General features: G+C 41.9%; 1 protein-coding gene across 1 annotated transcript; it reads left to right on the top strand.

Annotated features, from left to right (window-relative positions):
- Positions 1-21,803: 21,803 nt before the first annotated feature.
- On the top strand, positions 21,804-60,010 carry tox3 (TOX high mobility group box family member 3). Its single transcript, XM_084541432.1, has 7 exons — positions 21,804-22,230; positions 42,816-42,881; positions 49,575-49,826; positions 56,547-56,810; positions 56,939-57,169; positions 57,357-57,437; positions 57,664-60,010. Exons 1-7 carry the CDS (start codon positions 22,129-22,131, stop codon positions 58,522-58,524), a joined length of 1,857 nt encoding a protein of 618 aa, XP_084397558.1. The 5' UTR covers positions 21,804-22,128; the 3' UTR covers positions 58,525-60,010.
- The last annotated feature ends 12,079 nt before the right edge of the window (positions 60,011-72,089 follow it).

The following is a 72,089-nucleotide window of genomic DNA, read 5'->3' as shown; positions in this document are numbered from 1 at the left end:
CCAACCAATGATTACACTTCTCAGGAAATCATATTTCACGTAAGGTAAGACATGTTTTGTGAACAGGATGAATATCTAAAGTGCCAATCATAGAGTGTGTACACTCAAAAACCAATAATTCAAAAGGATGCATGACAGTGCATCGTCTATCTGCGCTGAGGAGAGAAAACATGTTCTGTATCAGCAGCGAGAGCACACGTATCGCAGCACTGCAGTGACCCGGGGAAAATACAATTCTGCAGTAGCAGCACATACATCTCACCACATTATCTTCATCCCACTTCACAGATAAAGCTGCAACATGGCCGTTTCAGCATGAATGTGTTGATGAAACTACTTTTATTTAACATGTTCATGCGGCGATTTTAATTCACTGAAAATGATGAGATTAGCTAAAGGGACCGTTAAAATTCACAATAAATATCTATTATGAATGCACCATTCATTGTTTCTGTGCCATTTCTTTTGTTTTGGTGACTGCGTTGACGTTGTTAATCGTGATCCCTGTAGCTACTACAGATCTGTAATATTAACAAGGTCACTCTGTGTCATGCTTGATAAGTGATCACCTCATGTAAGTCAACAGTTTCAGGCGCCAAAGCAAGATTATAGACTTGTCGACCCACCATGTCCATAATTTACCTAAGTGTGACAAGTGCAAGCGTTTACAGGAAGGTGCAGTAGCAGCACGTAGAAACACACACTCAAAGTTTACTCTTGTTTTGTGTTGTGGTTTTCTTTTGCTTTCAGACATTGTCTGGTTAGGTTTAGATAATAAATACGGTCTAGGGGTGTAACGGTAAATATATTCGTGCCGCGGTGTCACGGTACGGGCGTCATGGTTCGGTACGCTCAGTCATATGGAGAATACGTCTGAGTGAGTAGCCTATTAAAAAAAAGAAAAAGTTGAGTCCTCCCTTCAATCCAGGTGGCGGTAATGAGCCTAAAAGCTGCCAGCTAACGTCATTAGCCTACAGAAGAAGAAAAACAGAAAAGTAATGGAGAGTGTGAGGTTGGAACAGCCGCTGGCTTCATTTAGATTTCCCAGTGCAACATAACGGCGATGGCAAGCAAGTGGTGGACCGGACAAAGACTGTCTGCCAACAATGTTTGGCGGAGGTGCGGTATGTCGCTGGAAACACATCAAACATGCTAACGCACATAAAACGGCATCACACCAATATGTGTGTTTGATACTTTTATTTTTTACTTTTCTAACAGGAGGTGTTTTTTTGTTTTTTCAGTCAATTGGTGTCTGTTCAAAATAAATGAAAAAAGCTAGTCTTATAAATGTGTGAGTTTTTGTTGCCTTTTTACCATTGTACCGCACTCTACTGAACCGTGACCCCTAAAACCGAGGTACGTACCAAACCGTGACTTGTGTGTACCGTTACACCCCTAATAAATATCCTGTTTAACTTTGGGAAAAGATTATGGTTTGGGTTAACGTTAACCACTGAAAGCTCAAACTGAGATATTCTAATAATTTCAGTGAATTATCCCTACTGGTACTGCACAAAACACGCATAGTTTTCACACGTAGGTGAGGCGAGACTTCACACTGATAACCATCTCTTCAATCCTACCTGGTTACTTTAAATATTCTGTTCATGCCAAATGCCATTATCTTTTATGGGGAGTGACAGAAATATTTCCATAATATAATTTTTAAAGAGAACATAAAACATCTTCATCTATGTCATTATAAAAAAAAAAACAATAATTTCTGCCTGGTTTCACAATTCTGGTTTTAATTAAATTTCAAGTATTTTCCTCATTTACACACATCGCACATAAATTCCAAAAATTATACAAATTGTTGGCAAGAAAGCAGACGGACCATTTTGGTTTTTCCTCTCTGAATACACAAAACACGTGTCGTTTAAATCCTCAGACTAGGGGGCAACAACGCTACCACAACCACAACACAACCCCGCTAGCCTTCCACCCAGAACTCTCTTCCTTGAAGGGGCCAGTCCACCAACACAGAACGCACACTTAATAGCGTGTCAAACGTACACCGAACCACCGATTTGGCTGAATTACGTACCTAGATTCTGCTGGTATACACTGAATCCGCTGGGATATGATAGGCTCCATATTTGTACAAGGCAGATAAGCAATAAAAAACCTCTTATAGAAATGTGTAAATCAAAGAAAAAAAACTCAATAAGATATTTCTTTATTGGAGGAACACTGGGGTGATGTTAGGATCCTGTTACACAGTGTACATGTTCACTGGAGCCTGGAGACAGACTAAAGATACAAATACACTTCAGCATTTACATCTTTCCTCACACAGTCAGTCACGACGGCGATGTTTTCCTCTAGTAACCCCAGAGGAACTGCTTTACATACCTCACATGTAACAACAGCAGTGTATATATAAACAAGGCGAGTTATAGAACGATGTTTTCCTCAAATTCAGCCCCCTCTCTCTCTAAAATGTATTTTTATTTTGCACAAATCCTCTAGATGCAGACGCAGTAGTTCCAAGACTGTATACTCACGGCGACTTTGAACAACTTTGTTTTGCAAAACACAATGATACAGTACGCTAAGTTGTTGAGTAGGCCATTTATGTTGCACTTCCGCTGCTCTAATGCAGCGGTCGCATATTTTGGTATCTCTCAAGCAATCACGGACTATTTATAACCTTATTCATTACAGATGTGTGCTGTGTTTATACAGACAGAGAGGGAGATAGAATGGAAGGAGAGATGGAGAGAAATATGTGGGGAGGGGGCAGGGGAGGAGGAGGAGGAGGAGGAGGAGAGAACACGCCACTGAATGTCCCAAGCCATTAGAACAAGGGATATTTCTGGTTGACTGAGCAATTCATTCTCGACATGTCACATTGAATTTCTTCCATTATAAAACACCGCTGCCTTCTCCACTCCAAAGGCAGATTGCCTGCACCTATTTCACCCAGTGAAATATTGCTTCTCCCCTCAAACAATCTTTTTCATCCCAAAGTTGTGAAATTTTTTTCCAAACAGTGATTAGTCTATAGTCACAGTGCACAGGATTTTGTTTTTGTGCATTTTTTTTTTTTTAGTACTTTTGCAGACTGCTCCTACTTTATCATTCAACATGCTTTTTTTTCAAATGGGATCCCTTTATGCGCTAATGTGTTTACATCATCATCAATTCTGATGTGCGGCCCATATGCACTGCTGCATGCTCCACGCTTTTGCCGTTCCATTTTAGGCGTTATTGATGTGATATCAGGCATCGCAGAGACAACAAGAATCAATTTGTTACTGTCAGCCTATATGGGGCTCTGGTGCTGAAGTCAGAGTTTTACACTAAATCTATCTGGTGACACATGATGTAAAGAGGAGGACGGAGTCTTTTTGGCTGAGCCGGTCGTATGATCTCTCATCCTCAGCTGCATCTTGTGCTTATAGCTCCAGCACTTCACAAAGCCCTGATACGAGGAGCCTGACTCTGCTCTGTGCCTCCGACAGTTCTGACAGAACAGCAACAGAGATTGATGTTGCCCAGATAGAAAATAGAGGAAGAATGGCAATTATGTCAAGCTAGGAGAAACATGTGTCTGTGCGCTGCAATACAAAAGGCCCTCGCCGCATTGTTATCGTTCTCAATAACCCAAGGTGTGTTTGGGAGTAAATGGATTGTCTGTAGAGAGCATTTCATCCTTTGTACCTCTCTTCTCTTCTGCTTTTTTTTTTTCAGCTCAGTCTCTTCTTGCAGGCAATTCCCCCTTTTTTTCCATTACTGTCTTATTGCCTTTTACTTCACTTCTACTGAATATCATTTTATGATTGAACGCTATGCATCCGAGCAGGCAGACCACTGATATAGACTGTAAGTTACATAAACCCCATTATGCATATATTTTTCTTTCGACGTCCAGCTCATGTCAGAATGCATCCTCTTGCTTTTCGAATGGAACTGAGTGACCTTATGCTCAGCGTCCCTCTTATAGAAAATTATCTTAAAGCTATCATTATTGCTAATCCAGATTCCACCACTTACATTGGACCGACTCCAGGTTGTAGTCTGACTGCTCCCTGTCATTCCTGCTGCTTCACACTCCAATGAAAGGTACGGCGTTATAAGGAATGTATAATGTGTTGTTATGTACTGTATACTTATTTCATTAACTGGCACTGTGGAGCTATTCATGCCTCAGAAAAAAATTCAAACCATTTATGAAGAATTCAACGACACAGACCAGTGCTTGTCCAATCGAATAGAGTTGGAAGGGATGAGAGAGTTTGTCAGGGCCCTGGTGAGTCTACACTAATGGAAATGACAGTTTTGGAGAGAGACAGTAGAAGGGTCATGGCTCCGATCCAGCCACCCCTCTGTTCCTCTCCTGTCCAAACTGGCTGCCCTCCTGAGCCTCGACTCGCACAACTTAATACAGCGCTCCTCTGAAAACTCTGCATTTGTCCCGGCGTAATTACACAGTGGAAATCAATTACACTGAAAAAATATCAGTGGTGGAAATCATTAAATTGGTTGTCACCATGCACCATCAGCAATTAGTTTTGACTGGTTAACTGACTGCCTGCTCACGGTTATTTAAATGAAGGTGTGAAGTCGTTGGGGGCAAAAGGCTTACTTTGAAAGGTTGCATGACACGTCATTTATTTGACGGTTCTGTATTCCCTTTTACTCTGCGTGACAGTCGAGGAAGAGAGATGCTGTGAGAAATTACAGCCTGGTGGATTTGGATTGAAATTAACTGCTTGCAACAAATCAAAGATGTGTCACTCAACCACAGACAGCCCCTGGTTAATTTACGAGCGCAGAGATGAGCCTCTTTCTCTTCCAGACTCATCTATATCAGCAAATGGCACATTTATATTCAGCGGAATATGAGGTTACATTTTGTTTTACACCTGTGTTGACATTTAATTCAAAAGACAACGGCCAAGAGGGCAAGGCTATTCTCCGACCCATTTTAATGTATTTTAACATTCAGCCATCATAAAAATGAGCCTCGATTTTATTGTGATAATGGAAAAGTAGACTGGAAAAGTGGATTTGGAATTGGTTTGCACATAATATCTTGTGCTATAAAAATGAGATTTGCAGCCATGGGGGAAAACAAATCAAGATCCTTTCTTCAGTTATTGGACCATGGAAGAGAAAATGCAGTTATTTTAATGTAGCTGGAAAATGATGCTGTGTTCATAGTGTACTGTGCCCGTCCTGGAGTTCAGAGCAGGATGTGCTTGTCTGGCGACAGACATGCATTTGTTAAAAGAAGGTTTTATGCAGAATTAATGAAATGATGCAAGGATATTTTATAACCAAAGAGCTAAATCTTAGCCAGTATATAACTCAGAAAGGAAAGAAAACTGCTTTTTAGGTTTACCAGCAACACAAATTGAAGGGATAGTAGCGCAACACGCTAGTAGATTATAGATAGAAGTACCCTGCAAGATTCAAGCCTGTAGCACTATTATTTGTATGCAATGGGCAATATGTAGATTTAGATTTGTGTCTAAGGCCAAACAACCCTCAAGCAGTGCAGTATTTCATTTCATGCTGAGCATTCTGTTGCAGTGGGGCATAAATATGCATGAGGATTCCTCCAAACCCATGATATAAACATAAGAATATGGCCAGTGACAGGCATTAGAGAATGGTCACACTGGATCAAACAGAATAACCTGGCTTTGATGCCGCGAAGGTATCAGCTTTATTACTGTGATTAGAGGACATGTGTGCGACAGAATAGGACTTGTTAAAATATTTCTCCATCCATTGCTCCTTCAAAATCATGCTCGCCATAAGCAAAGTAGAGTTCAAATGTGCTGGGATGATTAGAGTCTGTGGTAACCAAACCAAACCAATAATGAGCTGGGGATAATATCACTTGGCTGGGCCCGTAGGAGTTCATGCATTTTGTATTTCAGATCATGAACAGAATTCCCATAGCACCGTCTGTTCTGTCCAAGTGGCGACAACCATATCCAACATAACCACTACATAACACAAAGGGTTCTCCTTGAGCTGCAGACTACACAATCTACATCCATCCACAAGCTTGGCTCAGCAATTATTAGATTCCAAAGACAGGTAGCCATTTATCGCTCTAGCACCTTTGGATGTAAAAGCAACTACTTTAGTATTAATGAATGAATGAAATGAAATTGACTCCTCTCAAACATCTGATTCAGTACGTTGTGTATATTTCATTTTAGTTGCGACACTAAAGAGCAATGACACTAAAGGCTGATCATGTGCGATGGATTTAAACATTTAATTCATGCAATGCACCTGTTGTTGTGCGTGGTCTGCCTGTTTTCCAGGACTGCGATCCCTCCCTGCCTGCAGAGGTAGCTGTGTTCTTCTTTAACTTCTTGTAGGCCGGGCTGTGATTGGAGGAGAGCTAATGAAGTGCAGTTTAAAAAGGCCTTTGTGGCGAAGCCAGTTGATCTCCCTCTTTTCTTGCAACCAACCAACAGCTGAACCACTCCATGTTCTGAGCCTATTTGTACAATGACTGCATGGTAGGGCTGAGAAGCCAGTTTTGTATTCTTTGTTTTCTCCTGTTTTTGGTCAGTGAACCAGGGAAGGACTCCTGTGTTTTATTTTTGATTTGTTTGTTTTTTAAGTTAGAATTTATGTTGACTAGTTGTTTTGTTTGTTGTTTTGGCCATGCTCACTCTAGAGATTTATGATAATGGCTGTGTAATTTTAAGCAACGTACTGGTTTCCCCTAAGCCGGTTGTGACATGAATGATTAGAGTCTGTGGTAACCATCAGTTTAATCCAAGCGGATGCAATCATGGTCGGAAACCAAAGCTAAGAAGCATCGGTCTGCATCCATCCACAAGCTTGGCTCAACCGTTGGGTAGATGGGTAGCCATTTACCGCTCCGGCCCATTAGGATGCAACTACTTTAGTATTAATGAAAAATAAATTGACTCCTCGCGACCATCTGAGTCAGTACATCATGTATATTTCATTTTAGTTGCGGCAAAATCCAGAATAAAGAGCAGTGACACTGGGGTTGAACATGTGCAATGAATTACAACAGACAATTCATTCATTGCACCTACGATAACTCATGATTTGTTCCTGACTTGTCCCCTCTCCACAGAAAGTATGACCAGTGCATTTAGATCTTCCTTAGCCAATGTGCTTTTAATGGGAATGTCCTGATCACTAGCTGACTAACTGTCCAGGCAAGAAAACAACAGTACTAATATTACTGTCCATGAGAACGAGGGTAATTTGTAACCAGACTGAAATTTCCAAAAAAAGGGGGCAGTCCAGCTGGACTCCACAGAACATGGCTTTATTCTGACAGGACTGTGTTTAGAGACAAAATGTGTTCAACAGTGACATTTACTGGAAGCTAGCCAAACACTGTGGTTAAATGTGGTAGAATAAAAATCAATTCCTTCCTTCCTTAAAATGTGCCCAAGTGTGGGACTATTTTTTTTTATTTTTTTGCCTTTTTTTTCTTTTTCTTTTAGATGCACCCTTTGACATGGGTCTGGCACAAAAGACGCTGCCACCTAGAATACATCATTGTCTACGTCGTGCTTTGTGTAAAGGGTAAAATGGAAAATTCAAGGTCAGGTACACAAATGTCTCGACTCGTTGGAATTTGTAAAATTCCAACAAAACTGGGCTGAGCATTCCCAGCCTTCCCTAGATCCACGTTGAAGTCTCCTGCTCCATTTGAACCTCGCCAGACAGAGTCAACCTCTCTCTAAAACCTCTCTCGTTTTTTTCATTGTCAGTGTCTGCTCAGTACATACATGTTCAATGATTATGGACCTCATGACTTTAAATCCAAGCTGTCAGAGCGGAAAGTAGTGTGCCATATACAGTACATACATAAGTGGCGAAGGGAAACTAATCTAAGTAGTGTGTGCGGCCTGGTGGTGACGCTGGGTGTGCAAAGCGTCTGACTTTCACTCAGAACACTGTGGTAGACCTGCAATCATTTGCCCTTCAATTAACCATAAGCACGATATTTTCCTAACCCTTAACCGTACCACACTGGAAGTGGCTGTAAAAACTGCCGCCACCAGATATATTCCTTTTGCAAAATTGCTCAGTTACAATATGGAGGATTGAAGCTGCATGTCCTTCTCCCCAAACACCTGCTTTTACCTTTCTACTGGCTTAAATGGAAACAAAACAGCATTAGGAAAACAATTCAAATCACTCATTCTGTCTAATTCTACACCGCGGCAGCACGGTGCAACGATACCTTTGTTGTTTTTGATGCTCCAAGTCACAGTTATAATTAGTAATAGCAGGGCTAAGATCACTGATATTAAAAGCAGCTAATGTGGTGGCAACATCGCATGAGGGAGAGAAATATGTCATGATTTATGAGGTGAATGCATGAATAATTATTTGAATATATTTTAATTATAACCCAGTAATCTGCCAAACACGGGGGGGGTTCTCGTTACTGGTCTCTGCTAATGACTTAATCACATGCATGTTTAAACATAGGACTTTTTTTTTTTTTTTTTTTTTTTTTTAAAGAAATGAACATAACTACATCGGTCCTCACTGAACACATGGACACAGCAGAGATGCAAATACTGCAGCACTGAGAAGAGACTTAATTTGCCTGGGTTGTAATGCAACATATAACGAATAGATTAGTGAAATGTTTTGAACCTATTGACATTGATGTCAGTGCATATACTCAGTTATAAATTATATTGCACCCCTGACTCTGCTGATGCCCTGCTCACTGACAACAACTGTGTGCCTTGACTGATTTCTATTATTGTACTTTTTTCTATGAACAATGATCACGCTTGCAATATGATAACTAAAATTCAGTTAGCAAATACCAGACAATTCATTAAAGCACACTGCATGCATTAACACACCTGCAATTTCTTCCCTGCCTTTGTGTTGTTTTGACACTTCCACTGTGCTGGGAATAGATTGTAATCTCTGTGACAGGTGACAGTTTCCCTTTTCACTGTATGATAAGGTGACAATTACCCCCTGAACACTGTAATTTACTTGTGAACTGAAACAAAGAACTGCGTCCTCCGTGTTGAGACCAAGAAGCAAACAAACAAAAAAAAAAAGAAAGAAGTTAGCCCTCGATATGTTACAGAATAACAGATTGCATTCTGCAAATAAAAAGCCCAGAACTATTAATCACCCCGCATTGGACGTTCATTACAAAAAAACTCATTACATCGGACCATTTAGATTACGTGCAGCGCTATGGGATACATTTATAATATTTTTCATGAGCAAACCTTTGTGGAGTAACAGATGTTCTGTCAAAGCAGACCGTAATTAACATTTTTGTGGCGCGATCCTTGGATTGAAGTAAATATTTTAAAAGACAGCAAAAAAAAAAAAAGAAAAGAAAGAAATTCAGTTATGGTCATAGAAGTAAAATTAAAAGCTACGAAAAACAAAATAATATGTGGTGAGAGTCATGACATGTAAATCTACATTACAGTTCACATTGCTCTAATAATGAGGAAAGGGTTAGTTCAACCAAATCACAAAAATTCTAGTTATATTGCGATTGCATTTCTCCTCTTTCCCTTAAAGCTATTTCATTTTATTTGGCAACTTTATACAGAGATTAAAGATGCCCCTCGCTTAAAACTGTATTTAAAACCAGTCATATGTTCTGCAATAAAACATTATCCCATTTTTCTAGCAATGACACCTTGCCGTACACAGTTTTAAGTCCTTTTGCTAGAGAGTAGTTCCTAATGGAATGTGTTGACAGGAAGGTAGATGCAAATTCAGGAGGCTCATCTATGTGCTGTACCAGCTCAGCATGTAGAGCCATTTGGGCCTTTGTGCAGCTTTAAATGAGTAGCTGAGTATATTGAGTGGTGCACAGATTTTATCCTGTGCAAATGGGCCATAAAATGTGAACAAATACATTGAAAAGTGTATTCTAATGATTCATAACTGGTCATTTAAAATTTTTTAATAAAGCAAATGGTTGGATTTTTGTAAACGTGGTCGCTGTAGTTTGCGCCGTGTTCTAATTAAGCCACAGTTTGCATTAATGTTGTGTTTAAAAGCTTTACTCATCAACCCAGTCACCGTGCCAGGCCGTCTTGCTTTTACGTTGCTCTTTTTCCCTCTCACGTGGCGTTGATGTGTGTAAATCTAACACAAATTAAATAGGAAACTAAAAAAAAAAAATAAAAAAAAAAATGAGGAAATCTGAAATTATTAAAAGAAAACTGAAGCATATAATGTAATTACTTCCCGGGTTTAAGGGAACGTCAATCAAGGGCATATCTTGGAATCGCTTAATGGGATATTGAAATATCCTCTTCCAGCATGTGGCATGGAAGGCAAGTGCTAATTAGTATGAATGACGAGTGCTAAGATGACTAATGCTGCTGAGGACAGGTTTTAATTGAGAATAATATAATGAAGTGTCCTGCAGATTTGTCAGTGTGTAGTCTTTGTTCCTTATTGGTCCACACAAGTCGAGTAACTGTAATAAAACACACAAATCTAGCAGATTAAGGACACTTTTTTCTGCAGGTGTCATTCATTACTTCATTATTAGTTTATTCAGGACACATGTCATTAAATTTTGTGCACATTTTAATATGTTCAAAACAAACAGCTGGCACAGTAATTCTTTTACAAATGCTTCTTTTAATTAACTGTAAACGCAACAGTGATAATCCCCACATTATACAGCTGGTGAAAGGAAGACAAGTTACTTAATTACACAGAAATATTTGTGTTTATTTAAATATATGTTTCAGGTTGCAGAATAAATGGAACCCAAATCCAGATGTACAAGTACAACCAGCGAGTGGCTACGCCTTTCAGCACTGATGCAGTGGTAAAATCAAGTCTGTATCACAAGTCTGCAATTGCTGTAATGACAGGAATTTGGACCTACAAGTCTCTACCCCACACACCAAAGCAGAACAAAACGGTCTCATTTCAAAGAATTTATTCTAACTATTTGACTTACTGACAGCAAATTAGCATTTTGTGTTTCTCAAATGCGATTTAACACTACACGTCACAGAATTTGCAGGGGTGGCCAAATCATTTAATACAAAGGTCAGACCGTAACTGACCATTTTCTATTATTCTGTGAGCACGCGGCACGAGTCTGAGAACAACAGGGCATGGTAAACGGTGTTGGTTTTGCCGCTGAGAAGTTAGAGGTGTGCGGCTGGTTGTTTGCAGCTCCTCATCTAATAGATAATCATAGCGGCATCCTCTTGTTACTCCCTGCAAAATTTTAAACTGATCCACTGTAAATAAAAAAAAGAACATTTTTTTTGTTTGTTTGTTTTGTAGACAAATATTTGATGAGCAGTAGCTTTTGCACACTGTCAAACACATTGCATTTCCTGTGTTTACTAGGAAATGCTTTCAATTCTCATTTAGCGTTCTGTATCATATCCAGATATCTGCTTGTAGAGATTACATTAGACGTTTATGCTGATGTGACAGCATTAAATAAGCAGCATATGTTTTTGGAATGTTGCCACAGACACTTTTATCGACATTAATTGTCATGTATTTAAATAAAAATCTAGATCAATGTAGTTATATTATTAGCGGCTTGTTTAACTAAAACAATCTGATGCTAAAACCAGTGCTAAAATGAGTAGATTTGCAGCTTTTGATTCTAAACCAGTGAGTATGACTACCTTCACGTTGCACTTTTTAAATGCACTTTGGCTTCAATGGATTTTTTTCAGCTGTAAAAGAAAAAGAACAAATGTTCTCATAGCTACATGTTGTATTAAAGCCAGACCTTATCTTGGTGCGAACCTATCTTCATAAAAAGCAGACCTCTTCTTCATGATCATGTTGCAGCTATTATCATTACTTAAAGACTTGATCCAAGAGGGCAACAGAAGGATAAGGCGAATGTGTAATGACTTAAGGCCTAAAACCCATTCTCTACAAAGAGACATGTTCTCTGACCTACTAAACAGATTATCACTGCTGTAACACCATTGATTAGGTTTTATTGCTTTTTTCCCCCCTTTCAAGCCTTGCAGCCTTTTAATATTTTTAATAAAATGTGGATAGTAACTGAAGAGCATAATTATTATCATATTTTATATGGGACGTGTATTCAGAGCAGTAATGAAAGTTGTAAGTGACTTTCATATTGATTCTCTGTGAGGTTTGGTGTATGTTATCTCCTCGTGTATTCAGTGTCTAGCTGCAGGCCACTGTCTATCTCCGAGAGGGTGTCAGACTGAAATTTGTCAGTGATGAGTGTGAGCGTGTTTTTAAGTCTTAGTGGAGTGGCTGTTCAGTAACACTCCACAGAAGCGGGCGTGGGGTCTTGCTGCCATTTCACTCTTGTAATGGCACGTATGATGTTTGTCCAAGACGAGAACACTCGACGCTCTGAATCCTGTCACATTTTTATCTGCCTTGGGTGTCCCATGCTTCTTGTGTGACAAGCTACCAATTACTTCCTCATAAAAAAAAGGCATTTTAATACCAGTCACAAGGAATAGATAGCAGCAATATTTTCTAAGGAACAAAAAGTGTTGTTGTAGAAGTCGTTAATTAAGCCTGCTTGACTGAACAGCAACAGTAAGGGAATTTGCTGCATATCAAGGTTATGTAACAGCAGAGCTCTTCATGTTTTCAGTGCAGCTCCAATTTCTGATGTACAAGCGCAGTAAAAGTGGTTCATTCCAGGATCATTTTCAGTCAGGACAGTGTTAGTTTTGACACAAATTTATAAACTGCATATTAAAATGCAGAATTATCAAATATGTGGTTATGCACGTTCTGAAACGTTGCAGAAATTACAGAGGTCAGTAGTAGTGGTTTAATCAAACTGGAATATCCTGGTGTACAATTTAGACCGCTCTCTTTCATTTGCCCATGATTCGATAATACTCTTTAACTGCTCTCATTGCAACAGTTCAACAGAAATCTCTCACTCTCTGGTTAATGGTTTAACTGCTTTCAGCCTCAACTGACATATGAATTCGTGTTCAATAACATGAACGTCCCAGCTCTCGACATTCAAGTGACATTTCAATTGCTTCCAGTGGTACACTGACGTTCCACTGCTTTCATGTCATATTGTTTTACTATGAGCATGTGAAGCTGAATTTATACCTCAGTCTTTCTGAAAGATTAAGGTTTTAGTGAATCTTCAGCTGAAGATCTGAAATGTCAACTTATTTCAGCACCATTTTTTTTTACTGCTAGTTCAATTTCTCTCATCAATGCCAAATGCCGATTCAACTTCAGTATTTCCACTACTATATATGTATGTATTTTAAAATATACCGCTATGAACAAAGTCTTGCATTATTCTGCAGAAAATCTTATAGGCGGTTTAGGCTTCTGCGTAAATTTGACGTCGTAGTTACGGCAACAGCCCAGACCCTACACAGACCCTAAAGGCTAGATTATGCTTCCGCGTAGTGATCACGCAATGGTCACGCAATGGCCACGCAGTTGCTCGGACACAGTCGTGAGACCGTGATGGTTCTGCGTGGGGTTTACGTGTCGAAATGCATGCCACACCGGTAGAGGGCGCTATGATTTTTTGTGACCGACCGACCGAGACTCTTGTGACGTATCTCGCCTCGTTATTTACCTTCCGGCTTTTGTCGTAGTCACAGTGTACGATGGACACCGAGACAGAGAGACTGGCGTTGGAGCTCCAAATTATTCAAGCAGAGGAAGAAATACTTCTATTGCAAATTAGGGCACGACAAAGGAGACAATGATGTTTATGAGTGGAAACCGGAAAAGCGGTCTCCAGCTGATGTAGTTAGCGGACCAATCACAGCCAATGCCGCTGCGTTGCTGTTGCGTCGCCTCGACGCGCGTCGAGGATTTTTGGGAGGTGCACGTCTGGCCCTTGCGTAGGACGCACGGGGGTCCGCAAGGACGCAATAGGTCTGTAATAGGTCCGTACACACGGACGCGCTGTGTCAACGCGGAAGCATAATTTGGGCTTAACACTGTAGCCTGACGTGCACCTCCCCAGAAATATAACTAGGCGTCGCAGACTGCAAGAGCTGTGATCGGTCCACTTGGTAGTAGCGTGTTTCCACTTTAGTATTTCTGGCTGCTTCTCCATCTCCGCAATTTTCTAATTGATTGTTTTGGATCAATAAAGATGGAACACATCAAGGAAAGGTTAATTGAGGAGGTTTGGAGATACAAACATCTGTGTGACTAGTCTTCGGTGAAATTGCGCCGAAAGTTTCAGTCACCATTGTTGAAAGTGAAGCAGGAAGTAGAAAAAAAATTAACCCGACTGGCAAAAAAAATAATACAGCGCCCACTAGCATTTGGGTGGCGCTTTTACAGAGCGAGCCATACTGACAAGGCACCAGTATAAATGGCTGGCACCGGTGTAGGCTTCACGTGTAGGTTACGGCGTCTATGTCCCGCAGTACCTTAAATGAACCTTTAATCTCAATGTTTCTCAACTCACTTTTGTTTTTGCGTTTTTCAAATTGAGTGAAAGAAAAAATAATCAACACACTCTCATGGCACTTCATGAAATAATTGCAGAACTTATTCAGTTGATTTGTGGATGCAAATACACTGCTTTGTTTTGCATTTTTCTCTCACTTTCAATCACCGCCTGGTTAGGTTAAAACAACGAATAGACTTGCTTAGGTTTGGTGAAAGATCATGGTTTTTGTTCAGATATGTGGTGCAAGCATTCATATGTAATGGACAGAAAATGGGAAATTTATATCCAAAGTCTCAAATCACTTTACTTCAATTTTTTTTTTGTACTTTTATATGCAATAATATAGTGCTCATGTACTGACCTCTCCTTATATGTTTGCAGTTTATTTTTTTCTGCTTACTGATAACTGAATTCTGCCTGGTGCATTCATGTCTCTGTGTCTTCCTGTAAATTAAACACCTTTTTTAGCTGCATGGTGATGGTGAAAAAAAAAATCACAATAGATCTGAGCATGACAAGTGCTTGAGCCTGACTTTAAATGACAAAAGTGAGACAGCAAATGTGTTTTCGTATAGCACATGGGGGGGGGACTGAAGTGGAACTTCAGTGACAAATGTCTGCACATATTTGTGAAGGTGTCGCACGTTGATGGAATCACACACTTAATAATATGAGGGGGGTTGAGTAATAAATAAAGATTATTAGGTTAATTAATTATTTTGCATTTATTACTCTTTTGTATCTCCATATAATTACTGTGCACGGCTTTAATTGAATCTGAGCAGGAGCCAGCAGAAGATAATTTGTTTTCACGTTACCAAATGGTTCCAGTGTTGCCAGGCTGAAAGGAAATGACATATAGTAGAAAAGCATAATTCATCTGGCTGAGACACTGATACCCAACCATCAGAAAGGAAATTAATTCCGCTCCCTGGCTGCACAGCCAAACAACATTAAAAGCAGGAATAAATAACAACAGCCACCAGGCTGAATTGGGGAATGTAGTGGAGCTTTCTTATCTGATGTGCAGTGTGTGGGAGACTGCGTGGGTTTTCTTTATGTGTCTGTAACGTGCAGGAGTGAATGAGATTTGATTGGTGGGCGTATCAGTGTGTGTAGTATGTGAAGGCATTGCTTCGTTATGCATGCAGGAGCCGCTATCAAACAGGAACACGACGAAAATGCGGTTTGCATATGCATCAACGTGTCCATAATTACAAAGTAGATTTCCTGGCGACTATCATGGATTGTTGACCATCTCTAGGCAAGCACTGGAGAGTGTTCAAATGAGGATTATCTCCTCCAGCACAGCACAGCAGAGTTTAGCACTGTATGTCATTGATTAAGCGTGCGCATATTACATGCCAGCACACATCCCACTTGCAGTGTTTTCCCTCTGTCTCATAAAAGTGCTTAAAAGCACCACATCTAGGAAAAACAAACCTGCATCTTGCATGAAAAAGAAATGCAGTATGATTTATTGTATATACAATGAAAATATATCGACTGTATTTTTTTGCTATAATGCACACATACTTTAAAAAACATTACTCACTGATATTTAAACTTTGCTTGTCTCTCTTTCAAAGCAGCGAAATGATAAATGACCCTCTCACTGAAATCAGGCATGTCCCAAACTGGTTCCATCGCCACAGAAGACATGGCCAGTGCATTCAGACAGTCTGGATCCATTTAGAGGAATGTCTTGATCGCTAGTAAACTGTCCCACGACTTTAGCCTGATTGGACTATTTTCAGAAACACATTAACAGCCTACAGCCGTGACAGTCACTGAGAGTTAGCCTAATACTGTGCTTGAAATAGGCAGCGAAATGCTCCTTTCTTTCCAGTCTTTTGTGCGATCACCTCCCGTGACTTAGATTAACGTTTGAGTAATTTCACCTGAAAGCACGCACAAAAAATTTCCTAAACAAGAAGTTGTGTCTGCTCATTTTGCACAAAGTGGTGTGACGGTGTTATTAAGCACACATGGGATCACACATTGCATGGTGGGAGAATGGTTTCATTATTAGACAATAGTGGCTGTTCACTTGAACAGGACGTTCACTTGAAAAACCCAAAGAAAGAATTTCCGAAACAAGAAGTAGAAGCTGTGTCGGCTCATTTGAACTCTCACAAAGAGGTGTAGATTAACGTTTGAGGAATTTCACCTGAAAGCATGCACAAAGAATTTCCTAAACAAGAAGTTGTGTCTGCTCATTTTGAACCTTCACAAAGTGGTGTGACAGTGTTATTAAGCACACATGGGATCACACATTAATGATGAAACCATTCTCCCATCATGCAGACAATAGTGAACAGGACTTTCACCTGAAAAACCCAAAGAAAGAATTTCCGAAACAAGAAGCAGAAGCTGTGTCGGCTCATTTGAACCGTCACAAAGAGGTGTAACAGTATTATTAAGCATACACAATATCACTAGTAAGATCAGGGGATGGGGTTTTTATTATAAACCAGATGTTGCTTTGGACAAAATAACACATGCTGACAGACTTCAAATTAAAGATTTTATGGAAAATAAAGACAATCTGACATTTGCAGACAAATTAGACACAGCAATAGAACTTGGCTTGTGTACTCTCATAGCCAGTAGCATTGATTTTCATGTTTATTGTGACCTCTTCTTTCCACTCTGGAGAGCTGAGTATGACAGGTGAATGGAAAGACTTCTTTATGTGCTTAAGTTGTGTGCACTACTCGGGGTGTAGTGAGCAGTAAATCCCTGAGTTCTCTATTTATTTATTTTTCTGTATTTGTTGTGGGCGCTGACAATTTTTACAGTTTTAGTTAGAAAGTCTTAGTACATGGTGTCTTTTCATATCATAGCAGGAAAGGTGCAGGTGTAATTAAACAAAACAAAACATTAGTTATGCCTGCATCGTTCCAAAATACTGATATTGTGCATGTTGACAAAACTTACAAGGACAATTTCGAGTAACACAAGCATAATTAACTCTATTAATTATCTTTGTGCTTTTCCTGCTATGATGCGTGTAGTGAAAACAGTTTGCTTTATAAAGTTCAACTAATGGACTGTACATCTGGCGTAACATTCCCCGCAACACCACCTTTTTATTTACTGCACCCAGCTTTATCTACAGGTCTTTGCTTTCTATTTCTGTACGGCATTCCTTTTACGCAAACCTTTCAGCCGTTTCACTAGTAAACAATAAACTATTTTTACGTCTTCTCACAAATTCACTACAGCTACCTATAAACCTGTTCATGCCGTCTTACAGGAGGTGGGCTTCAATGCGCCCCTGGTGTACATATAGTCTACCCTAATGCTGTGGGGTCCTACTCAAAAATGTTCTTTCTGATCTCGCCGTCTGGAAATAACAGTTTGAAAAGGAACACTTGCACAGTCTTGTCTTGTCTCTGACGTAGAAACTAAGAAGTATATGGGGAAAATTGTACACAAACTGTAAACACAGTACGTGTCGAAAGAGCATTAAAACAACAGAGTGGTGAAGTGCACAAGATTGCGTCAGGCGGCCAGGGATGCATACAGTAAGCACTGTCTGGTTTTTCTGCAGGCAGCATTATATGGCTGGATGCTCAAACAGTTTCAACAGTAAGGCAAATATGAAAACGGCCTTGTTGGATCCTCACTGCGGTTATTAACTGCAATACAAAGATCCCTTCTCTCAAAATGATCTTTGGCCAAATCATATATTTTTTATTGTTGCTTTGTATTGTTGTATCTCTTGTAGTCTGTTTATGATTAAATAGTTTTAACTGTCTCATTCTCCATTCAGGCCATTCTGCCATTCTTTTGTCTTTTTTGTTCATATGGGAGTACAATGGATTTAATCAGTTTTTCTTCTGCTACTGCTGTTAAACTCATTTTCAATCAAAGCCAGCACTAATAAATTGTATCGTGTTTCCTTGGCAAATCAAACACTTCGGCACCACATGTCGGCCATCTGGCCAAGTACTGTACTTATGTTTGCCTAAAATTAATAATACATTAGTAATGGGACTGACGGAAACCACTCATATTGTTTGCAAGTGTCATGTTGGTATGGGGCCTTCAAAACACAAGTGTGCATGTTGGGAAAGTTCAAAAATGGTTTTCTATTACCACAGTTAGCACAACAAGTATAGGGTGTGTAGTGTTTTGCCAGTGGCTGCTCCGCACCACCACCTCCACCCTCTCCATTAGCTGTGGTGCCGTCTCATATTTTTCTTTTTTTTTCTTTTTCATAATTACTAGATAGCCTATTGTTATTTGACTTGAACAGTGTTTTTACATGGTGTTTGAAATACGTCTGTAGCCAGGGCAAATATCTAACTCATGTCTGGTTTGTGGAAAGACTGTCTGCAGATGTAGCAAGTTATATAATTATGAGCAAAATGTATTTTACAAGTGGAGAAATAAAAAGCATCTGTATCAAATCAAATCAAACAAAGCTTTGTGGGGCAAGTATAATGTATATGTATGCATAACAGGATTTTTTTTGCTCTGCATTTAACCCATCAGTGAGAACACTTGAAGCAATGGGCAGCAGGAATACATGTATGTGTGCATACAGACTAGTAGAAGTGCAGATAGATGAAGTGACAAGTGCACTGAAGGTGAGATGAAAGACAGGATACCAGGTCAAGTTCAGCGTTAATCTTTAAATAAAATGCCAAGGCAGGCAATTAGTAACTGATAGTGAGCCAAATGATAAAAACACAGACAATTAAGAGCAATCGTGCTAGTGTAACTTAGCAACAGAGATGTGTGTACCTAAACGTATTCACTACCTCCAATCCAGGATTGCTTCACATAGCACAAGCTCTGGGATGAAGCTACAGTTTAATGGAGGTGGTGTAGTTATATTTCCAGCTTCTTGAACAGGGCTATATAATCACAAGGAAAAGCCACAGCATGATGTGACTCGCCTTTTTTCAGTTTTCAAAAAACAATCAATCAACCCAGTAAATAAACTGTAGTGTACTTCATCCAATCTTTGTAAAGCAATCCAAAAACATAGGCTACCATTCAGGGAAGCACTAGGGTTGATTATTTTTTTTCTTTGCATAGCTGGTTTCCCCCAAATTGCTGCTCCTGTGTATTTGTGCAGACCAAGACATAAAGAAATACAAGCTGTGGAAAAAAGATGTCTAGACTCTGAGGAGCAGCTGCTAGTGGTCTGAAAATAAAGGTGTGTTCAGACGGAACATAAAGCAGCAACTGGAGGTAAACAACAGAAAGGAGTGGAGCTTGGTTAAGTTCTGAGTTGGAGTTTGATCCATCACGTAAACACAAAGAGACACAGGGATGCTAGCACGGTAGCTAACATCCAGCAAGCTGTCAGTTTCAAATCAAGTTAATTTATATGGCACCTTTAAAAACAACCGGAATGGACCAAAGTGCTGAACAATTGAGAAAGAAGCAACACCAAAAATATGTGCAAAGAGCTGGAGAGGATAAAAACACATGAGAACAATTTGTATAATAAAATAGTAAAACATAAAAACCACTAAGGGCAACAAAAGGCAATTGAAAAAACGTAGTGTATCTTGAGATGTATGTCTTCAGGACACTTCATTGAAAGAAGAAAGCTATTTGAAAGCTTGGGGGCTACCTTAGCCTTAATGACAAGCCTCAGTCTTTCTTGGTGGATAAATGGACATTAGAAACATTGTCGTGGCAAAACAGAACTGAAAAAGCAATGTTAGGATTTGAGAAAGAAAATGTGAAAACAATAAGCTCAGGAACAACATTCAAAAGTGCCTGTGTCATAAGACAAAACTGGCAACAGCAACCTATTAACTTTAGCATTGGTGATCTAAAATAGTGTTGTGTTTACAATGCTCACAAGTCAGTCACCATGAATGGGTCCCTCTTGTGGTATACACAACTTTGTAGGTGCAATTTCCGAAATGGTCAGAATTCACGGTTTATTTAGTTTTACAGCTTAGGGGCAGCCACCACCAGTCGCGGCTAGCCTCAGTTGTTCTTGGTGGATAAATACGGACATCAAAATCATTGCAGTGGAAAAAACTGAACTGAAATAGCAATGTTAAAATTTGAAAACAAAAGGGACACTAACAAAATCAAAAGCTGCTGTATTCTTAGTAAAAAGGCAACAGCTCTGTGTTAGCATTGGCAATGGTGATACAACTTATAGTGAGCTGTTAAGCTTGTGGCTAGCCTGAACGTTCTCAGTGGACAAATATGGACATAAAAACATTGCAGTGCCAATACTCAACTGAAAATGTTATGCTAAAGTGAAAAGACAAAAAACCCCAACAAAACGATATTTGAACATTGCTAATTTTTGATTTTATTTTATTTTGCATTTTAGAATAAAATGGCCAGAGCTATCTGTTAACATTAGCGTTGTTCAAGACACCTCAACCGTGGACGCAGATGTTTCCGATGTTCACGGACATAAGTTGACATGAACGGCTCCCTCTTGTGGTCTAGACGACATCAAAAGCGCAAACTTCCGATAAGGTCTTTGCTGACATATCCAGAAATGGTGGAGGTGAAGGGTAAATGAATATATTGTAAATTAGTTGTAGGCCTAAATGTTTTACATCAACAATAATTTTATATTTTGTCTGAAGAAAACGTTTTTCACAAAGGCCTCATACCTTCATTATACCTTTACATTTCCTACATTAAGTCACAGAGGCGTTAGCTTGCTAAACCTGTGAAAGGCTGCTGCTAGCTGTGCTGTACTTGAGTGACAACCATTTAGTGCACGTCTTCCTTTAAGCTAACCAGCTAAATTTGAAGGCAGCATTATGTGCCGCTATAGCTTGTCATTGACTGTGTGATAATAATAATAATCACAGTTTGAAAGGAGATAAGATATAAATGATGTGGCTTAAAATAATTACATACACGTGCTAAAAAAAAAAAAAAAAAAAAAAAGACTCCTAATTGTGATTAATTATCATATGCCAACATGTCACATGGACTTAAATGCAGTGTTTTCATGGGAGTGGCTTAGCGTGTTTGGGGAGTGGCTGGCTTGTTCACACATTTCGCCTTGTTCATCAGTACGACAGGCAGAGCCGAGGGCTGACCGGGGATACTCAGTGTACTACATCGGTCACTAATTGCTCCATCTGTGGGACTGTAGTTCTGCTCTCCGCACCGACGCTGTGCTTTGGCAGAGCGGACAGCTATAGCTACTCCTCCTCCAACTGCCTCACCAACTAGTTTCCTAAGTTGGAGAAATAAAACTTGTGAGGGACAACTCGGAGGATACGCGCACTGTTTCGGCATATTTTACGCGGCGGGTGTTATTAACCACCACTTTGTTACATATTCGTTTCTCTCTTTTTTTTTTCCCCCCTCTCTCTTCACCCTGCGCGTAAAGGAGGAGGAACAGGAGGTGGACCCACGCTCAGTCGCCGGTCTCGTGTCTTCTTTGTATACAGCAGCAGCTGTGTGTAAATGCATGGGCGCACCGCGTCTGCTGCTCTGTGAGGGACAGCTTCCTGGGCTCAGTCCAACCTTCATGCGGGGAGGAGAGGAATATCAAAACTTTACCTGTTCCCCGCTACCTTAGTGTATCGCAAAGCTTGGGTCACTTCCACCGCCTCTTTCTCCCTCTCTTCCTCTCTCTCTCTCTCTCCCCCCTCTCTCACTCTCTCTCTCTGTGTTTGTGTGCGCTTGGATTGTAAACGGCAGAAACAAATTGAGCTCCGTGCAGAGCAGGCTACAAGCTACAGCTGCGCGACTCCCCTTCACACATCATGGATGTAAGATTTTATCCGACTGCTGGAGGGAATTCTATTCCAGGAGAGCCTCCGAACCTGGATTTTGCCCACTGTTTGGGCTACTACAACTTCAATAAGGTGAGGGGGCCACATCTGTTTTCTGTCGTAGCCTTGTTTTGTGTTGTGAGACTGTCGTGAGGGCTGATCTAGCCCTAATGAGGTGAAACTCCCAACATTAAGTTAACTGCATCCACTTACTTCCTCCCCTCCTCCAGTCACATCTGTCTTTCTAAAGTTGCCTGATTAATCAGCGCCCCCCTTTCACCGCAAGCTTATGTGTTGGCATTGAGGAAGGGGGGAGCACAGGACAAGTGTGGCTACTTTTTTGTCCAGCTCAGACCAGCCTCGGCACGCTGCTAAACTCTCACCAGTGATGTGATCCACAGTCAGGGGCGCTGGAGGCTTCATCGTGTTCCTCAACACCAGCGGTGGATCATTGCATCAGCACCTTACATTGCATTTACAATGTGATGAAAATAGGATACAGTGGATCAAGTGTCAGATGAACTGCTCTTCCTCCCGGTGCAGCGGAATAGCACGTTGTAGAAATGGCTGTTTGCCCTTTGCTAAATTACAGGGTGTTAAACTTTATTTAGAGTATTTAACTAGCTGCAAGACATTCTTTTGATAGCCTTTGCAGACTGCGCTTAAAATGAACTCTGTGATTATCAGTGATCAAGTTTAATTAGAAAAACATGCACACGCTGAAAGAGACAGCTCGCTATATGTCTGTTGAGTATGAATGCATTCATTGTCGGCTCTACGCTGTGTTGTGCACTTATCTTACACATGGCATAATTTATATCCTCAGACATGTCATGCCGTGAAAACACAGTTTTGCCTACTCACTGCCTGGTTACATGGCATATTTTCCGCATTGTTTAGTTGTTTTAGTCACTTCCACGTATCTGTGAACGTGAAATTCTGTGTCAGAGCTGCAAGTTTATGAACTCTCAAAGATGAGGCAGAGCTCGTGTAAAGCACAGTTTGTGATATTGTGCCGGTGATGTAACACTTGAGCTATTAGGCCTGTGATCCATCAGCAGTTTGACTCGCATGTTCCCCAGCAAGAGGGAACATTATTATGACAGATAAAAATCACACAACTCCCGCCTGCAGTTTTTAGAAAGTCAAAGCAATGATACATCCTTCATCCCCAAACCCCCTCCTCACTCACAGACATGCACACGAATTATTCAGCCTTAAAGTGCGGCTCTGTTTGCAATCTGATGCTGCTCAAAACAGTTACTAGGTTTGTCTCACTGTTTCATCAGCTCTTTTGTCATGTGGCCAAGTTGTCATATGTGCCCAATTTCATCATGTCTTCATCAGCCTTGAAAAACTTTAACTACATTGCTTTGAATCGGTGTAATAGGCGAAGTGTGATTTTATTCCTGCTATTAAATTCCCCGGGTCAAGTGAAATTTTCCATCTGTAACAGTAATTGGCCGCAATGCAAAAGGAGGCAGAGGGAGGGTGGTGAGAAGGTGCTTATCCAGTATCTCTACTAGTTATGTTGGGGAGAGAGAGAGAGAGAGAGAGAGAGAGAGAGAGAGAGAGAGAGAGAGAGGAGGGAGAGAGGAGGGAGGAGGGGTAGTACAAAGCATGCATTTCATGCTAATTACAATGCCTTTCCACGGTGAACAAATACGCTCTTTTGCATGCATCTTTCAAATAAGCCTTCAATTTATTTGAATCAGCTCGCTGAAAGGGTGCACAATGCAGAGCGGTTAGTCATCCAGAAGATGTGGCATGCTTACAAGTCACAGAGAACTGAAGCTCTGCTTATTTAATCTGTTTATAAGCTGTCACAGCACCTTTTGCAGACTGCAAAACTTTCACCAGATTCGCAGTTTTGAATTCAAAAAGGGGCGATACCCACTCAAAACGCCGGCGCAGTAAACGTTCAATTTTAATGACAACAGAGACAGAAGGGCCCAGAGGCACTTTGAAAAATCAGAGATTCTTTTAAATTTACAGAAAAATCCAAACGAGTGGCACAAACTTAATTAGGTGCTGCAGTCATGACTAATGAAGCTGCATGTTATTTTGGCACAGAGATGAAGGAGAAACAGAGGTGCTGGGGAGAAACTTGTCACAACTTCATACAGCTGAATAATGCACAAGAAATCTGTTTGGTTAGAAACAAATCTTTCTGTAATCTGGCGGAATTAAACACAGTTCATTTATCAAAATGCAAAGGTTTGCTTATGTGAGGTTTGAACATGAGCTGCAAAGTGTTTGGGTGGGTGACAGGGCTGTCACAGCAGAGTCCATTTCTCTTAAACTACCCTGACTTGAGGTTGAACACGGATCAGCTATGCCCAGGGGCAAACCACCAAGGCTCCTGCTTTTACTGATTGGTTGTTACTTGAGTTTGCGTTGTTTTCAATTTATCTCATAATGACTCTTGGTTTTCCTGCCTCCTTGGCTTCTGCTGAGAACACCTGGTTGTAGTCAGCAACATTTATAAAAGCTGCCTTTTAAAGTTTGGAAAAATTTAAATGAATACACAGAGTTTTATACATATGTACAGCTAGTTCTCATTTGTCTAACTTTTTATTTTTAGAGATGCCAGCCGTGTGGGACAGATTAAGTTACGTCATGTGCAGCGTCAACCAAAGACAAGGAGCTGTTTGGATTTGACTGCTTTTGCTATTTGTAAAACTCATATGTGATTGACTTTAATGGCTTCATGAAAGAGACCCAGTGTTATTTCCATATTTATGGCCATCTGGTCTCTTTTTGTCAGGGTTTAATAATGTTTCAGATACAGTATCCATTTAGTGTGGGCTTTCATTACCTCCAGGCGCCAAGAAATCACCAACAGATGTTAAGACAAACTCTTCACCTGCAGTGGTGCTAACACTTGAAGTTTATTTGCAAAACTAATTCCAGACCCACTGAGACGTCATAATTCAGATGGAGCATGAATTTGAGCATTTCAATGGCACAATTGCTCATGTAGACAAACATATTGACAAACAGCCTCATAGCTTAACTGAAGATGTAAATGTGCAGACAATAATGGGCATTTAGGACTTCTACTCTCGCCAGTGTGCATTAATTAATTCACTTTTTACATAGTAGTTTATATTAGCTGCATTGGAGTCTAGTGCTGGACAAAACCAAACAATGGACATTTTATACCATTTTAACGTAAAGTATCCAAATTTGCTTTATAATTGTTGTTAACAGGCTTCCTGATTAAAGCATGTTCATTTGTGTGCTTGCTTGCGCTATAAACGGTTGCAGCAGACTGTGGCTGCGTTAGCTGTATTATTATACCACCATGGCTGTTACCGCTAGTGACCACAAGTCACCAAACTAAAACATTAAAGACTGCAACTTTAAATACTGCAGTGAAAGTCTTTGCTGAGCAGTTATCTCATTGACAAATTGTGTCTTGCTCCTCGTGTTCTGTGTTGAAACAAATGTAGACACGGAACATTTATTACCCCCTTTGTATTTTGACATGCACTCACCTATAAAGTGAAAGACTAGCTGTGCTGGGAACCCAGTGATTATAAATTTAAAAACCTGACAAGATGACGTAGCTGTAATTTGCCAAAGGGTGTGATTATGTCTGTGCAGGAGGTGAAACAGGACCATGTTTCTGGTTCATGTGGGCCCCTACTGACATATACACTGCATACAGTGTGTGAGGAACAAAGATTTAAGGACTCGTGTCATAGCCTTTGTGAAAGACTGTATTCTCACAGATACAAACTTGCGCACGATCGTTTCTTATTATGTCCAAACCATCTTTTGTCTGTCTCTTCTGCTTTATTGGGAGGGTAAGGGTTAACACTCTGCTCAACCAGGAGGCCTTGTGCATCTCTCCAGTGTACACAGCTGGTGCCATTTCATCACACACATTCTAAACATATCCAAACACAACTTTAAATGTGCATGTGTGCGGTAATGCTGTGTGTGTGTGTTTGGTGGGGGTAAGACCGTCTCTTTTGTCAAACTCAACACTAGATGGATATGACTCAAAGGTGCATGCTAAATGTTTAAATGTCCAAAAAGTGAATGGCTGATGTGTTTCTGCCCGAGTCTTTTAATTGCAGCTTGTCAGGAGATGTTGTTCAGCAGATTTATTAAACACCTAATTTTCCCACCGAGACCACAGAGTGTTATTTTTAGTCGGCCCGGCTAGGAGACACGCACCAAACTCTGGGCTGCTGCCTGTAAGAATGACTGCTCTGTGTGACAGACCGCACTACGTCTACATGGAGCAGATGTTCACATTTTGTTAATGCACAGCTCTCCACTTCCTGCATGGTGTTTCTCCTGAGCTGATTGATGATTGTTGCTATGATCCTACAAGGATGCAGCGGCGGTTTAGACATTTATGAGAGAGAGGAGGCCCAAACTAGAGTTTGAACAGCCTCTTGTCAAACTAAGAGCCTGATCGTTTCTGATCTCCGTGGCACCACGTTATCACAGCTGTCACTCTGTTTACTTTGTTGATCACAGTGAGACATTGACGTAGGGCATGAATGCAAGCGCGCACACACCCAACTTGTCCTAGTGGAATAATACAACAACCAGAACCAACAGTCTGAACCTGTGGGTAACATAAGACCAGGTTGGCTGTTTTGTTTATGAGGTGGATATGACAAAGGCTCTGAAACTTAGACAGACATAGACCATTACCCAGATCAGCACTCGTAAAGACCTTCTGTAATCCTGCCATCGCTGCTCATAAATCCACTTCATTACATCTCCTCGTGCATTACTCAGCGTGGTTCATTTAGGCAGACCTCACACTCTGAAGCTCTTTCTCAACCGGTGGAGTTGAGGACGCACAGCGCACCACGTGTCGTCCTGACATGGCAACAGACAAAGACCGTATCGGTGTACTGACTTTGCCTCAGCGCGTGATCTCATGACCGGTTACAGACAAGGGCTCCTCTGTAAAACCAGTAAAATAATCCACGCTTGCATGTTGAATGTCTTTATACACTAGGCCTACCATGCACACATAATGCCATGTTTTCCCTCAAGGATTAACCCGGGAAGTGTTTGTTTCCCACTGAACTAAAACAACATTGTCTCTCTGGACCATTTGTGGCTACGTGGCTGTGTCAGAAACATGTCTTCCAGTGGTACAATGAGGACGAATCTACAGGAGAGTCACATTTGCTGCCATGCACCCAGTCTCACCTCACCATCCATCAAACCATCTGAGTATCTGAGAAAAATAGTTTACGTCATGAAATTTCGATTGCTGTAACAATTCTTCTGATCATCAAGCTAGAGTTACCAAATTAGAATCTTTTGCTCAAGCTAAACTTGTTTCTTGCTTTGCTATTTTTCTCCCAAATATGTATTTATTTGATGCATCATTAAGCTGCAAATTCAACATGACACACTCGTTGCAATGCATACGTTTATCCATAAAACAAATAAAAACTGAAAATCTAAGCGTAGAGTTGTGTGAAAGAAACACACACCAACATGTTTGATAGCGTGGTTGTTTTATTCTGCAATCGCTTAAAGTGAAGCATTTTCTTTTTGTGAGAACATCCACAAAGCCATAAAAGCCGAGCCCACTCCAAGAACACCCATAAATCACAGATCCACGCAGACACTGAACTCATCTACGAGACAGTTGTTAACCTTATCTACAGCTCCCTAAACCTGGAAGGGGAGATGACATCGTCCAGGTCAGCGAGGGTGTGGAGTTTTAGTTTCAGGATTTGCTGATCTTTAGATAAGACTGAGATTCGACTAAACTGAAGAACCAAAAGCACTTGGCCATCAAGACTTGTAACTAGAGTTAAGATGTGTATATATAGTAGGTTAGTTTATCTTGTCAGTTCAGGAGTGAACATTAACCTCCGGGAGTCATTTCGAAGGAATCATCTCATATTTGTGTGCACCCCTCCGCCCCCGTAAGAGATATTTTTCCACTGTGATCAACAGTTTTTATCTGGTTTTGGCTCACTGCGTCTTCGACAGCCTCAACCTTGCTGACTTATTAAGTGGAAGGGGGAAAAGTCCCTCAGAAACCAGCTTTTACCGTAGCTTTCAAAAGGACCAGTCAATCGCTTCTGATTGGCTGATTCGATAAGTGTTGTGTCCCTTTGGTGGTTAGCCTCGCTGTTAAGACACATTCATTTTTAAAGCTTTCCAGAGAAGCCGCCGTTGCCATGTTTCATAGATCTAATGTCCAATTCTCTTAATGGGCTCACAGGCTGTATCCAAACATTCAGCTGTGTTCCTTTTAACTTCACTTGCTTGACTTAAGCCCTTGGCTCTTTTCAAGGAGCGCATGCGGCTGATGAATGTCCTCCATCTCATACAGTTACGGGTAATATTTTCTGGTCGGGACCAGTTGAATTCATTGCTGCATTCATTGCTATCTTTTATATTAGACTTCTTTCCTTCAGCAGTTCTTGATATTTACTCCCTGTTGGGTAAATTCAGAAAAACTGATATTGAAAATTAAGATATTATTCCCGAAATGCATAACTTACTTTTTCAACCTTTGAATTATTGTCTGTGGTGTTTATTTCTTTACTCTAGTGTAGCTGTAACCACTCAAACTAAAGCAGCCCACTCATAGAAATATTACTAGCACGTGTTTGTGTGTCAGCGTGAATGTCTTTCTCATTATAGTATGTGGTATGGGCTGCAGGTGTGTAGTATTGCATGTACCACAGTGTGATTAATCCTCCCCTTTTTCCCCTGCCCCCCTTACATCACACATTCCCATAATGCAGCGTGTTACCAGGTTGCACTAAAAGGACCGACAATAGTAGCAGGTGTGCAAATAACCCTCAGACCCGTTGGACAAAGAGCTTAAATAATGCGGGCAAATAAAACTTTTATTTGAATGGTCAAATAGATGGCATGTCAGCGCAAACTGCCCAAGGTTCACGACAGGCTGGCTTTAAACAGAACCTGTTTATTACGCAGGGAAAGACGTGCACGTGTAATTTTAACACGTTTTTAAAAATAAAGACGGCGTAGTTGTAGTTTGCACAAATAACCTCGGTCACAGTTTGTTCCACTGTTTGCGTGATATACTAGTAAGTAGCTGGATAATGTCTGTCCAAACAGTAACAACCGTAGCGGCAATACTTCATCGTATAAACCTGCTTCACTCCCTGAGGGAGCTTTAATAGTTTCTCAGAATTGGAAAACTGCCATTTTACCCAGCAACAGTTTGAGTTAATCTTTTACACACAAGAATAAGTCTGATAAGAATTCTCTGACATGTGTTTTATGCCATAATTGTTCTGACTCATTGATATCCAGATTTCACTACAGAGCACTGATAGAGGATTGTTCTTGTGTTAAGTCCCAAAGGAGAATGTTCTCAGAATTCTTCCATACTTTGTCAGAAATGTCTTTGTACCCATCCCGTAGAGCAAGAGGACAGGAGTTCAATAACAATTGCTTTTCTGTTACGAGCATTTGAACCCTTTCTCACCAAAGGACTCCAGTGTTTGAGCATATCTGAAGCATGAGACATGATGCACTGAACTTCCTTCTGTATTGATCTTGGCTCCTAATCTTTTCCTAACCCTCAACCAATAGCTTTATAATAGCTGCCTAACACAACCATGAAAGAATTAATCATGCTTTAGCTGTCAGGGCTGTAGGGAAGACAAATGTAAGATGTTCTTCATTAAAAAAATAAAAAAAACTCAAAATAAATGTTGACTCATCACTCTTACACATTCTTTTGGCTGCGGTTGCCCATCACTTGTCTTCATTTGAGCACATCTTTCAACATGTTAGTGAAATATCACAACTTTGAGAAGTCTTCTGAGACGTTTTCCATGCGTCGTAAATCATGCAGTGTTCATGAATCCATCCATTTTTTCATCCAGTTACACAACCAACATTAACAATGGACACGGCCTCAGCCGCATAATAAAGGTCCGTTCCCTGAAACCTTGACTGGGACCATGAATGGGGTCCGTGAAAGTTTTGAACCAACTTAAAATATTTTCGGGAGTTGAAGTCGAGGCTCATTCACAGCATGTTCTTGTTTACTGTGATGTGTGTGTGTGTGTATGTGTGCGTGCTTGTGCTGGCTCGTGAGCTCATGTGGTCATGGTGTGGGATGGCAGAAGTAGAAACAAGATCAAGGTCTGCGAGGCCTCGGCATTGGCAGGGTTCCCCTCCTTGGATAGCCACTGACGGTTCTTTCAAATGGCATTCCTTCCATGGAAACTGATCTAGTTTCTCATCTTTGCAGGTTCTGACTCACGGTGTAACTGTTCAAATACCTGCACAACCTTGGGAAACGGATCTTTTTTTCTCTCTCTCTCTCTCCTTTGAAATAAGCTCAACTACATTTTTTCCCCCTCTCCTGCTGATAAACAAGAAGAGAAACTGAACGATTACTCTGTTTCAAAGGCTGTTACAGGCAGCTGATTAAAGTGTTAGGTTGGAGTTAGCCAAGGTTAACCGTCCATAATGAAACACTTTGAAAATAATGATACGCTGCATGGTTTTATGAAGGCTTGTGGCTGCTCAGCTCAGCAGTTGTGACCTTCAACCAGTTCCACGAGCTAATCGTTGTGATCCCGCAGCACCCCTGTAGTTTTGAGACTCCATTAGCTTCTTGATATGCATCCGGGGCTAGCGCAAGGTCTTCCTCCGAAACCGTCCTCCTGTCACCGAGGTGGCTGACCATCCTCACTTTCAAGTCTAATCATGCGACACGTCTTCAGCTACTGCTTTGATTAGTGACTCAGAATACGCGGGAGCCACAGCGGGCCAAGACGAAGTTGTCAGAAACAAGCGATTGTGCGTCACATTCAACACTGCAGCATACACATTGAAACTTAAATGGCTTAGAAAGTGGAAGAAACCCATCTTCCTGCATCAATAACGACTTACATAGTGTTGCAGTAAAAACAGCCACATACAGTATTGTACACCTGGGTAGTCTGCATTGCATTCTTGCTAGTACACACTGAAAAATGGCCGTTGCAACTGAGCACCCATCTACAAAGAGAAACAACAGTATTAGCTTTGGCTTACAAGTGTAATAGGATGTTACAGAACACATGTAGACTTACTGGGATACAGTGAATGCTCAATTACAAGATGATAATGTTCAGCTTTGAATCATGTATAGTACCAGTGCTTTAATGTATTTTGTGGAGTTTATTATTTAGTCCTGCGCTTTAGTAGATGAAGTCATAAAATAATTTTCCTAGCTTGTGCGTCCTAGACTCAGAAGTCAGAGAGACGCACTGTATCAATAATTGACAAATATGTACTCTTGCGCTTATGAAATTCTCTTGAGCTGCTACAGTGTTTGCTGTTAATTACTGATTTAACAGCCAGTAAATTCTGTGTCTGCTATTGAAATAACACTCCACAGTGTTGCGCAAATAAGTATTTTTTGCTGATCTGTGCTATTCCCGTGCTGCGTGGGTGGGATGGGCAGAGGGCGATGCATGTAAATTGCCGTATTATCCTGCTGGCACGTTCGACACACAGAGGCAAAGTCCTATCAGTTTTTAGTTGATTTAGCAGCCAATTTGAACCAATTTTAGCCGAACACGCATGAACGTGTACCCAGCTTAGATGAAGTTTGCTGTCTCCTAACGTAGCTGTTGACATAGGTGACATGTAAAGGCGCTCGGCTCTGTGTTCGCTTTCGGAAGCTGTTGATATTTTTCTTCTAGAGAACACATCCCCGACAGGAACTAATTATCAAATAAGAATAATTACCCGTTTCTTTCATTCATCACCACATTCTCTCTCATAACAGGCAAGCTTCAAGCAGGAACAACAAAGTAGTACATAAATCAAAGTAGTTTCCTTTGCCAAGCCAAAACCCCCTGGGAGGTACCTTGGTGCTTAATTAAAATCCAGAAGGATCATGTTTTAAGTGTAGGTGAGCGAGCACTGAATAACAATGACAAATCATGCCCCAGAGCATTACTGGTGTGTTTTGGAAAAGAATAACAGCGTCTTTCTTATCCTTTTTTTTTTTTTTACCCCCAAGTACAAAATAAATTAGATTTAATATGAAAGAAGGAAGCTGTTTTAGTGCATTGTGGCACAAGGGCCGTTGTAAATATAACCATTCCTGGCTCCACAACCTGCCAAAACCAGGATTGACATATTAATCTCATAATTACCCATACGGGATTAGAATGAAACGGCTCATTATTAGACATTGTTCAATGGCTTACCCTTTCAGTGTGGTGTGCTGTTTATCATCTCTTTCTGAGCTCTGCAATCTCTCACGTGTATGAGGCGGCAGCGGTATATAACTTTACTTTTGTTAAAATGCCACAGGCCATGACCTATCGATGTGCGTATTTGTCTCACAGGTCCAATAATTGGAATTCGAGAAAGACTTTCATTAAAATGTTGCCTTTTCTCTAGTGTGGAAACATTTGCAAAATAATGTTTAAACATACCATAAAATAAGTAGAAGAGCCGGCACGCTCTGTGATATAAATTAGAAAATATTAAAGCTCGCTAATATTAGCTGCCGTGGTCATGCTAGACAAAGCAAGGCTGTTTCAGCAAAACCCCTGAGTGCATTAAATTGTGCAGCGATGCATTTAATTGCTTGTGAGTTTAACTTTCGCTGGCAAGAAGGAGAATGTGTTATTTCTTCTTTCAGTCATTAAATAGTCGCTCTTGCAGTAAAGGAGATTTTAGGATAATGAACTCAAAGATAAATTCCGCTTCGCCAAAACAACTATATCTACACGCCATATGGTGAAATTCATGAAATGGTTTTGTTACATCTACTTGGTCACAGTGTTGTCCCCGATCTTTGAGTTTCCAGATGTGAGGTTCCTGCACTGACCGGTGTCTGGGCTGCAGCCAGTGATACAGTGGGAAATGATCGGTCGAAATATAAACTGTCCTACTTACTGCTGTTTCTGCAAGTGTCATAATTCTGATGAGCACTGGCTCTTAGGAAAAATCTAAAAAAGGAAAAAGTACATTAGAAAGTGAATGTGTGTAGTTATCAGCAGGAAAAAAAAAAAAAAAAAACTCGAGTCAAATCCGCTCAATTACAGAGCTCTGGAGAGCTATCCCCAAGCAACCCCTCCACTGGCCAATCAGTCACAGCAAATTGCAGTGGTGAATATTTCAGACTCGACAGATTTGAATTAAGACATCATGATTATTTCACTGTTGTACGGTACCCTCGAATACTTTTGGAGGTCTTCAGCTACAAGTCCTGGTTTAAGACAGGGAGGGAAAAAGTCGAGGGAGAAAAGCAAACACAAGGGCTGTCAGTCAATGTGGCAAGCTAATTGGGTCGATCTCTTTAGCAAAGATGAATGAAGAGATTAACTCTCCCTATGTGTCCAGAGAATCTCCCCCTCTGGCTCCAGGTAAATTAGCCGATGACAAGTTGACAGTGGGAATTCTGTTCCTCACTCAGACTTAAAGCTGCATCCAGTTATTTTCCAGTTATCGCTTCCCCTCCCTGTTGGAAGCACATTTTCTCATCACAAGCTTTGTTTATACATGGGCTCATTTGATTTGTGGCATCCATCTATCAGGGTTTGTTTTGCTAAATGGACCTGACTGACTAAAAAAAAAAACTTTTATGTGCATTTTAGTTGCAATTTATTTACATATAGCTCTTTCTCACCTCTGTAAATGAAAAAAAAAAAAACTCCCTGCAGACTATATATATATATATAGGCAGAGAATTGGAGAAGCGGGTCAAACTGGCGTAATGAAGACGGATGAAGAGTGACGGGAGAACATGTGCACGGGAAGGTGTGAATGCAGACCACACTGTGCCCTGCTCTCATTTATTTTAGCGGAGAACCTCACAGCATGGTCCTAAAATAGAGGTCAAGGCTCAAATACAGAAAATGTCAGTGACCCCGTTTTTTTTTTTTTTTTAGCTAACTGTGCTGGAGAGATGGGATAAAAGTGCTCGAATGGAGCTCGTGGTCAGAGCAGCAATCAATGGAGATGCAAAGGGGGGCATGTTCAGATCCAAAATAAATTCATTATTTTCACTTGTAAAACGGGGCATCAGACTCAAGGTTATTTGCTTGAACACTCTCTCATGCCGGCTTTTCTTAAACTGCAGTACCGGGGTAAGATATGTCTGGCTCGTGGATGTTTTGTTTGCTGATAGCGTTGATAGGAAAATTCAGTCTGGAAACAGCCACACGCTGACCAGTGTTATCAAACTGAAATGTGTTTTACGTGGAGGTGTTCGCTTTTTTTTCCCACAAGCGTGAGCACTTTGCCAAATAAACCCACAGTGCTCCCTCCACACCTCCAGCTCTTTGCTTGACTTTGATCCCCGAAACCTTTCGTTTTACACCGAGGAAAGAAACCGTTTTTTTTTTTTTTTTTGCGCTGCGACAAAAAGACGTGTAATGCGTCTTTGTTCCGAATCTTTTTAAATGTCACCGCGATGATATGGAATCAAAGTTGAAGCTTAGTGTTTGTAATTATTCAAAGCCGGTATCTTAATCTCACGCTGCTTTTGAAGTAGGAAAATGTTAAAGTGACATTTTGAGTTTAAATACTGTTAAAAACACTAGTGAAGCACTTAGCCTGATGGTGGCTGTCACAAGAAAAACAATGTCTGCGACTCAACAGCTGTCAGGTTTGCTAATGATGTCCTGGTGTGCTGTCAATCTAACAGATGAACGGACAATAGTATGCCAAGGAGAAAATGCTCGAAACAGCTAATTGCTTCTAAGAGCTCACTCAACCATTCTGTAACTACTATGTGTTCACAGATGTCTTTTCCAGCTGCTGTTTCTTTATAAAACTCCAAGACATTACAGGAGCAATGCACTGACTTTCTTTATGAGTCTGTTTTGTTGCACATCAAGCCTTAATGATTATGGAGACATTATTACTGAAGGAGGAAGAAGACAAAGGAGCCTCGTGCTGGAACGGCACAACATCTATATATCTCCACCTTCAATATTTCACCTAATGTGCCCCCGCCATTTTGTTAATCTCTGCCAACTTGTTGATTGTCAGTTTTGAGACACATTTCTGGAGAGGAGCCCGAGAGTATTTGCAGCCGGACCTCTGTCAGTAGCGCCAAGCAACACAGCCACAAATTGGAATGTGGTACAGTTCTGGGAAAGTAGCCAAGATTTAAATTAGACAATAACCTCTGCTCTCTCTATATTGCCTCTCTTTTCCAGCTGCAGGCCTAGCCATTTGTTTAATACAGTCAGCCCTGTAGTATATAATAGACTGATATATGAGTCACCGCTCAGCAGTTTGTGCTTTTCAGATTTATAGAGATTGAACAACTGGCCGGTTTGTGCTTACTGTGGTCTTCTGTTAAGAATAACAGAAAAGACGCAGGTTGCTCACAGACTTGGAAACGTATTGTCATACGTACATTGAAGAGGATTTAAAAATCTGTTTCTGGACCCAAGAAATTTGATTCGAAAGTACCTGCAAAAGGTAAAGAAACTGAGACTAAACATTCACACATAGGCTGCAAGCATAGCTACAACTGTGATTCAGAGAGCTGTAGAGCTTGATTTCTTATTGTGGACATTTTTAAAAGAAAGAAACATGTTTGTTATCAGTAGATACAGTCGGACCAAGCAAATCACTTGACAACATTGTTGCTTTAGTTTAGTTAGTCACCAGACTGAATATCTTTTAAATGGTTAAATGTCACACAGGAGAAGAACGCCTCCTTTGTGCCTCCGTTTTGTACCTGCGCTATAAATGTATTGTACTTATCCACAAAATCAAATATATTATTTTCTGACATTACCAGATAAGAAACAGAGGACTGTTTTGCGTCCAGCACTAAAAGCTCTTGACTGTGCACATTCCCAGAGCCATTTATAATGAGAGTATTAGCCAGTAACGGCACATGGGGAATAGAAAAATGCATTTGTGCTGGTAGAGCAATAAGAGAGGACTCTGCTCCCAGCAGCTCTCAATAGAGCTTTATGCGAATTCAAGTCCCAGGGCTCATAGCCATCTGACAAACCAAAAGAAACAACTCAACCATCACCATTATTGCCACCAAAAACAAGCCTGTTTCCAGTGGCAGAAAGCTGCTCTTCTCTTGTGTGACATTTAAACATTCACCTTTTAGTTATTAGCTCCCTTAACCCCACAGTAGCCTCCTGCTCTGTAGCAGAAGAATGGCAGGCGGAGCAGAGTGAGCTCTGGTTAAAATCCACACCTCTGATACCATCTTGAGCTGGAGTTGCATCAAAGATGCTGAGAGTAAACAGCCTTGAGACATGGCTTAGCAGTAAAAGCAAGACAACACCAGCGAGCCAAGCCTTTCTCATGTTGCTTCCTCAAGAGCTGTGTGTCCATGCAACATGGCCATTGTGAGAAAGCTACACCATGTTTCTGAGGCCCTCTCCATCGCCTAATCTCCTTTGTGGCTGTGGGCCAATGGCTTTGCACCCCGCCAGATCAAAGATGGAACCCCATTTAGCTTGGGCTTTCTTTTAGGATTTGCTCTTGAGAGTACAGAGCAGGCTCAACGGCTAGGAAAAAAACCTGATGTTGGATGTTGACCTGCTCAGTATTGAGACTGCTGGGCTCATACTTGTGGTCCATTATGACAAATGCTGAGACCATCTTTGTTTTGGCAGCATTTGTGAGCCTAAGGCCTCAGAGAGAGAAAACCAGTAGCTATGGTGATGAACATCCATGCATTTAAGATATATTGTGCAACACAGTGGTGTTGGTTGTGGCTTTGTTTCAAAATGAAGGTGTTGATATGCAAGTGTATCACTTGTGTTTACTTTTAAAATCCTCATTTATACATACAACTGGACAATAAAGAACCCCTTATATGTAGGTGTTATTTTAAGAAAATGCCTCTGTACTTAAAATCCTTTTGTCAAGACTTAACCAGCTCAATGTTCTAAAAACGCAGTGTGTGCCAGGAGTTTGCTTTTCACGGACTGACATGTTTTTCTGCCTGAACTAACGTATGAACTGATGCAGTAAACTCATCTTATCTCATTCACAAATACTTTAAAAGGAAACCCAAAGATCTTGCAAATGCCTTTTTCACCCTGGTCTGTTTGTGCCTCCATGTTATCGCTCCCTCACACCGTGTCTGTGCTGAATATAAATTTAGCCCGAGGAACATGCTGAACGCACAAACCATAGTTTGCCTTTTACTGTCTTTCAACACTGCCATAATGACTGGGGAGCTTAAAAAAACATAATACATATTTGCTGAGCTGTGAAATCGCTTGTAAGTTTTTCCTTTATTTTGATAGTTAAGCTTGTCATTTTGGTTGGATAGGCAAACTTAGTTTTATGCACCGTGACAGAATTATAATGTTCCTGTAGCATGGGCTGAGTAATCTGAAGAACAGAGGCTCTGCTTTTTGCTTTGCTCCTGACAACCCCATCTGGGATGTATTGCTCTTACATTTTACAGACTTTGCTGAGGGCATTCATAAAGGTAAAAAATTAGATTGTTGAATCTTAAATATATGTTTAACAATCTCTAATCAACCACTGTATAACGATAGCTCGCTCTTGGAGGCAATCCGCTGCCATTCTGCGATCGGGAAACATTCATTTTGTGGGAAGTTTGATATCTCTGCGAGGTTTTAAACAATTCTGTCAGGTCAATGTTTACTAAAGTAAAACAAACCACGGCGACACTAGTTGAGGCCGCAGGCCCCAGGTTTCTGGGGTGTGAGCGGGGAGATAATCACCACACAGCCTGAGCAATACCGTCATCGGCTTGATTCAAATCTCACAGAAGACTTTTTCTCACGCTGGATCCTTTGTCCCACCACTGAGAGGCAAAGGAAGAGGGAGCTGCTCACAATGAACTTCCCCTCAATGCTACCTTACGTAGTTGAAGACTAGCAGTCTTAATAGTGGAAGACAGTGCTGGGCTGAGGGAGTAATGATTTTAGCTTTAAACTGAATTACCAATCGATTCGGCCTGCAGATCAGAACACAGCTTGCGAGCCGACTGTGTGGACATGCTGTGTTGCGGAGTCGCTTTACAAATTGACTGCTGCACACATAGGAGGAAATATATCTATATATGTCAGCTCTGCACTGCATGCGCAGCGGCCTGCTGGGCGTGAATAGGGCTTGTGATCACCAGAGGGGCAGCTGCGGAGTGTTTATGCTGAATTGGGTTGTAAATGAGAACGTGTTCGGTGAGGAGGACCTCGGGAATCAGAAGATAACTTTCTCAGAGGCTACAAATAAGCCCGACCGGGATGGCAAGAGAGGAAATAGAGCTGCTCTTTTTAGTGTCTACTCTGCTTCGCTCAGTGAGAAACTCAAACCTGGTGGTGGGCCAAGCTTTTAAGGAAATTGCATAAAATAATACACGGCAAATTACAGCGGGTTCCTCGGCATCGCAGGTTGGGTCTTAACGGCGGTGTTTTTCGCCGTCTTTTATGGGGACCACTGGAGAACATATTAGCACAAGTGTCATGTTCCAGAGAACACATGCTAGGCTGTGATTACTGGGCTCAAGCTGAACTGTAAAATCACTTGTCAGCAGTTGATTTGTCTCTGGAAAAGCCAGGGCTCTTGATTGAATTAGTTTGGTGGTTTTCAGTGGGGAGCAAGAATGTGTCCAATTTAGTTACCTGCTGACTGACAGCACCGATATTGTGACTTTTTGATCGCACTGTAAAACCAGAGAGCTGAGTCTGCTGAAGCTGATTTGCAAACGCAGATTGAAAGGAAGCACTCTTTCATTTTTGTGCTATTTTTATAGTTAAATTTAAAAAAATGAAAAAATAAAAATAAGGCTCACGTTTCATTTTCCCAGTCGCGCTTTTCCATTTAATTACCGTTGACAAAGCAGCGTCCGATGTTTGGATAAAAACCTATGGACTAGTATGTGTTTTTTCCCCCTCCCTCTATGCATGCAGAGATGGCAGCTGTGCTATCGGAGGCTCTTCAGTCTGTGGATTTTGCTCGTCCAGTTCATGTTTACTGATAAGATCTGTGTGGTTACTCCATCATAGTGGGGGTGAGAGGGGGTCATGTTGGTGCAATATTGTGTTCACCCTGAGGTTGAAATAATTTTGTTTGCTGTAATAGCTGTAAAACACCTTATTTCCCACTGGACAATCTTTCATACAAATATTCCTGCTCAGGGATTTAGAAGGCAAGGGGGAAGAAAAAAAAAATAATCAAGCATCAAAATTACTCTGGCTTTAGTTAGAAAAATAAACGCATGATTGTGGCTTTTCTGTCTGATAATGAATAATCAGAACCATTCACGACGATTCAAAGAAGAACCTCAGAAGCGTTGACTGAAAAGAAAAGCCGTGCTGTACTGTACATTTAATGAAAACCCCTAGAAATCCATACCCATCTCATTCACTGCGTGGCTGCTTGGTTTTTCTGTTCTGTCTGCCTGCGATCACGCAGACAGTGGAGCCTTTTCACGTTGGGGATCGGGGTCCATGTAAGCTCTTAATTCTCTCCTGTTAAACAGTTATTGAAGAAATGTGCTGGTGGTGCAGAAGGGGAAATAAAAACACAGAGTGCCCGGCGCTTGCTCTGCCATGTAGCCATGTCTGACTCTTAGCGCGGCTCATGTTACGGAGCACCTTTAACCGTGAATTCATTCTGTTAATAAAAGCCTCCAACCCCACAGCTATTTTAAAGCACCCCTTTATATGCCTTGCCAATAGTTCCCTTTTGCCAGAAGAGGCAAAGCTCAAAGTGTATGACTGTTTTTTTTTTGTTTTTTTTCAGAAATGAGTTTAAGTGAGATGGTGGTTTCTTGAACACATGTAACATCACTTCCCTGGCTGTGGCTATAGTGCTTTACTGGCCATTTAAGTCCAGTTTGTTGTGTTTCTGGAGCTTTTATCTAGCAATAATCTAACAGTGCCACTGGTCAGATTTCCCCAACTTTTCGTTTATGCCTGTTTCCAAAATGGTTCTCCATGTGGGCACACACACACACACACACACAAACACGCTTGTTTGGCCCTTCACATGGCAGACGCAGCTCTCATCTAGCTCGTCACATCATTTTAATTACAGAGCCTTCATTGTCTGCACTGACCCATTTTAGCGTGCTCCCTCACCGTCAGCTGCACGGACCCTCCAATCACACTTAATTTCATCTGGCATTTGACTCAATCGGCACTGCCGCAAACATGAGTGCCGAATGCCCCCCCACCCACCCCCTACCCCCTCACTCCTCCAACCCCCAGAAATGAATTGGGAATCACAATAACAATCTCCACTCCCTGCTCCCGTCGTCCGCCGAGGCCTCCGGCCCCGACATGGTGCAGCTTTTAATGGTGAAGATTGATACCGGTGGCTGGGGACATTTCTTGGGATGTTAGTCACAGTTCTCTGAGGAGATTTGAAACTGCTCTTAAAGGGCTCAGGAAAACACAATAAAACATGACTCATGGAGACAGAGCCCGGGGACTTTCACGCCGCTAATTGGCACTTGGGCTTAACTTGATTGTGTTTTCACTAATGAAGCTAATGTGATTCAGATCAATGTCCGCGGTTCAGCCGTACCTCGCACGGTGATGCTTGTTCTAATGACACATCACTTCCTGATTTATAAACACTTACAGTCTTGCGAAGTTGTCGTCTGCATTACCCAGTGATGTGTAACGTGGCGAGTAATTGAGCTGAGCGCGACTATTAATGACAGCAAGAAGTTTGCGTGGTATCCGAGACAAAAGCTTCCGCAGAAAGCTTGTTTTCGTTTGGAGGCGACAAGCAGGAGGGTACGCAAGCGGAAAGATTTCAGATTTGTCTAGGATGTTACCCTCAAATTCTCAGGGAACTATTTAGAATGAAGAGTATTTGTCAGCTCACCTTTAGAATCGTATTCCCATCCAGAGACACACGGGGACAGAAGAAACAGAGAGACAGCCCGGCATGAAGCCCTATCTGCCCCCACAATCAGAACAATGTTCCTAGTGCTTGAATAGAGAGGGATATCTCTGAGACTTCAATTTATTATCTAAAAGAAAACGGGGGATGGAGTAACACTTTCGAGATAAGCCAGCATAAGGTTAATTACTAGCTGAGTGGCTGACATAACCCAGACATGTCATGTCTCCGAGTTGCACACAGCTGGGAAGTGAAGGAGCTCAAGCAATTGACAGTTGTTTTTCACTGGAGGCCCATGAGTCTCCGCGCGTCTCCGCGTGTCTGCGTCTTTATACATTTGTGTTAGCATGTGTGCAAACATGTAAACCCCAGTGCTCGAGTCAGATGTAGTTTAGTGGGGCAGCTCCAGGTAACGTGGCACCGGAGAACGAGACGGCGCGAGCCACCTGCTTCGGCAACTGCTAGCAGAGCTCCCCCTCTCATTGGTGCGTAACACTGTTAACATTGCTGCTGACTCCCCACTCTCTCTCCAGGGCATAGACTAATTAATGGATACCATTCGCAGTTGATTAGCGGCAGTTCTTTCGGTAATTACATTCGCATACTAACCACACAGAAGAAAAGGAGAATGGATAAAAAAACACAAAGGCCTAGAAAATATATTAATGCACTTCTCAGTTCACTCTGATCTTAATTTGTGTCCACTATTGTTTGGCTTCTGCTCTGATAGGAAGCTTTTTTTTTTTCTATCTCTCTCTCTCTCTCTTTCCATCTGTTGGACTTTTTCGTCACTCACGATGTTTTAAGAGAGTGACTTTGTAATAAACACACAAAAGAGATTACTGCAGAGCTTTGTTGAATATAGGTAAAAGTGTTCTCAGCGGAACCTCGCAAAGACGCGAACGCATATCGTGATTCTTTCTCCGCCGCCGCGCTGTGTAGGCTGGCTTTTGCTCTCTCTCTCTCTCCCTCTCTCTCCCTCCTCACTCACACAGAGGTGCATTGTGCTCCTGGGCCCAGCTGCTAGCCCATAATTCTTCATTCTATGTCCCATTGTTCCTACCTGTCAGTGTGGTTGTGTCTCTGAAGAAAGGAAGTGGCTGCCATTTTGCCAGCAGGCTATGTGTGGGTTGGGAGGGGCAAGGGAGGGAGGGGGGCAGTTCTAATGTTGTGAACACATGTTATTTCTTAGCAAAGTACAGGGTTTAAATAGCTTATCAGCTGCCTTAAACACTAATGTGTCTTTACAGTCTGGCAGCCACAAATTCACCTTTGTTCCCATTGTGCCGCACAGTCATTAACTTGATATGAACTTGTAAATACTGCAGAATAATGAACTTTCATCTGTTGCGTTAAAATAAAAGTGATTCTTCATTATCATGCATAAATTGTATCGTATGTGTACATGTGTTTGAATTGCATCACCCACTTCCCACTGAGCCAAAACGTACTCCACCCATATTATAGCACCCTCCACCTCCTTATTTCCCCTCAGTATCGCTCCTCTCCCATAGGTTATTCGAAGTTAATAACCTGCCACTGCATCTTGATACTTGGCTTTGTGATGCAAACATATCCTTAATTGCCATCCCATAAGAGCTGAATGGCCAGAGCAGATTCTCATTACTCCGGTTTGAATTGGCCGGGGCCTCTCACGTGCCTCTCGTCATGTCACAACAATAACGGCAGAGTGGCAGAATGCGCACCGTGCGCGTAGAGGAAGGCGTTACAGCAGTGTGCAAACATTCGGCCTGTTTGAGTGACAGGTGTCTGTTATGAAAGTGTGTGGACGGGGGGCTCGAGTTGCAAATAATGCTGTCCGGACACAAGTGGGCTGATTGTGTTTGTTTTTCCTTCCCTTGCAGTTCCAGAACAACAACAACTACATGAACATGGCCGAGGCGAATGGCGCCCTGCTCGCAGCTGGGGATGTGAGTACACTGTTTCCCATATTCAGATTTCCCCTTTGAATGCAGGAAATCCAGTTTATGCAGGGAACAAATGAAAGTACAGTGGACTGTTTCCCTTTTTATGATTTTGTAAGACCTAAATAAAGTTTGCATTAGGCGGGCCTTGTATATACATTTTATTGCCGCCTTAGGTGGTTGAGCCATTATTTAATAAAAATGGATCAAACGAGCATCAGTAAAAAACTAATGTCACAGACAATAAGCCCTGTGTTTGATAAGAAATATTCATGAGGATGAATAGTCTCGATCACTGGCAACATATTTTGACTATCTGAGATGTTGGTCTTTGTTCTAAAACCCCGGACTTCACAGTTCCAGAAAGACGAGCCCGGCTCACCCTGCGTTGTCTCGTAGTAACATCTGAGAGCTGACGTTAATGCGATCTGTCTGACTGCGCTCTAAGATGAAGCGATATCTCGGAAAAGCTGAGAGTATAAACACCTGTATTCTTCCTCCTTCCGAAGACATAATGAAAGAGCATAAAGAGATTCTATAGTGGTGTCACTCTGATCCGCTCCATCTGTTTGCACTTAGAAAAAGTGAAATGTCACCCACAGTCTTCGGCGGCGGAGCTGCTGGAATAACTCCGTACTGTACTGTCACATTTAAAGAAAGAAGGGAGTAGTTGTTTCTCCGGGGGTATATAACCGCCTCTGTGAGCCATAGTGCTCCTAACAGTGTGCTAAATTTACCCATTTTATTCCCCCTCCACCCACTCCGCTGCCCTGTCATTAGAGACAAGTGCACCAAAAATACCAGTCATCCTCTGTGGTTCAAACTGTCCAATCTCATCCAGAGATTGATCTGGCTTCAAAATCCACAGCAAAGCATTATTGCACGGCTCCAAAGTACTGAGATAGATGTCATTGTTAACCTTATTGTTTTCATTCATGTCAGCTGGGCAGCAGGGATGCAACTGTGACATTCAAGCTCCGGCAGCTACCCAGAAGTGTCTGGAGCGCGTGACCTCATGTTCATAAAGTGGCCGTTTCACAAAGCCACAGAGTATTATGGAACGAGTCTAATTTTCCCCCACATTTGCGCTGAGTGGGCGCATCCCTCTGTATCCACGGGCTGCCGAGGCCCGCTGCAGCAGGGGCCGCGCCGACACAGGCTGCTCGGAGAGCGTTCAGCCCCCAGCTGTGAGGGCCCACTGTGGCAGTAAGGGAAAGAGGGGGATGGGCTCTGGGGCTCCTTGATAAAAACAGCCCGACTCATTTGCATTTTATCAAAAGAAACAACTGTTTCCAGTGTTAGGGCACAGATGGCATTGTGCTTAGAAGGAAAGAAAGACAGAGGAGAAGTCTTAGGCATAGATTTCTCTTTTCAAGCGTAGGAGTGCCCGAAGTATTGTTTGCTGTAACCTGAGCTAAAGTGAGATTAAAGTGACTTCCGCTTTGAGTTGTGAGGTTTCACACTACCGCTATAAAGCTATATTAATCTACTTAACATGTTCGGGTTGGGTAGAGTAGGAATAGAAGTCTCTTTTTCTTAAGGGTGCATTTATGCTACCACACTTGATCAGCTATTGTTTTCGAAGACAGTAAATAAAAATACACGTCCTCTATTTTTACGATCATACATCTTAATCAAGAAAGTTCGGTCTAAAATGTCCTTTCATTTGTATGAGTAATCACGGGGTTTTTTCTTTCTTCAAAAGTTTCCATATATACAAATGCTTACCACAAATATGTTAAAGTGAAAAGTAAACCTGTTTGCATCCATGCAGGAAGAAATATACAGTGTATTTAACCTTGCATGCAGCATGTATCGAGGTAAAAGGCAGAATGTTTTTAATTCAGAGGAGCAGATCTGTGTTTGCTATTTGGATGGCCCGTGTATCATTTACCTTATGCACTTAGAGAATGAGATAAGATGACCTTGGTGTGCCTGGTAAAGCATACATCCTAGCAGGGAAAGCTTGACTGCTTCCCTCAGGAAAAAGGATACTGTACACTGAGATTGTGTTCCACTCAGCTGTATCACTTTACTCTCCCAATCAAATTAGAGTCATGTAATGAACTATAAATATGTAGAAATGGACTACAAATGATCCAAATTTGAAATAATGCTGATTAGGGGTGCCATGGTTGACGTTGTCATTTGAGTAGGTGCACTCTGCCTGTCTAGATATTTGAAACTGGATCCTCAATCCAGCCTCTATTGATTCGGAGCCCTATTATGGGCAGTAATTGCATGCTGCTGCCTTTAACAAGTCTTGGTTATTGCATCTGTGAATTGCATTACTGCGTTTATTGAAGGACCGAGACTGTTGCCTGAAAAGCCTTTTCTTGCTCTTTGTCCTGATACTGAAAGAACGCCGTGGCATCACAAGGATGCAATACTAGATGGGAGAATGAACTGGTAATTCACATCTCTGAGTCACCTCTCTGTAGGTTTCTAATATTGAATGAACATTATTATATAGAGACTTTAAATAAGGTTCTTTATAAATCGACATTATACTGTTTATGACAAGATTCTGTGGCTACTTCAAGTCATGCTAGCAGCAGAGCTGTAACGATTTGATCGTTTGTCCTTCCACTATTATCCGTGACACTTTGTCTACAAATATACTCGTTAGTCTCCTGAGGATGAACCCTGATACCTTTGGTGGTCCTCTTACTTTTCCTTCGGCATGAGGTTGACATCTTAGGTTTTAAGTGACATATCCTGACAATTTAAGGATGGATTGCTATGATATCTGGCACACACAGTATATTCATGGTACCCAGAGGATCAACACAAAGACTTTGGTAATTCTCTGACCTAACATCCAAGATTTTTCAAATACATTTCTAGAAGGACTGAGTGTCACCACTGGTAACCTGCATTGATTCAATTGCGATTCAAAAGCCCCCGCTTAGTTATGAAAGAGTTTATACAAAACTAATGTTGCGACTGGTTTCAGAAATGTGTGGTATTTCCACAATATTCTAGCACATGGCTTTGCTTTCGTCCAGCTCTTCTCTGTGGTCACACTTTCGAAATCCAAAACTGCTGCCTCACATCTCACATTCATTTTCCCTAATCCAGTGAAATATCTCAACATCTGCAAAATGGATTTTGCAGAAAGTCAGTCTAGAAAGAAAGTGAATGAATAGTACATCATCTAAATATCTGGATTTGATGAGTCAAGCTCATAATCCAGGACATAATAGTGTGAACGCATTATTTAAACTCGCACAATTTAAACTTGAAAGAGATGAATTGCTGTAGACGGTTAATAATAAAATTTCTTTAAACATGTTTGCATTGTCCTGGTGAGCGTGCCATTGTGCTGGTATTAATATTAATCTCAAAGCTAATAGTGTGTGAGGAAGTAATTATGCTGCATATGCGCGTGATGGACGAGTTATTTGACTAACTGTCCAACCTTTAGCCGCTTTAATATCACCTGGCAGAACATAACAACTGTTAGTACAGGCTATTCCAGATTTACCGCCTCCAACAGGCACGAAGGACTGGGGATTTCCCCACACACCTGCCCAGGATGCTCATGCTGGGTACATCAGGCCTCTCTGTTACAAGCCCTCCTCTGCCCCCATACCACTGAACCCTGTGGTTGCCAATGGAAAGACACACACACACACACACACACTACCCCCTCTCTCTCCATCTCTGTGTGTTGTGTTGTCCCTTGCCCACCCCTTAACATGTACATGCCTGCACATCCCAAGCCAGCATCTGGCTTGGCACTTGGCTGTGCTGAGCCTTTCAGAACAATTTAAATGGATAATCAGGCTGGTGATGCGAAGAAAGTGGATTGTGCATCTCCTAATCTCTGATCAGAGCCCCCTAAGCTGCTCCTGGTGCAGAATTAGACTGGCTTTATGTGAAATGACACCAGACAGTGTGCAACACTGTAACCCTCTCTGGGTTCCAGTAAAACCTGGCACCTCTTCCCCAGGGAGAGGGCCTGTCCTGCACAGACACATGACATCATACATACCCAATATGAGACCCAAACTGCATGTCTCCATTATCAGTCCCCCTGGTGTAGATGTTAATTTGTATCATCATTAACAAAGAGAGGGGATGCACATTCTTTGATACCGATCTTGCTTCATCTTCCCTCCCCCACAGTCAGATTTTTTTTTTCTCCATTCTCCGCTTCAGTGCTGTTTAGCAGACACTAAACAGCTTCTCTTCTCCGAGCACTGTATATGTCTGTGTTTTGCTTAAAGGTCAAAGTCATGCCTGTGCTGTTCTCCTGCAAAAGTGGAGTTGACCTCAGCCAACCTTCCTCTTTGACATTTGTCTCTCATCTCTAGGTCAGCTCTGTAATTCAGGCTACGATGCACCAGAATATAGGATCCAGTGGCCTACATAGTTGTGCCCTGATTTAACATACACAGTGTAACACCTCAGGAAACGTACTTACATCAGCAAATAGCATCCATAGTGGAGCAAGAGTAAGAATTATGAGTTATGTTTGTTCCCCAAAAGCTTCCCTGCTAGGGCTTATGTGGATATATAAGTATTACAGTCTGAGCACTGTTTCTGAGTGTAAGGGACAAGATCAAGACTTTTATGTTGCAGAGATTTTAATGTGTACTAGTGTCTTCAGATGGCTACATGATATGATCCAGATGACACTGGGAACGTAGATCTGAAGGCTGCCATGGAGACTGACCCTGCTCCACAGGGGAAGTTGAATAAGATGAATGAAGACTGTGATGATGAACAATCTCCGATCCTTTCCATGTGTGCTACTGGAACTTTTTGTCCGTGACTTATGACAGTTTTGTTTTATTAAGCTTATAAACAGACACTGGGTTTCGATTCACATGCTGCTAAACAGGTATTATTCTGAACTAACTTTTTTAGTATTATAATTTTTTTGAGTGGACCGGGGCATAATATGACAGCAGAGGACTGCTAGTAAATGGTTCTTAGTGAGGGTGCTCGTGATTTATTTTTGCACTCTGCAAGCCAGAGACCCAGGCTGTGATGAATATGACCTTAGCTCCTTCTGAAAGGAGAACCGATTCTCTAGCTGTGAAACAAGAACTGAAAAGTGAAACACTGTTAGGGAGCAGGAAGAGAGGAAGAAAAGGGTAGAATAAAAACTCTATTAGCTTCCCCTGCCAGTGGAATTCATCAGTGCTTGTCAGGACAGCTGCCCTGAGTAGGCAGTGAATTAGTTTCAAGTGTCTGTGTGCTAAAGCAAGCAAGGGGAACATTAATACTCCCTAATCAAGGTCTGTGTTGGCATATTCCCTCCGTTGTCTCCCTTCTGTTATTCCATCCTCTACCAAAAACAGAGCGGAGGGTTGTTAGCTTTTATGTTGACAATCGTTAGCTCTGCCGGCTGATCTTAGGGCTGTTAATATCAGGTTTATGGGTAACTTCACCCCTCCTGGGGTTAGAAGCTTTATTCCTATGCTCAAACTCCCTGAAACAGTATGACGCTTTACTTGTAAGTAAAATGCTGCAATGTTGTCAATTTTGATAAGGGCGAGAGAACCGAGAGAGTGAGAAAAAAAACACTTTCAAAGAAGCTTATTTCAGAAAGCAATGTATAATCATCTCCAGGACTCACAATCCCTCTGAGAATTAAATGTGCTGTGTGAAAAGGTGAATCGGCACGTTGGAGATTCATCTGTGCCTGTTGGAATTGGCACAAACATCGTTTTGCACCTGTTTTTGTCCAATTATTTCCGTGCCAGATTGCCTGGGAAATATCAAATAGCCGGTGAGGACGCTGGAGGCAGCTTTAACACGTAAACGCTGCTGTAAAAGTGACCCAGGGCCACAGGAGTAGTGGTGGATGTCAACCCGAAGCGGCTTCTCGATGCAGAGCTGGCTTGGTTTTGTCGCCTTCGACATCGACTTCTCCAATAGTGCTGGTTGTTTAACGTGATTTTAGCGCAACGCCAGTCGGTGCTGAAGCGGTTAAAACCATGTCACTTTAAGCAAGAGAGCTTTGAAGAGGTTTCGGTAACTTAGCAGCAGCAGCCAAGCCCAGCACCTCAGACAGCATGCTGTTTGGCCCCGCAGAGTGGTCATTGTGAGGGTACGAATATTTTGGCTTTCCACAGAGTAGCTTAATGCAATGTGCAGATGAAAACAAGACCCAAGTAGGTGAACAGTCCCATCTCCAAGAAGGCACATAAGCAAATTAAGTGTGACCAAAAGCTTTAATTCGAAAGGCAGAAGGATTAAGCTGTTTGATGAGCAGATTTAAGGGTGCAGGCAAGGGGAACAAAAAGAAACACTTCTGGCCAAGCGTAATAATCTTTGAAAATGTTCTTTAAACCCATCTCCCTGTGACGTGTATTTTCACTGCACTTCAACCCAACATCTTCCATCCCCAAGATTAAGGGCTTTTATCATGTATCCTCTCTCTCCCGTGATTGCTGCTTGATATTTTTGCTTTTGACGTCTTCCTCGCCACTCGCCTTTTTCCTTCTTTTTCCTTCTTTTTCCTCAAAGTGGACTTTAATAGGTTTAGGAAATGTTACATCTTGGTGCACTTACAGACAAGTGTATTACCACTCTGCTGAAACACTCTCTTAAACAAAGTCTTCTGATTTAATCCCTGAAGGTTTCCTTCCCTCATGTTAGATAAGGCCCACCTCAGCAAAAGCTTCCGGGCTGTTTTCTGTTGCCGGATTTCACTATATTCCTCTTCATTGCTCTTTTCCACAGACCTTTCATACGCCCAGCTTGGGAGATGAGGAGTTTGAGATTCCGCCCATTACACCTCCACCTGAGACGGAGTCCGGTCTTGGTTTGTCGGACGTGGACTCGCCATTCCCAGCGATGCCAGAGCCTCCAGCTCCACACAGGGGTCACTTAATCCCTCAGTTCCCCCCACAGAGCCTAGATCTGCCCTCGATTACCATCTCACGCAACATGATGGACCAAGAAGGACTGTCTGTCAACAACGGCCAGCCTGTGGTGAGCACTGCTACGCACGTACACCGATCAGCCACATCATTAAAACCACTGACAGGAGAAGTAAATAACATTGACTATCTTGTGACAATACAATGTTCTGCTGGGAAACGTTTGGACCTGGCATTCATGTGGATGTTACTTAGACATGTACCACCCACCTAGACCAGACCAGGCACCCCCACCCAATAGCAATGACACTCTTTGATGGCAGCAGCCATCCCCAGCAGGAAGCAGCCTGGCACAGGCACAAACAAAATAGGAACAACTCAAAAATCATGAAGAACAGCACAAGGTGTTGACCTGGCCTCCAAATTCGCTAGATCCCAAACTGATCAAGTATCTGTGGGATGATCCACAGAAGCCCCTCCCCTCAACCCATAGGACCCAAAGACCCCCACTAACAACATGCTGTTACCACAGGACACCATGTCCATTCTCTGATGAGTCACAACTGTTTTGGAGGCACAAGGGAGACCTACACAATATTAGGAAGGTGGTCATAATGTTATGCCTGATCGGTGTATATCACTAGTAAGATCAAGCAGTTATTTTCTGCCTCTTATCCTCTTCTAACCACAGAAGTTCTACACTAGTGCTGCTCTTGTCCCTCCTACTTGTAGCTGCAGCTCCAGACGTGGTTTCTCACAGTGTATCCAAAGTGAAAGATATGATTTAGAAACATATACTGTAGAAGACCCCTGATATCAGTTTTTAAATGAGCCTTTTTATTGAACCATAATGTCACCTTCACAGTTTTTGTACACCTCCTGTTGTCAGCGCATCTGGCACAGCATCTGGCCTTGTTTACAACACAGGAGGTATATGATCACATTGAGTAAATGTCATGATATTATGTTACTTACTGTGAGGATTTTCCTTTTAAAAAGCCAGTGCATGGATGATCCCCCTCTGTAAGGTGAACAGATGTGAACAGATCACAGGTGTTAGAGTACAAAGCGCATTCATCCCCAGAAGGACGGCAAAAATGGAAAACCCAAAAGTGCCACAGTTTCGCATGCTCATATTTAATTCATGCTACCTCCAGAAGCCCTTTTTGCTTCCCGCTGTAAACGCTGAAGTCGCTTCGGCCTAAAGTCACACGAGGTCTCCACAAACGACGCGTCACGTTCGGACAGTAGCAGTGTAGAGAACTAACCCTCCCAGTACAGTCTTGATGAACATACTTTTAGCTCAGTCTTGCGTTCAGATGGTGCGGATGGCCAAACAATGGAACAGCAGAGTGAAATAATGACGTTCTTTATGTTGATACTGTTATGTGCTGCAGATTGTGAGATTGTTGTCTCGGGGTGGAAAAGGCATTTTCAAATGCCACAATCACAGAAGCACTGAGGAGGAAAAATGGAAATGTCACTGGCTGACTAGTTGTCTTACAGAGCCATTACAAAAATGGAAGATTCATTTAGGAGAGAAAGAAATGAAAGGACAAAGGCATGCTCGGAAGAGGTGATGATATTGATGCGGAATTTGCTTCGTGAGTCACAAATCACGTTGCACTGAGAAGAGCTACCATTATCGTTATTATTAACTGCGTGAATAAATGAATGTGCCTTAGCCCTTTTGCCCCTCCTTCCCTCTGACACATTTGTTGAATCACACTGATATTACAGATATTTATTTACATTCCATATGGGGAGGGGGGGGGCTATAAAATTTTACAGCTCTTTTTCCTGCTCCCATGCTTCTGGCATGTAAAATAATTGCAGCTTTTAAAATATCTCTGCCGCATACAGTAAGTGAGCCCCTGAAGGCTTTTTGCCTAAAGAATTTTCATTTCATGGTCAGTTAAGCTTTCTGCATCTGGAAGAAACGGAACCTTGACACAATTACATTCCTGACTGTTCTCACGACTTGCTGGAGGATTAGATTTGATTCTCAAACATTATTCCTCTTTAACACCATTTGCATGGCTCATGTCTCTGATTGTGCGGAGACTCTATTAAAAAGTGAACGGAGAATGTGGGTTTCTGCTCCTCGCCTCGTGGCAATGTCGCCGGGCGCACTACTCACTCGTTATCAGTCATCGCACATTGTACCACAGGAAGGCTCGTGGTGGCCCTTCATTTTTCCTGTAAATGGGATTGATCCCCAGAAGTCCTGTGACAATGCCTATAGAAATTCTATTCATCTGTGGTTTTATCTTTGCTTTGAAAGGAGAACTTTTAAATGAGATAAGTAACAGCGCTGTTTGCAGTGCATCCCATATACAGAGACAATGATTTACGAAGGCCCTAAGAGGGGTGTTTTGTCATTTTGTCAGCCCGCTGATAAAGGAATGACAACCTTATATACATGATTACATTCTGTGTTATTTGTTATGGCTGCAGGGGCAAACAAATAAACCGTGCACTATTGCAATTACATTTTTCATCAAGCCTCTATGCTCATATTTCCCAAACACTTGCCTTGGTTTTCTTCCTCTGCGTTAGCTCACTGGTGGGGAATACTTATGTGTGTGAAAAGCCTGTCTCTTATCAGAACTTAATGAGAAACCCAACCAGCGAATATACCTGGGCTATTTTCAAAAGCTTCTTCCATGTCACTGCGTTGCCAAGTGTTCTGCTAATTCCTCTCCCCTTAATGTTCAGCGTATGTCTTGCAAATTGGCCACAGATGCCGGGCTTGTACAAAGAGAAATACATTTTTCTCAGCTGCAATGTGCCTGGCAAGCCCCGAATCTGAAGTCATTATTTATTTAATCTGCTCTCCTAACAAGCTTCTGACTCTCATTTTTGTCTCCCAGCATGTGTCCTCCTGATTTGTGATTGAGTCTCAATAGTGCCAAATAGTACTGGAGTTAGAGCTGCCAGTATTGCTTTATTCACAATTTCTTCTCGATTTTCTCCCTGCTGCACAGCAAGGGTCTCTGGGTTCCATTTCAAAAAACACCTGGTGCCTCTACCACGTTTTAGGTTCTTTTTTTTTTTTTCTTGACACGTGTAAGCATGTACTGAAATTGAGGCTCTGTGTCCTCGGTGATTGGATTCGAAGCCAACACTAGTCAACTGGTTGTATTAGATGTTAAAATCAATATTTAGGAGATGTGAGCCCCGCCGTCTTATTGCGTTTACCGCTATGTGGTGACGCATTATATATTTTTCATTACCAGCTAGCTGTTTCACATGTCATTAGCTTTACAGCAGCAAAGATATGCTAATGTCTAACTGTGCGTTCCGGCCTCATGCATCAAGCAGAATGAAATTGAAGCTGAAACAGCCATTTGTAGTTGGTTGTTCACATGATTTGATATGCGCCGATACTGTGTACCAGTATAATACCCTGAGCTCTGACTGGTCAAAAACCACTATATCCCGAATCAAATGGAAAATGTGAGCGGTGTTGCAGAAAGCATGTTTTTCTGCACTTCCCTCTTATCTCCCTTCCAAGCCAAGAAGCAATGACATGAGTTGTACATCAATTTAAGAGAGTGTTTTTTTTTTTTCCTCCCCCGCTCTCTTTCCTTTTCTTTTTTTTCCCCCTTTTCTTTCTCGACAGACAGCTATTGTGACATATTAGGTCAGTCAGAAATGAAAGATATTCATGCAGGCATGCAATACTTGTAATGAAGTCTCAGCTTGACCTTCTGCATGATTGATTCTGTAATTTACTTTTCTCGGGCGGCTCTCAAACTGAAATGATGTCATGTTGGACAAGTTTTAAATACCCATAATGCATCGGGAGAAATGGTGGAAAAGGGGGTATGGGGTCAGCGGCCGTACCAAACCAGGGGGAGGGAGCCTGTTGGCCTCGCAGTCCGAGAGGGGAGGAGAACGGGGGGGACGGAGAGAGATTTGTTTTTAAGTGGGGGTTAGAGGTCGGCGGGGAAGATAGAGTGAGTTTGCACACGGCAGAGAGAGAAAGAGAGTGAAGTGTGTTTGACTGAGACAGGGCACGGGAAAGAAAAACAATTTATCTTCGTGCTATTATAGCCTTTACCGGCATTCAGAATTCCATTTTTCTCATTTGGCTTAAGCACAGACTTCGGCAGGTTGCTGAAAATGGAGGGGAAAAAAATAAAAAATAAAACGATGTACCCGTTTAGAAGGCGAGCAAAGGAATATGTGCAGAGCGCTGATAAACTATCTTTAATAGGACTGACCTTTCATGCTGGCGAAAGTTACTGGGGGATTCATCCTTATAATTACCATATAGATGATTTTACCCCTCTCCTGCCATGGAACATTTCCAAGAGCTCTGGCATTGATTGAATGGAAATTGAACTTGTTAACATTCTTTTCAGCCTGTTACAGCTTGGTGCCACTGTTCATAAATTCTCCACAAATTCTGATTTTCCAATATCTTTAAGAACAGAACGGAGCCTGTTTTCGTTGACATCGGCGTTGAGATTTTTATCACTCGGCGAATGCATAATGTTGCGTTTAGAGTCCCGCTGCTGTGTTTATTGGCCTGCGTTTATTGTGGAAAGGGTTTCACACATTGTCAACAGTCTGTTTTCTTTTTTTTTTCTTTTTTCCTCATGCTAGTTTTCTGAATTCTTTATGTGGATCCGTGCGGAGTGTTTTCGGTGTTAGGAGAGGCCAACAATAATGTAACACACACACACACACACACAAAAAAAACACACAAAACAAGCCTTTTCTTCCTCTTTTTTGCAGCATATTGTTGACGGCATTATGTTGTTGCCAGCTTTCACGTGAGGAGCAACACAATGGGGAATATTGCAAACTGATTTCACATTATAAAAACCTTTATTGATTAGAGAGTACATTTTACCTTGACGCACTTACAAATCTGACTAAGGAGGGCACATCTGGCTACTGCGCACTACAAAATAAAGACTTTGCAATGACTATCAAAATATCTTGTTAGATGTGCGCTGACAATACTGCAATCAAAATGCAAATGAGAAGGCAGAGGGACATAAATAAACATCCTAGTACACGATTCATATTCACAATCAAGGCAACTTAGGATGATTTCTTTGACTAGCTTGTTATTAGCCGCTATGTTTTCATTCAAATCAGACGTGCTAATGCCGGCGTTTCACTGACATGACTGTCATTGCTCTTTTGTAGCGTGAGGTGCTAACAGCTACTGCGCCACTCATCGCTGTAATGTGTGGTAAAATAAGATATTTAGCAGGCCGTTGAAAGAGATATAATGAAGTGTCTAACCGCGATCATTAGCGCATGTGGTTTTTTCTTAAATGAATAGCGTTCAGTTTGAAGCCATTTGGAAGAATTCTCCATATTCCGAACAAATGGCAGAACGGGCCGTTGCTCGAAGTCAAAACTGCACCAGAAGGATTGGGCAAAATTGTTATTATACAGATGGCCACGACTAATGAGCTCAGTGTGTGTATCTTTGATGTTCGCAGCGAGCAAAGAGCAAACGGCGAGCCACCGTGTTCTCGGTAATGAAGATGACAATAGCACTTGGAACATGGCGGGCTGCAGATATGTAAATCACAGGCGTTTCGGTCGCAGGCTTGTTTATTGCAGCTTTTATTTGCAAGGTTTCCGTGTTTGAAGGATCACAACAATATGTCTTCCATTTCTTTCCCCCCAACTTTGCCTCACCTTCTGCAGAAACCTGCTTGCACATGTAAATATAAATCCACTCTCACTTCGTAGATTGCATTTATGATAAGCAGCAGACATGGCATATGAGAAAGAAATGGATTGTAGATCCAATATGTCTCTGTCTGAAATGGTGTTACAATATTGTTTTTGAAGACGGGCATTCATAAGGTTCTTTCAATAAAGCCAGGTGCGTGGGTTTATGATGTGTTGATGTTGGGAGAGATTGAGTTTGTGCCGCTGAATACCAGATGGATGTACCCAGGGAGAACAAATCACCTTTTCTGTTGTGTTCACGTCCCCTCCACTGTTCCATGTCAGCTCCGCTGGCTCTCTGATCAGTCTTCCCTCTGGAGAGCTGGCAGGCCTGGTAATTTCACCCTCGCTGCAATCGATGCAAACATGTTGCCTGTAACTTCTTTAAGACTCTTTCAAGAGCGGAATGTTTTACGAGGAAAAAGTGGAAGAGAAAATGTTATTGCATTATGCCCTGGATAGTAGATTGGAGGGGACTTGTCCAGAACTCTTAAGCTTCATGCCTTTGGCTGGGTGATTTATGGAGCTAATTGTGTAGAAGTAATTTTTCCCTCTTTGACAGTCAAACATGATGTATGAAAGGTGCCTCTTTCACAGAGTTACAACCTTATAAAACGCACACATGCTCAGACATGTAAGTGCGCGCATACAAGCCGAGGCTCTTCTTTTATTGTGGTATTTGAAGTTGCATACCATAGTGTGAGTCCACTCTTCCCCCACAAGGACTGGGCAGTCTAAAGTCACACATTTCCATACAATTGAAATGAATCAACTGAGCTGTGTAGCCATCTATTGCTGGCTTGTAAAGTTGGCTCCTCGGGTGTCCAGATAATTTATCATGGCTTGTAATAGAGACATTTAAGACCCAGGACATCGTGACATGTGATCTGGAAACATAACAACCCTCAGAATCCAATGACACGATTTCTGCTCTGGTAAAGGGATACAGGTTCATGAACGTGGGCAGCAGTGTGCCGCACTGAGTACAGAAACAGAGATCTGTGCAGACAGAACCTCAGAGGCAGTGTCAAACCAGAAGAAAAGTTCAATAAATAATGAATAAAATTATATTAAATTAATATTTTCTTAACAAACCCTTGTTGCTTTTGTGTCTATTCCTATTCAGAACGTCGGAGCGGGTCATCTACGTCAGTATCCACCCAACCCAGCCATGGTGATGAAGTCCATCATCAGCATGAACAGCCCAAACGGCATGATGTCACGGAATCAGCTGACCACCATCAACCAATCCCAGCTCAACACGCAGCTGAGCCTAAACATGGCCGGGCCCAACCTCACCCACACCTCCCCATCACCGCCTGCCAGCAAATCTGCCACGCCCTCTCCCTCCAGCTCCATCAACGAAGACGACCAGGACGACGGCAACAGGGTGAGACAGGAAACAGTGCTGGACGACTGTAACAAAAAAAAAATAAACTTAACTGCAGGAAATCGACTTGAAGATGTTAAAGGACGTGTTTGTTAACGTCTGTATCTCAACTGTTTCCATTGTTTCAGGTAATTGGGGAGAAACGACCAGCACCCATAGATCCCACAAAGAAGCCCAAGACTCCGAAGAAGAAGAAGAAGAAGGATCCCAATGAGCCCCAGAAGCCAGTGTCGGCTTATGCTCTGTTCTTCAGAGACACCCAGGCCGCTATCAAGGGTCAGAATCCTAACGCCACCTTTGGAGAAGTGTCCAAGATTGTGGCGTCCATGTGGGACGGTCTGGGAGAGGAGCAGAAGCAGGTACTATAAATGTAGTTGTCAGTCAGCTGATCAGAAAGTTAGGCGATCAGAGAACTAGGTTCAAATGTCTCTGGTCTGCTTTCAGTTTAATGTACTCTATATTGTCTTAAACGATTCTACTTATCTCTGAATAAAGTATTAAAAGAGCTGTACTTCTCCATTCACACATTCCTTTGTGTCATCACAGGTTTACAAAAGCAAAACAGAAGCTGCCAAGAAAGAATATTTAAAAGCCCTGGCTGCATACCGCGCTAGCCTGGTTTCCAAGGTGAGAAACTGTTCTCTTCACCTGAAAATGTGTCAGTTTAACAGAAACATGAATTAAAATAGAGCTCTGTGCTTCATATTATGTACTGTGAAGTTATAGGCGACATGTAATGACAGAAAACAACTGATGCAAGCAAACTGTCCAGAACGCCTGTAGATGGAGGATCTGGTATTTCTCAGAGGTGAAAACTATAAATAAGTTTTCATTTATTTTTTTCACGATCCAGGCTGCAGCAGAATCGGCTGAGGCTCAGACTATCCGCTCAGTGCAGCAGACCCTGGCCTCTACGAGCCTTTCCCCTGGCCTGGTGCTACCTTCACCCCTCAACCAGCACCCTTCCATGTCATCAGCCTCACAGGCCCTTCAACAAGCCCTGCCACGGGCCATTGCCCCAAAACCTCTGCAGATGAGACTAGGGGGCAGTCAGATCGTGACCTCGGTCACAGTTTCCCACCAAAACATGTCCCCCGGGATGCCGCCGCAGCTGCTCGGCCAGATGGGTGCTGGAGGGGCCATGGTGGCGGGTGCCCAGTCCACAGCGGTGTCTCAGATGAGTCCACCCATGCAACCGGTGCAGCAGCATGCGATGCAGCAGCTCCAGCAACAGCAGCAGATGCAGCAGCACCTCCAGCACCATCAGATGCAGCAGCAGCAGATGCATCACCAGCAGATCCAGCAGCAGATGCAACATCAGCATTTCCAGCACCACCTCCAGCAACAGCTGCAGCAGCACCACATGCAGCAGCAGCAGCAGCAGCAGCAGCAGCAACAACAACAACAACAACAACAACAGCAGCAGCAGCAGCAGCAACAGCAGCAGCAGCAGCAGCAACACATGCAGCTGCAGCACATGCAACTGCAGCATCAGCTGCATCAGCAGCAGATTCAACATCTCCAGCAGCAGCAGCAACAACAGCAGCAGCAGCACCAGTCACAGTGTTCCCCACCTCAGCACTCTCCTGGTACACCCCATTCAGTGGGAGGCTCTGCATCGCTCGGCAGCCCCCAGCCAGCCCCGCAGCAGCAACCACACCCCTCCCAAATCCAGGCCCATGCCCAGGTCCTGTCCCAGGTCAGCATTTACTGAGCCAAATGGAAATCCTATCTCAAAGAACAGGAATAGAATAAAAGCATCATTTCACGTTGCTTTTCTAAGTTGCACTTAAGAAGTGTGTAAGAGTTAGAATGTTATACAAAGAACTTGTCCATTGTTATAGACAGATATGCACATGCGTGTACAGGAGGAAACGTGTTAGCTGGGTTTTTGTCTATAAAATAGGCTGAGCTGTGACAGAGGCCTGTTAGGGTGAGCACCCAGTGATTGTTTATTTGTTTGTTTGTGAGGTCTTTCAGTTGTCAATTTGAACTGAGCGGGCACACAGTATGTTGAAAGACGTGTCTCTTTCACTGTTTTATTTAACAATAAAGCTTTATTTATGAGGCCAGAGTTGTCAGTTCAGCGCGGCGGACATTTGGACATTTTAAATGCGATTCAACAAAAGGATTTTTATCAGCTCCAGCCTGGACTCAGCGACTCACAGGATCCTTGCTGGAAACCAGTAACCCACACGTCAGTCTTTGTTCCCACACCGGCCAGTATATAGAAGACCTTCTCTACTCCAACCTTTCTCTTTCATTCTCGCAGATGTAACCGCTCAAGTCATCACGCGGTGGAGGCCCGGTGATATTTGAACGCATTTTAACCACGTCACAAATGCAGACAGCGTCTTTGAAGAACGAGGGGGACTGAAAATAAAAGGTTCGGTGGAAGAAGAGACTGAACAGACTGAGACAGAAACTGCCATAAATCATTCATGTCATCACATCATCAAACTGTAGCTGTAATCTGCTGTACATGTTTTGTAGAGTGGGGAGAGACGAGTCCTCCTTTATCCAGTAATCTACCCTCCAGACGATTTGCCCAAAAGCGTGTAACTGGCGACACTCCCACCCGCACCCCCCCACCCACCCGCGAAAAAATTCTTCTTTAATCTATTTGTTTTTACTCCAGATGTTTAACAGTTAAATTATGTTTTTATTTTGTGTAACAAAGGGGATATTTTATGGTAAAATTTACAAATTTCCGGATCAGGGCAGATGGTTTGGGGATTGATGTATTTTTACTCTGCTCCTTGATACTGTCACTGTTTTAAAATAGAGAAGAGAAAAGAAAACTAGCAGAGCCGGTTTGTTGCACTGCCAAAGCCAACTAAAAAGGCGTCGGAGGTATTTTTGCCAGCTGTACAGAAGTCCCTGGGGAGGAAAAAAAAGAAAATGTTGTACATTTTTCATATCACCTGTTGTAAAGTTTTAATATGTGAGGCTTTAATTAAAACATTGTTAAACGACCTGTGGATTGCTATATCACATAGTGCATTTCTGCTCTTTTATACTTTTTTATGAGTTACAATAGCAGCGATTCCTTTTGTTTGTATTTTGCTTACAAACCAACTGCATTTTGAAATCTGCCCATAGAGTAAAAAGCGCATCGGTGCGGGGCTCCTGAAAGGTTGTTGTCAGCTCGCGACGGGAAAAAAAAAAGGAATTTAATGTTGGAGACATTCCATCACTAATATGATAGTAGCCATAATTTTGTATGAAGTATTATATATTTCTTTGTGTCTGTTCAAAATTAAAACTATCAATCACAAATATTTACTTGAAGGAATGGGTTTCTTTCAGAAGTTGCACCAGCCGTAGTTCCTGCGAGGTGTCTCTTCACGTGGCCTTGTTAGCGACTGAAAATAATCACGCTTTTAAATATTCATAGCGCTCGGTTCTTTAGGAGCTATCAGAAGGTACGTTTGTAGTTTTTCTATGGAGTAATTCTACGAGAGGGGAAAAAAAAAAACTCTTTGCAGGGACTTGTGAGAATCCGTGTCGTTCCAGCGTGTGCTGTTTGTCAGCGATTTGAATGGAAAGTCCATTGTAAGTGTGTGTTTAAAAACAGTGTTGATGCCGGACAAGGTCAGGATGTAACTGGTACTTGTCTCAATAACAGTCCCCCTTCTCACACACCGGTGCATTGGATTCTGCCTCTTTCTTACTCCCTTCAAAATCGCTTCATTTCCAAGACGTCCCCAGGGGTTTGCTGAGCTCCCTTGAATAATATGGTGAGCGGGGGAGGGAAGGCAGGCAAACAATAATTATCATATCTTCACAATAGGCTGTGAATCCACTGGCCCAGAGAAGGGTCCTTTTCTCTTTCTCCCTCTCTCTCTTTCAGTCTAACGGCAGCTGAGACTTTTTAAACACGGGTTAATGTTAGTTACAAATTAGAAGAGAGAATCCGCTCCTGAGCTACTGTGATAGCGGCTTGATAGAATTTTCAAATTTTGGTTAGTTTTCAATTAGTTTTAGGATAGCATTTGTAATTTGGAGCCGGGGCCTGCCTCTGCCGCCGCTGCCTCCACCTTCACCACCGCCGCCGCCGCTGCTTAGTTGGTGATTGGCTCTTGAGCCCGGCATGGCAACGATGCCCATTTCTCCGCCGTGATTAATTGCAGCATCTGTCCTGTCAGAAGCCGGAGTGAAGAGGTCTGCAGGAAAACTGCAAATAAGCGCTGGCAACAGTCTTAAAGTGCTTATGATGAAATGAAAATTAAAAACAGCAAGTGCCGCGCCTGACCTGAATCTCAATACAGGGGGAGAAGAGGAGAATGTGAGAGCGGGTGTCCATGGATACCAAACACATGCTTTAAAAACACACAGTAATGAGGCTCTGGGAAATCGCTGTTATTATTCTGAACAGATTCACAGCAGAGCCCATTAATAATGCATGGAGCTCCTTGTTATTCCATAACCCCTCAGTACTGCGGTCACTGTGTGTACAAATATCTCACAGCCAGGGTTGGAGTTATGGGACTGTGTAATAAAAAGGTTACAGATATTTTCAAAACACTGTTATGCACACACATAATTTACAAGAATAATACACTGCTGCTCCTATAATGGAGCCTGGTTTAATTTGAATAGGTGAATAAATAAATATCACCTGCTTTATGTGTGCTGTGGACTTGAAGATAAATAGTTATTTTTTCCTCTTCCCAGCGCAATATGATATGATCATGGAGGCATGAAGCAATCAATGAGCGCTTCTTTCTTCCTGTCCTCACCATTAACGTATGCTGATGAAACGCATGAAGGGCACTCTGACATTAATATGTCATTTGAGTAATGCAATCATGAGGTGACCTAATTGTCCCCCTCTTCCCCGCTGAGGTCAGTTGCTCGGCACAGTGCCGAGGATGACTAAGGAGTCAGATGTGGAAGCTAAGGGATTCTGCGTTTTAATGATTTAGTTGGCTCTTTTGTTGTTTTCCCGTTCAGTGCACAGATACAATGCGAGCGGGACAAAAGCCCTGCTGACACTGACCATCTGACCATCAGACCCACGCCGCGGCCACTCTCACAGTCTGGCCGCAGATGCAGGACCCGCCGCTCCGATCCGACAACCTAAACTCTCTGTCTCCTTAAAAAAAAAAACTGAACATAAACCAGGCCTTTATTTTTCTTTTTCTTTTTTGGTTTTGATGATAAAACCTGGTCTGGGAGGGTGCAGAGATGGCTGACCCTACAAGTCCAACGCTGAGCCTTGTTTACAAGGAGGGACTAGACCTCCAGTCAAATGGCTGACCACATTTAAAGAATTCTTGACCTTGTGTTGATGAGCTTCACGGAGAGAACTATTGACCCCTGAGATGAATAGTGAACTTTGTTTGGGGGGGTCTGTTGGCTGCTCTGTTAGCTGGCTGGACTGTTGACATCCCTGACCAATGGTAACGCTTGTTTAGAGGACTTTTGACCTGACAGACTAAAGGAGCGCCACAGACGAGCCCTCCGAGCTAACTTAATAGCATAGTCAGTGCTGCTAGGGTAAATATTATGATGACCCTATTTGAAAATCTCAGGGATGTTAATACTCTTATTCATCTTTGATTTGGAAGATAATTAAGCACTTTCATTTGACTGCAATCAAATAAAGACACTGCCCTGTTTCATGAATTATCAGGATAAAAATCCAATATTATAAATTTGCTACAGAAAACACCGTCCTGAGCACGAACGAATCACATCTGCACCGCGTTTCGTCTTTCAGAACCACATGTTTGCACACGCAACATGCATGTGTGCACACATTTTTCCCCTCCTCGGATTTCTGCACAATGACGTTGCCTTGGAGACGGGAGTGATTCAGCCATTAGGCTTATCCCCCTCCTTTTGTTGAATTCTGTTAAGGTAAGTCTGATCTGCCAGTCTTGTGACCTGTGCACCACACTACACTTCTGATTCATCCTCGTTAATACGCAGCAGTCAAAGAACATGCGCCGCCCTCGTCTCCACTCGAACGGTGCGGCTGTTAATGACTAATCCTCCTTCCTCAAATTAGTAAATGATTAACACTATGCAATCATAATCAATGGGGGATTGAAACAGATCGTGATCTGCTGTTATCTAATGTTAAAACATAGATCCTGCATGAGTCATTTAATACATTTCAATTCCAGTGATTGCTTTTTCATGCCAATGACAATGACTTTTAAAGATCTTTGAGGATATATCGTGCCAGCGAGCACAAGCAAGACTCGGAGCAGATAAGCAAACCACTATTATCCTGCTGTCAGCGTCATAAAGGTCATGGAATAAACATCTAAAGCCCAAAGAAAAACTGTTTATTGGAAGCCGTTGTCACCATAACAATAACACCAGTGAACATATGAGTGAGGAGCTGGTTTGTTTCATTTTATTATGGTTAGCCCAGTATGTTATTGTGCATTGTCAGTATTTTGCAGACCAAATGCAGCTGGAGCATTTATTCTCAGTCGAGTTATACAGTCGCTCGAAAAAGAAAAAACAAAAAATAAAAAGTGCTCAGCAAGCTGTCAGTGATTTGAGAAAGCTTTCTTTATTGTGACAGATCATCATGCCCCAGAGGTTGACAGATGTCCCTGCATTGCATGGAAACGATAGCAGTTTTCTTTTTATTTGGACTTTGTTTGGTTTAAGAATGTAAAATCCAGCTTGTTCTCCCCCCGCGCCGCCACTTTCTGATTTATTTCATCAGTATTTTATAGGCTTTGTGTTCAGCAGAGGATCCCAACTCTGAAATTGCCTTTTATTGCAACTTACTTAGCCTGTTAATATAGGCTATTACAGAGCCAACATGTTTCTATGGCAACAAAACTGATAAAGTGTACCAGGAGACTGGAGTGATAGATTACACGTGCACGCTGTGTCACATCCAATTAACTCAAACTGACTGTACACCACATTATGCCACGACTTTGCAGGAAAATCAATAAATATGGACGGTGCCCAACAAGGTTCCCCCTCTGTTTCTTTCTTTCATCCCTTACGACGGCAGCGCAGCCAAGACAGATCATGCCACTAGGATGTCCCTGCTGCTACAAGAGGCAGGTGCTGTGTAGACACCATTCAAAACTTGGCCTATTCAGTCCAACTCCTCTAACGCTCCATTCATGCATAGCAAAACACCATCTGCTCCTGTTTTGCCCGGAGCAATCACAGCTGACCAAAAAAAAAAAAAAAAAAAAAAAAAAAAAAAGAAAGAGAGAAAGAAATCCATGATAACAGCTGTTGCCAAACAAAAGCCAAACAAAAGAGGGTAGGAAAAGGTTAGAGACAAGTTCGACACCAAAAATTACTCATTGGAGAGGGCGAAGAAAAACATTTACTCTCGGTAATAGTCAGGGAAATGGGATGCCATCCAGCAGAGAGAGAGAGAGAGAGAGAGAAAGAAAGAAAGACGGGGAAAGGGTTAAACGTGAGGCGTTCAGTCTATTGGCCTGGAAGACTTGCAACAGTACAGGATCAGGTGATAATAGACTCAAGCTGAGGATGATTCTTTTACACAGTCAGTTCTCAGGGGTGCAGGAGCAGAGGCAAATGAGCCATGGAGTCACACAGGACATCCAGGGACTGTTACCCTGGTCTACCAATCTTCATACTAAAGACACCCATTGACACTTTAAAAGGATTACAGTCAGGGATGTAACAATTATTCTCACAACTGTCTGATCTGCTGAATTTATTTGTTAATTCTCGAATCCTAAAAACCCACATTTTCCCAGTTTGAATTATTGGTTCAGTATCTTCACTTACATTAACAGCATGTAGTTACACTATGATATAAAAATACTTTTCAAAGTGTATTTATATTATTTAATAATATTACCCTGCTATTGCATTATGTAATATCTTTGTTATTGTTCATTCATTACCATATGAACTATGTTTCATTTTAATAAACGTTAGATGAACACTCCATACTAATAGTAGAGTTTCTGTGCTCATATATATAATTGATACATTTTAATGACAATAATTAGGGATTAATTATGTATTGTGCCACATAAAATAATCACCAGGGGATAAAGGGATCAAAATAAACGCGTCATAGAGGCTTATATACATCCTCCGTCCGCTCTTGCTCCACTGCTGCATTGTGGTGTGATTGGCACCGGTTGCCCGACCCTGCGAGGCCTAGCTTGATCTAATGTATGGCTGCTGACCTGGGGGAGGGGCCGCGAGCGAAGGTGAAAGACCGAACAGCTTGCATGCCTCCAGACCTCAGCTGCCCATGCAGACAGCGAGCTGGAAAACCACCGTTTGAGCCACATAGATGTGTCACGGCAGCCGTATACAAATGTGACAGGAGCTCAAACGCACCTGATACACAATACGGCCATTAAACAGCGGCCTGAGAGGGGAGCAAAGTTAAGGCGGGGGAAGGAGAAGGGAGAGGAGGGAGGCATCAGTAAAAGATGATGATGTTACCGTGGTCCCCATGGGGATAATTAAGTTTTATCTTATCGTACCTTATGCTGACTATGAACAGACCTAGGATCTAATTGCATTTGGACATAATTCATAACATTAAAATAATTCCTTAACCTCACAGTACCAGATGTCCGGGTGTGTTTTTGCGCCCATAAAACAAGTGGATATGTACAGGAAGGTTCAGACATGCACAGGAAAGCGGTTTAAAATAAATTCTTCATGTTTGTTTGATGTGATTTACAACCTGACATATGGTATGAAACTCCAGGAAGAAGGAGCACAATAAATTCTGGAAATGATTTGCAAACGTATTTTTTTTTTTTTACCAATTTGACTATGAAACATGCAAATGCCAGGGTTGAACTCTGACGCTGTGAGAGATGCCATAGGTGGGGCTTTTATTTATAAACACGAGCTCTTGTGGCAGTTGATCAGTCGATTTGCCTAACAAATAACTCCCCGACACATTTCCAGTCGACTGCACACGATAGTGTCCTCTTTGTTTGCAACGCCACTTCAAGCAACCTTGAATGGAAGAGCAAACTGAAATAAACTAAATAGATAAATAAAAATGAGCAATGCCTTAAGAAAGAGCGGACAGCTGCTCCTTGAGGTCACGTCCTGTGCTATGAACTCTGCCGAGCAGCTTAACGTGGCTTTGTGGATGCCTGGACAGTGTACAGTAGACTTGTAATGAAGAGGGGAGAGGCAGAACAGAAGACAGGCTCCAGCCTCACGCCATTAGAGGTGATTTGTCTGCCAAACTGATTCCAGTCCCAGTAGTTTTATCAGTTTAATGCCCAGGCAGCGTTCATTATTTCTCTGCCGGGAGGGTCAGCCTCTCTCCAGCAGAACAAGTGTGGGTTGTGTTTCTGTCAAAGAGAGAGAGGGGGGGTTAGTGCTTGACCTGCAAAGCCATTCAGCTCTCAGAGTGATCCATTGTTTGGGTCTTCTCTTTGTTCAGTGCCTGCAGAGTGAGAGAAGGGGCCAGCTAAAGGGGAGGGAAGGAACAGAGCTGGGGTCTCTCTGGGTGCCAGGGGTCTGCACTTACCCTCGACACATTATCACCTACAGTCCTTTTAGTCCTAAAAGGCCATGCTGCTTAATGTTTACTACGTGTACTATGTGTTTTGTCGCATGCACATACAATCTGAATACACAGCGCTTCAGATTTACCTCACAGGTGATACATTTATTCACGTAGCTGAAATATTTAAAATACCGACCCTTCCTAGACATCAAGCTTGCAGGCTAGACGCTTTTTAGCTTTTAGCTTGTTTCACTGCAAGAATAAATGAAGAACTCAAGTCAGGATTTGTGCTACAAGTGATTGGAACAATTTGATCCAATAGTTAAATGACACTTCTACCATTACAGAGTTGGTAGAAATCTGTATTTTAATGTGAAATGATGTAATGTTTAACAAAAATGCTAGCTAAAACAAAATAGGTAGCACAACACTAACTAAAACCTATGCAGAACGCTTGTCACCTAATCAATAAACACAAGCTAACCAGGAGTGGAGCTGAAATTATTTGTGGTTATCAATGGACGTTGAAGACCTCATGGATGTGAAAATTGCTTAAATCACATAAGTCAAAAGACAAAATCACATAAAAAGAAAACACATAGGTCTGGAGGAGATCGTTTTACTTTTTTCATGTATTTAGTGAAGTCAAGGCATGAATGGCTTTAACAAATTTCATGGTAAGGCATCCACTTGTTCAGTTATTTCCCTATAGAAACCACTAAAGTTAGTCGTGTGATGCAGCGAAAGGAAAGGCCATGAAAATCAACAGGATATAACCTCTGGGAACTATGAATTTCTGAACAAATTCATAAGTCACCCAATCCTAAAATCAATGACTTTGCCTGCGGGTGGACCTGGATGTAAAAGGATTGCTAGAGTCTCTAGGATATATCTTCTTCTTCTGGACAACATGAATAACTACACCAAAGCTGATGGAAATCCATATGATGGTTGTTCAGATGTTTCAGACAAAACAAAAATGTTACGGCCATGGTTGCGCTGCGGGAAATGTTAGTGCATCATCAAAGTAGAATCGGTGTGAGCCATTTTCTGAGGATCATGAACAGCTGTACAAAAATTTAAGGTAATCCAACGTAGAGATATTTCACTAGTTACATATTTCAGTCTGTGTCTTCAGTCAACCACCACACAAAGCCCCAGATTACTCGAGCAGCCCGGCAGATCTTTGCCAAAGCATAATCAGCCCTCGACGGAGTGACTTCAGACCAACTTTCCTCTACAAACAAATTGTGGGCGGAGAGGTTGGTCTGGCTTAAAAAAATAAAGGTTAATCCGTAGAGAACCAAAACGAAAACTGACATTGGCTATGAGAGGAATGATAGAATGCTTTATAGTTTTTACAAGTTTTCAGCGGCCATAATAAATTGTTAGCTGCTGCTTTGTCCATATTCTGAAACCAAAGCATGATTACACACTGACCTCCATGTAATTCTGTATTATCCTCACTATAAAGAGTTCATCTCTACAACCTCCCACATAATGTATAATATGCTAAAATTCCTTTGTGAACCCAAATGAGAAAGTAAATTAATGTACTGGACAGTTTACTGGCTCTTCATTTCATTCTTTCAGTTTTTTAAAATCTTATTTGAGACTGCACAATATGTTTGTCTTTTTGATCAACAAATGAACAGATTCATAGATTGATTGTTAATAACATCTGTCTGTGAGCATTGTGTGATTCAAGTATGAGGCCAGACAAAGAAAGCTTGCATAAACATTACTCTCAACTTTACAGATAAAAGTTTTAATCACATAATCAGTCAGAAATTCTTATTATATACGCACAAAAACAACTATTTGTTATTGTTAATAGTTGTAAGATGTTTTGCTTTCCAAATCAGTTTACATCTGCCACTGCAGATTAAAAGAAACAGGTTACAAATAGGTCATGTTTGTCTGCATTTTGAAGTTCTCCATTTCCAGTCTATCTCCAGTCTGTCTCATGTGTAGGTGTGCTGCTAATTATGCAAACTGAAGTAGCTCTCCTGCTCTCATAAAGCGTCTGTGTTTTTCTCTCGAGACACAGTGTGTTACTCCGATAAGTTATGTGCAGCCATATTGACAACAACAGGGCAGACAGCTGACTGATCGTCTTGTCAGGTCAGACATCTGTGTCCTTCTACCACCTACTCGAAAATCAACACGAAATATTCTGCTGACTATTGAAATTTGCTCATTTAAAGTGGAAAAAACCTGCCCAACCTACTGAAGTGGAATTAGTGTTTGATAGGATTATTTGACTTTGAGGAGAAAAGTTAACATTTAACCACTAAAATAACATGTGAATTTCCGTTATTGCAGAGCTGGTTAATTGTGGCAGCACCACAGTGTAAATTTGTACTCGCTCAACCGAATTTTGATTTCCTGATTGAGGTGGAAAACACATTCATGGGCAAAACATTCTGTAAACTGTCACTCCATCCGGCTATTACCTTTGTTCCAAGTCACTAGACTTAAAACAAAATTATTTGGATAAAACAGCAACATTTATCCTCCTCCATGTTTCAAAATCTGAACTGTTAACAGTACCTGCACTCCCACAGGATAATTATCAAGCAACCAGCTAGATAACTGAGTTTCAGTTACTTCAGTTGCCATTTTCTTTTTGGGATTGTACATAATTTCACCCAGTAATGATGATAATGAGTTTTTCTGAAGAGAAAAAGGTGAAAAAGTGGTTTGGTGACTGATGGGGACATGTGTTTGTTGTAACTATTTCTGTTTAATTGGGTCTTTACTTACAGCACAGCAAAATAAATATTTCACTTAAAAATTATGGTATGAAAAATGAATGTATAATTAAAAGCAGGTATTCTGTATCATTGATATGTATCTGGCATTTTGCAAAACAAATGGCTGGAAAATCAGCGGTGACTTGATAGACAAACTTTAAGAGACAGTGCTTCCCCATGCCTGTGTGGTGGTCTGGCTGATGCAGAAATGAATGACAGCAATAAGGGATATATATATATATGCTGGGGAGGAGCTTTAAGCATCCTGTGACTAGTCACTGATCACGTGACCATTACAACATGGACGCCTCCAGGAAGACAGGTGAGAACCCCAGTGCCTCCTTGAAGCAAACTAGTAGCAGTTCATCAAGTGTGTGGAAATACTTCATACTAAAGATGATGCCTATTCTACCGTGACAAGCAGAATATGGAAGTCAGTCAGTCAGTCTTTAAATGCAACAAAAGTACTACTGCAACGCACATTCATCTGAAAAGGTATCTGCTAACGCTGGCAGAGGGACGGTCCAAATCCTCTTGACTGCAGTCAGTTAGCAACTATCTCACAACACGCTGTGAAGTACTATTAAATGCTGCTGATAGTGACAATTTATACAGGCTTTACATATCTGAAGTGCACAGTATGTAGCACATGAGCTGTCTATTCTCAGCGTAACGGACTGGTTTTATATGTATTTTCAGTTCTGCTGTGTTCTACTAGTTGACATTGTTGGTGTGGTTGTTGAGCGTGTTTTTTGTTCTTGATGTCAGTGAACGCACCACGTGAGAGACAGAAGTCTGCTAGAGTCGATAGTCTGCCGAGCAAGAGCCGCATATTGAATGTGCCAGACTGACGCTGTTGGCCGACAGTAGCCCGTGTCCAAGCTTCAGTAAACTTGCAGAAAAGCCACCATAGCTTCCTTTATGTGAGAGGGTACAATATATTTAAGGCAAGAATAGAGATTAAATTTTTGCGTGGCATTACCTTCTACTGTGTTTATATTAGTGACGTCATCGGCGACTAGCCGACATGGACTCAACTCACCACGTAATAGTCGACTTTAAAAGATTTGAAGTTGTGCAATGCCTACTAAATGCACACATTACATCTATGACTGAACTCATTGGGTTGTTTTCTAACAGGAAAATAGGTTTACAGAGTGTATCCATGAGATATTTTTATATATTTGTTTCAGTGTCTAAAAACCCTTCTGCTTTTGTGGGTGGTGGTGGTGGTGGTGGTGGTGGTGTGTGTGTGTGTGGGGGGGGGGGGGTTGCATAACTAACCAAAGTTAGTTATGCTTTGTTAGTTATGCAACACAGCTAATAAGCTATGATAGCTTCCTCCATTGTAGATTCTCCAGCTCTCGGCTCCCTAAAAGGTCAGCACTGTCAAGGAAGTTTGCTCGTGGTCAACAGCACATATCTGCATGTTGAATTTCACTGAATAGTTCCACGGCCAGCAGATTCACTGCTTGCAGCACCTGCATATAAACAGATCAGTTGTGTCTCATCATTTTGCCATTAGAAACGCTGGCGCAACCAAATCCATGCAGCTCTGTCATCACCTTTAGGCTTCATCATCGCCTGACTTGACACGGACAGTAAGTTAACCCCAGCGAGAGTCTTTGTTCGAGCACACACTGGCCACTGAAATCAGCTTAAGCTGTGGGGGCAGTCAGTTTGTCTAGCTGCTCTTTGAGGTGATTTGGAGACTGGCTGGTGGTTGGTCTATTTATCATACAAGTCCTAATGTGCTAATTCTGTGTTCATAATCTGAGGCAGCACCATCGATCAACATTGGTTTGACAGGCCCCACCCCCCGACTCCCCTCTTGGAGGCTGTTCACATGCGTAAGGGGGTCATTTCTTCACAATGTCCTAAATTCAGAATTGCACTCTGGAACAATACAAATGAGCTTGCTGTGCCATTGTTGATTAATGGAAAATCACATCCCCTCGTCCTTTTTTGGTTAGTAAAGGAGCGTCTGTGTATTGGATGAATGGGGTCGGTGTAAGAGATGCACCACTCTGCAGTTCTTTTATGTCTCTTTTACTCACTAAAACAAGAGAGATACAAAATGATTGTTTTTGGTGCCCAGTCACTGCAAGGCTGCCGTATTAAATATCTCAATATTTGTGCGCTAAAAGCTATTGGCTTAGTTCTTCAGAGAATCCTTCTTAGATTTAACAGCTAAATAGCTAACAGCCAGATATTTTTGTTAACTATTTCCCTCAGATTTCCATCTTCTTACACAACATGCAGCACATTCTTAATACGGCATGAATACTGAACATATGCTCTCAAAAAAGAGAAATTCTGAAGAAATTAAAGGTGACACAGCTAATTCAGCAGGCAGACATCAGACATGAGTGCTTGCTTTGACCTTTTCTATGACTATAGAACAGAGTAACTCACAAGGGGAACTATATTAGAAAATAAATGAAAGGTCTTGGTGGAAAGGTCAGGACACGTGTTTCTGTGATGTGGAATAAAGCCTGTTTATAGCAAGGTATGGCTGGCTGCACTTCCAATACAAAGAATCCTCAACAAATTATTGGGTCTCAGCGTAATACCGTCTGCATATGCTCCACTGTGTGATCATATCTTTGGAATTTGTGGTTAACAAACCAAGGCTGAAACAATGTGACTTATAAAACCAAAACGCTTTAAAGTGTTGTGTGAGTTAACTTACATGTTGTCAGATTTGACCAGAATCAGTCAGATGATAATTATCAAAGTTGATTGAAAGTTGTGCTTATACCTATACAGTTTACATTGCATTTAGTATTGGTTGCCTTGTGATTAAGATGAAGGAAAAATACTTGGAGATACCCCCATAGACAACCATTAGAGAACATCAGCTAGGACCAGATGCTAATGTCACGTGTGCTTTATCTGTTAAGGCTGTAATAGTGTACAGAAAAAAACATGACAAGGAAATGCAGAGAGGTCAGCATGTGTTTATGGGTTTCAAACTACATACCAATGCACTAACATGATGAAACAGAAAAGGTACATTAAAACATACATGCACAACTGTCACAGTGCAGCATAATATTCTACTAG

The sequence above is a fragment of the Chelon labrosus genome (genome assembly GCF_963514085.1).
Source record: "Chelon labrosus genome assembly, chromosome: 3".
Taxonomy (NCBI): Eukaryota; Metazoa; Chordata; class Actinopteri; order Mugiliformes; family Mugilidae; genus Chelon; species Chelon labrosus.
The sequence above is the reverse complement of the archived record's forward strand: the minus strand, read 5'-3'. Positions and strand labels throughout refer to the sequence as shown.

Excerpts from the sequence above, each read along its gene's own strand:
- tox3 (XM_084541432.1), top strand. The coding sequence starts at position 22,129 with ATGGATGTAAGATTTTATCCGACTGCTGGAGGGAATTCTATTCCAGGA. Across the intron at positions 42,882-49,574 it reads CCCTGCTCGCAGCTGGGGAT|ACCTTTCATACGCCCAGCTT; the intron begins GTGAGTACACTG and ends TCTTTTCCACAG. Across the intron at positions 56,811-56,938 it reads ACCAGGACGACGGCAACAGG|GTAATTGGGGAGAAACGACC; the intron begins GTGAGACAGGAA and ends CCATTGTTTCAG.